At 43.5% G+C, this 72,089-nt stretch overlaps 2 protein-coding genes across 5 annotated transcripts; one reads left to right on the top strand and one right to left on the bottom strand.

The window, feature by feature from the left end:
- The first annotated feature begins 19,914 nt into the window (after window positions 1-19,914).
- MNS1 (meiosis specific nuclear structural 1) lies at window positions 19,915-35,755 on the top strand. 2 transcript variants are annotated; one of them, XM_075575758.1, is made up of 10 exons: window positions 19,915-20,064; window positions 22,290-22,499; window positions 24,474-24,601; window positions 26,101-26,203; window positions 27,713-27,942; window positions 28,367-28,583; window positions 29,116-29,223; window positions 31,507-31,764; window positions 33,306-33,431; window positions 35,403-35,755. In XM_075575758.1, exons 1-10 carry the CDS (start codon window positions 20,059-20,061, stop codon window positions 35,508-35,510), a joined length of 1,494 nt encoding a protein of 497 aa, XP_075431873.1. In that variant the 5' UTR covers window positions 19,915-20,058; the 3' UTR covers window positions 35,511-35,755. The 2 variants fall into 2 exon arrangements, with proteins under 2 accessions (XP_075431873.1, XP_075431872.1); XM_075575757.1 differs by lacking the exon at window positions 19,915-20,064 and adding an exon at window positions 20,108-20,201.
- TEX9 (testis expressed 9) lies at window positions 34,763-65,265 on the bottom strand. Of its 3 annotated transcripts, none has more exons than XM_075575760.1 (12): window positions 65,110-65,265; window positions 61,936-62,027; window positions 61,528-61,591; window positions 58,327-58,409; window positions 55,327-55,375; window positions 53,422-53,501; window positions 52,248-52,426; window positions 47,745-47,827; window positions 46,560-46,733; window positions 41,727-41,861; window positions 38,682-38,816; window positions 34,763-38,027 (listed from the first exon to the last, which is right to left on the bottom strand). In XM_075575760.1, the coding sequence occupies exons 1-12, from the start codon at window positions 65,110-65,112 to the stop codon at window positions 37,950-37,952; spliced, it is 1,155 nt and encodes a 384-aa protein (XP_075431875.1). In that variant the 5' UTR covers window positions 65,113-65,265; the 3' UTR covers window positions 34,763-37,949. The 3 variants fall into 3 exon arrangements, with proteins under 3 accessions (XP_075431875.1, XP_075431874.1, XP_075431876.1); XM_075575759.1 differs by lacking the exon at window positions 65,110-65,265 and adding an exon at window positions 64,071-64,228; XM_075575761.1 differs by lacking the exon at window positions 65,110-65,265 and adding an exon at window positions 64,021-64,158.
- Between the last annotated feature and the right edge of the window lie 6,824 nt (window positions 65,266-72,089).

The raw sequence follows: 72,089 nt of genomic DNA, 5'->3' as shown, positions 1-72,089 counted from the left end.
TTTCACTGAAAAACTGATACTGTAATTTCACCAACTTCACTAACTTTTGTGAATGGGTTGCACATTTCTGCCGGATTCTAAGGACGGAATGGGACGCTTCGGTGCGGCCGTCTCGCCGCAGCTGATCGGCCGCGGGGAACAGCTATAAGTCAGCTGTTTCACCGCGAAGCTAAGTACGTGGTTAGAGGGATTTGTGTCAGTATTTTGGGGGTCAACGTTGGGAGTTTTAGGGTACGGGGTTAACTGGTTAGGGTAAGGGGTCAAGGTTAGGCATTGAAGGGTAAGGGGTTTTAGGGTAAAGGGTTAACGGGTAAGGGTTAAGGTTAGGGGTTTTAGGGTAAGGGGGTAATGGGTTAAGGTTAGGGGTTTTAGGGTAAGGTGTCCAAATAGCAGTAAGGGGTTAAAGTTACGGACTTACCTTCACGGTGAAACAGCCGATGGTTAGCTTTACCCTGCAGCTGATCAACGTCGGCTACGATGGCAGCACCGAAACATCCTAGGGCATGTAACACGCGGCAAACCCATTTATTACATCTCCCCATCATAAAAGGGGTTACTGTATCTGTTTGATATGCCTGTTTTCCCCGAATTAAATGTAATTGTTATTATTATTCTCTTATATTTGTCCAATGTGCAAATCCCAAATGAATGTTAATGCACAAGCATTCGGTAGGTCTATTCTTTAGCAAGGGCATCTAGGTTAATACCTCTGGCTTGGGTTCCTTTACCACAATCATTTGCTTGGGTTGTTCATAATGTACCTAGAACCATCGGCTGCTCTGCTTTTAAACAGCTTCAGTATAGTTATCACAGTACACGCTCTCTTTAGCTCTCAGACTTATGCTTATTACTGAGGTGGAGGCTATTGCTTTTAAATGGCCATTCGTGGCCTGCGGTCAGGCGGCGGGAGAAATGCAGACAGTATACGGATGGTACAACGGGTTTACTATACTCTTAATACCCTGGGCAATCCGTGATCCTCGGCAAAGTATCACTACACACAACATATAGTATAATACACTACACGCAACATATCGTAATACACTACACACAACATAAAGTAATACACTACACACAACATATAGTAATACACTACACACAACATATAGTAATACACTACACACAACATATAGTATAATACACTACACACAACATATAGTAATACACTACACACAACATATAGTATAATACACTACACACAACATATAGTAATAATACTGTGCAGTTCCCAATAACGGTGCACAGGTGTAACTCTGTGTCAGGGGTGCATTATCCACCCAGTCCTGGGTATACTGGCTTTGTGATGGTGCCGGCACAGCGTTGGAGCTCGTTGTGTATTAACTGTAGCAGGCCTGTACTTCAAAAAGGGACCACTATGCTTCGTTGCCATTGAGGGTCCCCACCAATGGCGCTCAACTCTCGATCATGTCCGGACTGTAATTCTCTGCTACTTCTGCCATGTGCACACTCTGCAATCCTCCACCAAACCTGATAGCGCTCAGGTCAGCGCAGACCTGACTCAACGTGGCGCCCCGCCTTTTAAAGGCTCCTCGCCCTCATTGTCCCACCTCTTCCACAGCCGTTGTCATTGGCTGGTCTCATGTCCATTAACAGTCACATGCCCACAGCAGATTGGAGCGGAACCTGCCGGGGGGGTCAGTGTGAGTGTGTGCAGCACACAGGGAGTTACACCACCTTTCCAAATGGCTCGTCAGTGCTTCAAAGGCAATGATGTTAAAAACTGATTTTGCTTTATTTTTTGTATTCCACGGTTTTCTTATTGATAGAATTATTACATTGAAAAACTGAGTAATTACGTGAATTACCTCTTTGATGTCCACAGACATAGGAAACTTTGCCTTAACATCTTACGTGAGGAACGTTTTGATATCTCACCTTATTTCTGCAGGTTTCCTTTTTGCTATTTCTGATTAACACCCCTAATAAATGTTATTCTTCAGTGTGAAAAAAGTTTTGTTTTATTACCATCTGGATTTAACCCTGTGGGTGTCAGATGGGGCAGCATTACGCTGACAAAGGGGTTGTTGAATATTATAAACCATGAGTTCAAATACTGAGGTTCTTGATGACTTTTACGGTCCAGCCCAAAACCCCTTAGGGCCAGATCAACAAAGCTATGTATGTATGTATGTATGTATGTATGTATGTATGTATGTATGTATGTATGTATGTATGTATGTATGTATGTCTTTATATAGCACCATTAATGTACATAGCGCTTCACAGCAGTAATACACGTGACAATCATATAAATAATATAAATAACACATAATGGGAAGAAGTGTTTCAGACATAAATGTAACATTTAGGAAAAGGAGTCCCTGCTCCGAAGAGCTTACACTCTAATTAATTCAGGGCTCATAACGTCACATTACTTAAAACAGTAACAGACGGTATTTTCGCATATCTTTAACACCCATTATAGTTACCGCAACACTGTTACTGATCGTCAGGCACCAAAAACATAGATTGTAAGCTCTGTGGGCAGGGACTGTGTAACAATCCTGCGTGCTGCGTACCGCGCGCTATACTGTAATTCTGACGCCCATTGGGAGAAAAGCGCAATATCAAATAAAGTTATTATTATAAAGTTATGGTATTGGCTTTTGAAAATTCATGTTAAGGCACAACGTGACGTTAAGGCTTTGGCCCCGCTGCGTCCGGCGGGGCGCGCGGCCGCGTGCGTGTTCCTCACCAGCAGGGGTATACTTCCGAGCCGGTCCCTGTCCCCCCTCGCTACATGGCTCACAACGCGCTGTGAAGCGTCAGCCGCCAGGGGATGCAAGAAAATTGCGATCCTGAGCAGTGACGCGTCACGAGGTGCGCTGATGAGCCTATCAGCGGCGGGGGCTGGAGCTGTCAGAGAGCGTCCTCCACAAGGTATGGGGGGTGGTGTGTGTGTGTGTTTACCGGGGGGAGGGATCAGCACGGAGAGGAGGGCATTTGTGGGGGGGGAGCTGCTTACCTTCCAGCATACAGCCGGCAGCAGCACCCTCCTGCAGCCCGGGAGACCGACCTCCGCTGGAGGGGAGGGGGGGTGTGGTATCGGACGGGAGCAGCAGAGGGCATGTGGAGGGGGGGAGTAGCACGGAGAGCAGCAGAGGGCATGTGGGGGGTCCCTCCTGCAGCCCGGGAGACCCCCGCTGCAGCCCTCTGCTCAAACCATGCCCCCCGGCCGCCACTCCCTACAGACCGCATATAGCGGTCAAGTGCCTCTCCACGCGCCACCTGTCTGCAGTACGGGCGCCTGGTCTGAGGCAGCGAGGCCTTAGCCTAACGTAGTTTAATGCACTTATCGGAGCTCTGTGGATACGACCCTTACAATTAATTCCTCAGCTGTAGTCTAAGGACTTTTCTAGCACTTTAAGCAGGTCAGTGCAGAAGGTTGGTTTGTGATGGACTGCTTTTAATACCCTCGTCCATGGACTTTGATACATAATAATATACAGGCAGTCCTCGGTTATCCAACGAAACCCGTTCTGGAAGTAGCGTTGGATAGTGAAACCGTTGTAAAGTGAGTCCCATGTTAATCAGCGGCGGTGAGCGTTAGATAACGCATTCCGGCGTCGAAAAATGGCCCTTAGGGTTGCATTGTAAAGCGTTGGATATGCCATTCATTGTAAAGTGAAACGTTGGATAGCGAGGACTACCTGTATAGAACGAGTCCCTGCCCCATAGAGCTTACAATCTATGTGTTTGGTACCTGAGGCACAGGGAGATAAAGTGACTTGCCCAAAGTCACAAGGAGCCGACACCGGGAATTGAACCAGGCTCCGCTGCCTCCAACTCAGTGCCATTTTTTTTCAGAGTGAGTGTCTTTACTCACTGAGTTACTCCTTCAGTTTATTTCTATTGAGTGATATTTAGAGGGACACGTAAGTATAGCGATCCTCCATCCTAATTATTAACAAAGAAATAGTCTGCAAGGAGGAAAAAGCTGCAGAACTCCATATAGAAACTATTTGCTCCCCATGAGACTGGTGCAATCTCTCCGTCATTCCCGAATTACAGCTGCCCAGTGACTTATCCAACTGCTATTTACTCTGTTTAATAGATACGATGATCCCTCTTTTTATTCGGTCAGGCGGAAGTTGGATCCCGGCACCGACGCGAGGAGGGAGAGGAGGAAGCGCAGGTTGGGTGTGTTCCTTTATGAGAGGGGTCTTACCTTTTTTCCCGGAGTGGGCCGCCTCCTCTAGCGTCGCGCTTTCATGGTGACCGACATCAAATGATGCTGTGACGTCATATGACAGCGCTTGCCGCCGTGATGTCATGGTGACGCTGCTGTAGGAGGGCCGGTCGTCAAGGTAAGTCCCCTTAACCTTTTTACAGACGGGCCCCGCTGCCAGCACGCCGCCTTGGCTCCCTGCAAGCCTAAGGCTTGTTTTATAGTTCTTGCTGCTGCGCGTGCGGGTGCGCGACCGGCGTTGCGTGGCGTGCGCGTTTAGTTTGTAGGCTGCAAGCGGTGACGTGCGCGGTTAGGGGGCGTGACTGACGTCACAGCGTTGGGCCGCGCTGTGATTGGTTCGCGGCGTGGCAGCAGCGCAAAAATACAATTTGATTGTAGTTTCCGTGGTGCGCCGCGCCACCGCGCACGGTAGCACACGCGCGCGCACTATATTACAGGCCTGCGGCTGGCAGCTGCTCATTCTGCGGGTCTGAGAAACAGGCTATTCGGTACAGGTTTAAGATTGGATGTTGGCGCCATCATCTGTACAAGGTTCAGAATTACACGTCTGTATACTATTTGAATGGGGAATGGAAGTGCCAACCTTATTATAACAACCAACATGCAGTGCCAGTCTCCTTTCTATATGTGTATGTATCATTGCATTGATGTTGCGTCAACAATGTATGCAGCGCTTTACAAAATGGCAATACAAGGTAAATAAATTACAAGCAATGAGAATAAGTGCAAGAGCTAAATGACAACATAAGGCAAAAGGAGCTACTGCCCCAAAAAGCTTACAATCTAATACATTGTAATTATACCTAATCTGCTTTCTTCTTCAAGCTTTACAATCACATTGGAGTGTGTGACTTGTACAAAATAATATTATGTACCAACAGATAACATATGTATCCCATGCAGTCCTTGCTGCCCATCTGGCTGCTGTTACAGCTTCTAGCGGTGTCTGTATAGATGAACTTGCAGAACACAAAGGAATATATAGAAATAACATATCATAAAAGAGATCATATTCTGAGAGCGTCTGTGTCAAGTATTGTTAGTCATTTTATTTAAGCACTCTGGGCTCAACACCTTTACAGTTCAAGTCACACTAAAAGTTTTATTTATTAACTAAACGATATCAGCAAATACTTGAAATATTACATGTTGAATATTTTAGTTAAAACTAATCTCCCCTAAATACCCCCTTAATGAATAAATAATATTTGGAATAGATCTCCCTTTGATTGCTGCTAACAGCGAGCAGAAAAACAGATGCAAAGTAAAGTATATGGAAACCAAGAGCGCATCAACTGCGCAGTTTGCTGCGTCTTCCCTACAGATCGGTGAACTCAAAACCTGTCACTTCCTGCGCTACAACCTCTTAATCATCCTGTTTATATTGTGCTTCATTAAAGTACGTCTCTTCTGGACACACTGTCATTCATGAACACCCCATGCTGCTGTATGGTCTCCCCAGAGAATATGCTTCATCCTGATTAATGGGCTGTTAGCTGAGCTGTATTACATTAGGTACACTTTTATTACAATGCCTTGTACTAGGGGACGGGTGGCTAACTCAAGTCCTCAAGTGACTAAGCCACTGGTTGAGCCACCTGTGCCGAAGCAGGGATGCCCTTAAAACCTCACCTGTTGGTGGCCCTTGAGGACTGCAGTTGGCCACTCCTTGTAGCTTACCTGCAGTTACAGGTAGACTGCTTCCTTCCCGTTCTCCTTAGCAGTCTACGACACTAAATATAATAACAGGAGATTGGTATGCAATTAGGATACTTTTGTATCCCTGATCCCAGCAGGGTCCGGTGGTTCTTAAGGCTGGGGCCATGGCACTGCAGACCCAGACTGCCTTAAGGCAGTGTTCGTGTCCATGCGGCGTGCGGGCGCGTCCGCGCGGAATCCAGAGGGGGCGCGCGTTGTGTGAGAAATCAGTTAAACGGATTTCTCAGCGCGACAGACAGGTCACGTGAGAGGTTAGCCCAATGAGGGCGAACCAGCTCTGTGACGCCCCTAAGAACGCCCCTAAGAACGCCCCTAAGAACGCCCCCAGGAACGCCCCCCACACGGCCTGTCCACCATGGCCAGGTAAAGCACCCGCTTTCCCACAGCCTCCGCACGCCTCAGCGCGGGGGAAGGCACCATGGCCCGGGCCTAACTTTCCCTTTAACGCGGTCCATTATTTTAATGATTTATTTTCCTGTGAAGGCCTCTATATTAATATTGATCTTATCCATTGTTATAGTATATGTCAAAGCGGATTATGAAAACAGTTTATGGCCGATGGCAGAAATCAGATTTAATGTCCTCAAAGACCCAATAAAATACATATTAATATATGAAATGTTTAGATACAATTTCTTATGATATAGTCGTTTATAGGTTTGCCAATAAATGAGACCATTCTGGTTCAGTTCATGAGGAATAATTATGATTTTTATATAAATACTGCTAGATTTATTATACCACTGACACAGGACCTGGATTGTAACAGCATTTCTTTTTTTGTTTAAAACAGTTTATTTTTTTAAATATAATAAAGGTAGGGGGTAGATACAGAATTTTAAAAAAAAAGGAAAGGGTGGGAGAGCAACAAAACCAACATAATCAAATGAACAATACACTTCAAAAATAACAATAATAACTTTAACAATACTAATAAAAAATAATAACCTTGATAATTTTCCTAATTCTTTGATGTAGTTTGGTTTGCAACTTTTGAACCATTTTTCCCATTATAGAAACATATATTTTTTTAATTTTTAGTATCTTCAAATTGGTATAAATGTTTATATCTTGTACAGGCATACCCCGCATTAACGTACGCAATGGGACCGGAACATGTATGTAAAGTGAAAATGTACTTAAAGTGAAACACTACCTTTTCCCCACTTATCGATGCATGTACTGTACGGCAATCGTCATATATGTGCATAACTGATGTAAATAATGCATGTGTAACAGGCTCTATAGTTTCCCCGCTTGCGCACAGTTTCGGTGCAGGTAGGGAGCCGGTATTCCTGTTCAGGACGTGCTGACAGGCGCATGCGTGAGCTGCCGTTTGCCTATTGGGCGACATGTACTTACTCGCGAGTGTACTTAAAGTGAGTGTACTTAAAGTGAGTGTCCTTAAAGCGGTTATGCCTGTATTGACTCTATATCTTCTGGAAAGACACTTAACCATGGATAGACAAGACCACTGGACTAAGGCAAGACAAAAAAAGAAAAAGGCCCCCGTTATCTGGCACTCAACTCTTGGGTAATGAATGATTTAACATGTAACCTTTATGGGTATATAGTAAAATAATGTGACTCAAACTAACGAACTACTAACACTTATATTAATAATAACGTAACCACGGATTCCAGACTTTTTACGGATTTCTCCGTGGTGTTATTCATAAATCCCAGTGACCGCATAATTGTGATGTATGTCCTTCCCCGATTTATACCACCGGAGAAATATACACTGTGGCCAGATTCACAACACTAACGTTGTCATTTATCAACGTGTCCCGGGTTACAAAAATGGGACACACAGGGTCACTCCTTCTTCTTACAATGATAAACTTATTGCGGTAACGTGGCCAGTGACACAGGTAGGATCAAGTGAGATTTATTATCGCACTGGTAAAGCACCGACATATGCCGCAGCGCGGTACAATGGGTGTTCAGAGTGATGTAGATTACATCAACAGAAGGGCATGCCAAATAAGGACCGACACGCGCACACAGATACAGAAAGCAATGAGGGCGCTGGTCTCGAGAGCTTACACTCTAGAGGGAATAGGGGGCAATGTTCAAACAAAAGGTTAAGTGGCTGCTCGGGGTGGGGTGGAGTATGCTCCAGCCGCACAGCTGATCCCATTTAGGTTTGGGGGGGAGGATGTTAAGGGGTGAGAGCCATAATTACAAAAAAAAAAGGTGCTACTCCAAAGCACTCCTTCCATGCTGGAAGATACCTAGGACCCATTCAATTGAATAGGTCATCAAGGGACATATATACTAAGGCAGGTGTGCGCAAACTTTTCCGTCTGCTCCCCCCTGCCTGCTCTCCCCCCCCCCCCCTTACCTGTTCTCTGGCGTCTTCTGACGTCACAATGTTATGTGCCGTCGCGTTGCCATGGCAACGAGACATCACGCGACCCGCGTCGTTATTTGATGCCGCGTTGCCATGCGTCGTCAGAAGCCGCCGAAGACAAGGCATGTGCCTTACAGAGGCCACACGTGCGCTCCCCTCGGCGTTTAAATTCTTTGGGGAAGAGCGCGGGGCCTCTAAGTGCCACCCCCCCCTTGCCCCCCCCCCCGCAGAATATCTTGCACCCCCCCAGTTTGCGCACCCCTGTACATAAGACTCCTTCACTAGAATGGGCTGCAAAGGGTAATATTGACTACGCCGCGCTGGAAAGTGTCTTGTGCAGACACAGCTTAGTAAATAGGCCTCCATGTGTCTGATACATTAATACAGAAAAACAGAGATGTCATGTCACGTTAATCCCATGACTGCCTACGGTGGTCGTATGCAGCAGACGTAAACATTTCAGAGCCAGCCGGCTTTGAAATCTGTGAGGCTGATACGCAGTGTCTGGTAAGTCCAAACGTAGAAGATGAATGTCCCGCAAAGCTCCCCAGGCGATCTTATCTATAAACGGATACCTTGTGTTATCTCGGTTGGGGCAGTACTTGCAAAATGGTGTCTTTTCAGCATTACACTTGAATTATTCATCAATTGCAGCAAATTAAAAAATAAAGTGCATTCTTCGTCTTTTTTCTTTCTTTTGCTAGTTTGAGAACACAGAATAATAATGAGCATTAGACTGGGAACCTGAACCCATTCTTTCCCACCCATGACAGCTTAGTTTTAGACCCGTCTCTAAGATAGGTAGACCTTTAAATAATTCAATTGTGCTAGTTGTGGCTAGTGAACAACCCTCAATATATGAAGGCTTATTTTCTCTTTCTGCAAGAAGAATCTTTGGCAAATAAAAACAGAAGAAGAAGCTGCCAAAGTAGAATTTTCTCTTTTTTTTTTGCTCGAATATTTTATTGAATAAGTTGAAAATACACAATAAACAACAATACAAAGTGTTTTTAAGACAAAGAGCAACAGTGCTTCAATAGTCTCTAGACATATTATATTTTTCACTTCATAATATGATGGCCTAATAAATGAGAATGAAATTGACTACACCCAACCAGTGGGTATCTCTTCTGTCAGTTAGAACTAAGATAAAAAGAAAAGCATGAAGCAGAAAGGAACCATAGAGAGCAGATAAAGAAGAAAAGGAGAGGGGGAGAGAGAGAAATGGAAGGGGGGGATGGGAAGGAGGGGAAGGTTATGGGGTATTGCCCCACTGTTCCCCGCCGACAGTGCTAACCTAGCCATAATCTCGGCCCGGTTTTACCGGTTCTCCAGCTAGCTAGTATTCTATTCTTACCTTATCTACTCTTCCGTCTCTCCCTCTGGTGTCATTATTAAGAGAACATTTTTTTCATCTTTTTCTGCCTAAATTAGTCCTCTATCTGGTATGGAATGGAAGGGCTCCGGCGCAACTGCGCAGGACAGACTCCAAACAGCTCCCGGATGGATTCAACAAAACTTTATTGCACAAAACACACTAGGGCTACACCACAGTCTCCCCCTCAACGCGTTTCACCCTCTGGGATAGGGCTTTGTCTCGAGACGAAGCCCTAATCCAGAGGGTGAAACGCGTTGAGGGGGAGACTGTGGTGTAGCCCTAGTGTGTTTTGTGCAATAAAGTTTTGTTGAATCCATCCGGGAGCTGTTTGGAGTCTGTCCTGCGCAGTTGCGCCGGAGCCCTTCCATTCCCTACTTACAAACAGAAGGCTGCACGCGGGAGCTGTTGAAAAGAGGAGAGCAGGACCCAGACTGAAGTTGCGACATAGGTAAGGGTTATTCATTTCCCACCTACTCCAGTCACCCTAGTGGCCATGATTGCCTCCCTCTTGCCCAGGACCACATGACTGTTTGACACCATAGGTGCAATTGTTGACCACCGAAGCGCAGGACAGTTTTTTTGTTGCTCTATCTGGTATGGACCAGTCAGTGTGGGCCCGAGCGCAGGGCCAGCCATGGGTAGAATTTTCTCTTTTAATGATCTAGACCCGTGGTGTTCAACCATTTTTTAATTATATTATGAAGTTCTGTAATAGATATATCATTATTCCTCATGTAGTTGTTGCTACGTTTTTTTTTTTTTTTTAACTGTTTATGAGTTTTTCAAGTGTACAGCAAAATAAAAAGGGGAGAGGTGAGGTGACGTGACGTGGACGAATTGTGCAATCCCGCGTAAGATATCAGTATGCTAGTCAATTATACACAGGGAACAATTCCATTGACCACCCGACTTAAACGAACGCTGCGTTGAATATACAAAGGAAACAAGAAAACCCACAGACAAAATGATAACTAAACAAGGAAAAATTAAAGGAGGAGGTAATCCTGTGTTGACCACATCTTGTCCTCTCCTGTGTGTGGGCCGCAGTTTGTTGAGTCCTCTGCCAGAAGCTGTCCTAACCATCCCAATGGCTCTATAAGTGTCGCCGCCTATGTCTGCTCTAGTTGGAGCCAGGAGGGTCTATATAAAGGCCGAGTCCATGTTAACAACGTCTATTGGGGTAGAGAAAGAAGAGTCTGGGGCATATCACAGTGGGAGGGTGCATACAATTTACGAATGTGACTTACACAGGGGAAAACACATACAGCTGGTGGTGCGACTATGTATCTCACAAACTCGCTAATTCATCCAGGCATTGGAAAGAGGGACCAAGCCCCGGCCATTGACGTGTTCAGAGGAGAATTATATCTTCGTCCATGGAAGTGTCATCAAAAAATCTTAATCACGGGTCCCAAACTTTGGTAAAACTGGGGCTCCGGTTGGATAGGAAGCTTGTAAGCCACTCCATGGACATCACGTGTCAGATCCGTTTTTTTTTATTTGTTCACTTTTTTAGAGAATTCAAACCAGGGGGTCCTTCGGAGCGGAACCGTACCATTTGTTAACTCCTGGGGATCTTTACCTCCTCCCCTGATTCCCAAGATACTTTCTGGGCTAGTTGCCAGTGTTTTCTCTAACTTTAGGAAAATTTAAGTGGCCACTAAATCTCACGGGTACAGCTGGCCAATAGGTAGTCGCAACGTTATTGGGAGGGATTGGATAATACGGGCTTCCATCTTTGAACTTATAACAAGAACACCGGGAACTGTAAGACCACCCAAGAAGACCCCCAATTCAAATTCTTTTTAAAATATTGGGTAAAAAAAACACAATAGTGATAAGGGCAGGATTGATACTTTAAAGTCTTCAATGGTAATACAATGTTCTGAAAATATCACATTGAAATGTGAATATAATAAGTATTAGTGGAGGGGGTGGGGGTAGTAAAATGGGAGTAAAAGTAATTAATTATTGTTGATTATTGCTGGTAATTTTCAGTGACACTGACTGATTTGGAGGCAGTCTAAGGGACGTCAAGGGAGTATAACTAATAGCAGTCAGAACTTTCCGTTAAAATGTTCTATATAAACGAATCTCATTCATTTGGATGATGACATCACTGGTGTTTTAAGCAAGGCAGGAAACTTCAGTTCTGAGAATAGGGGGCCAATTGCTACAGCCCCCCTGTATTGTACAGCACAATATCTTCTATGCCCAACATTGCACAGTAACAGTATCCACACGTTCGTGATGGACTAACATTTGAAACATTCAGGTGTCATACTTTCCATGCCGACTGCTATCATTTTGTTTTTCCTTCCACCTGAAACATGCACATTTTTTTTTAACCTAAACTCCCCTGTTTGTATATTTGTGACTTGCCCTAAAATAAAAAATAAAAACGGCCCTGTATTGTATTATGTCAAGTTTTTTTTTAAATTGCTTTTGAATGGCCCATGCGGTGCCTTACAACTTAGCATTGTTTGGTAATATGGCATTTAATATTTACCCTCCACTTATGTTGTACGAATTAAAAAGAAAGAAAGAAATGTGCCCATATTATATGTCTTTGTCATTTAAAATGATGTGTCAATTTTGTCCCTACACAGTATTCCAATATTATTATGGTGATAAAATCCATGGGGAAGTTAAAGTGCGCAGTTAAAATGTGATGTGGAGCCCTTAAAATATGTCAATAAAGACAAAAACCAATAGATTATCTTTTACGGTGCAGGACTTTTATTAGACATAAGTAGTACTACTTGACTAGGGCGACCATATTTGCGCCGGCAAAAAACGGGACAAATGTCACGCACGCGCAGTCGTGAGGGGGGAGCTGATGAGGAGGAGGGTGGAGAGTTGATGAGGAGGAGGGGGAGAGATGATGATGAGGAGGGGGGGAGATGATGAGGAGATGGGGGGAGATGAGGAGGAGGGGGGAAAGACATGATGAGAAGGGGGAGGGAGGAGGGAAGAGATGAGGAGAAGGAGCAGAGATGATGATGGTGATGGGGAGAGATGAGGAGGGGAAGAGATGAGGGGGACGGGGTGAGATGATTACATTGCAGGCCTATCCTACCTCTTCTAACACCATTTTTACCTTGTCTGTAACTGTTACATATGCCCATAATCATATAATCTGTAACAGTCCATGAAATGTCTGTAAATTGAATATACAACCTCTGTTCAATTAATGTAACCATGTAATGTCACCATAACTCTGTGCCCAGGACATACCTGAAAAAAAGAGGCAACTCTCAATGTGTTAATTCCTAGTAAAACGTTTCATAAATAAATAAACATAACACTAGCTTGCTTCCCTTACATTAATTTACTCTTTTAAAATAGTTATCAATATGGGAAGACCTTCCCCTCACTAATTTCTCTAGTTGCAAATAATTATCAACATTGCTTTTGTTTTTGTTTTTTACATTTGCAACCAGGCTCCAATTATGCTTTAAGAGGAGTTTGTCATTTATGATTGTACGGGTGTTTTACCTTTATTACATATCAGAGTTGTGCTAGCTACACTCATCCTGGGGACAGCTAGATTTAGGGCCTTGTTCTATATAAAGACAATACTTGCAGAGGCAAGAAAAGAGCTCCTGTTAAGCACCTCTCCTACCATATTAGACTGTAGCAAGAGCTCCTCATCTTCCCATCCCCCACTCCTCCCCCTATTAATACTCTTGTTCTATATACCCCGACACCACTATTCGGGCATAAAATAACCATTGAAGTTGATGAGAAACAGCCACTTATTACCCCCTCAATCTTTCCAATGAGCGATACCTCTTAAGAGACTAACATGAAAGAGATTTATGGACATATATAGGACATCTGTTCTTCAATTGTCATCTCCAGAAGACACTTGTAGGACTCGTACTAATTCCATCAACTGTGTGAAGAACTCTCATGTTGATCATTAATATGTACTAGTTAGTATATGAGTATAATGTCAGCACATACTGTACCAAGGATTAACATAGTACATATGAAACCCATTTGCTGCTAGACGGGGCTGAATTCAACCCTAGAGTTTTGTATTAAATACCATGGGCTGGCTGTGAGTTTGGCAGGGCTTGGAGCCTCTTACCTTCTCCGGAATCTCCTCTTGCTCCTCATCTCTGGCATCTCCTCCAGCTAGGCCGTGACGTCGTGTGGCGTCACGTTGTTATGGTAATGTGTCGCCATGTGATGCTGCGGCCTCATTTAGGGTTACCAGGTGGCTTCTCCAAAAATACTGCAATTATGGTGAAACAGCTCACCTCTCTCTGCTCCATGCTGTTTCCTCATTTCCTTGGACCCAGGTTCCTGACACCTCCTCCTGATTGGCTGCCTTATCTGGCAGCAGCCAATCAGGATGGAGGAAGCTGCCCAGCCCTCCTAGTAACAGCCCTGCTCTCTCCCTGCTCAGGGAAATCCTGCGGCCCCCAAGCCAGTCAGGTCATTATGTCCAGAGAGGTAATACCAGACACATACATGTCCAGTTTTACCTCTATTTTTTCTTGCAATCTAAGGGTTAGAACCAAATGTCAATTAGGAGATTTAATTCCAAGATATTGGGGGTGATGGATCCAGGCAAATTTGGAGCACAATAGCAGCAATATCCACCATTTTCATCCTGCGTCGCTGTGTCCATGTTTAAAGGTCTTCACCCCAAGTTGTACACCGTGTACGATTTGGGGAATGTCAAAAGGAGGAGGTATCAAAATCCGCGTCCCTGTGCGACTCCTTTTTATCTTGTATTTTTTATTTATAAAATGTTTTACCGGGAAGAAGTCTGTAAAAAACTCTGCCAGGTCTGCGTGGTGTCAACTTTTCTGCCGAAAAAATTTGCGGCGGATGTAAAAAAAAAAACGATTTCTCGCATTTGACGTCAACGCAAGCAGAAAAAGGAGCAACGTGCCAACAAACTCTCTCTCTCCTTCCCCCCCCCATTGTCTTAAATTCTCAACATGGGCTTCCATAATAACAAACAATCTAGACTCTAAAATACTAGAAGCTTTGGGATCGATGGCGAAAATGAAGATTACTACCCAGATGGCATGAAAAAAAAAAAAAAATGAAAATAGGAAAGAAAGTACAGAACAAAAGTTATACCCAATAAAAACCTTGATGTGGGTTTGCCATAAGGCATTATGGTAATGCTTGAACATTATGAGCTGCTGAAACTCCATGAACACATTACATTTTAAACACTTAATCTATTTAACAAACTCTGTGTAGTCTTCTGCTAAATAAGATGAATCGGAATTCAGGAAGCAGCACATCCTGACAGATCTGCTCCTAAAGGCATTCATTAATATAAATCAACAGTAGCAATTTGGTTTGATCATTTATTTGCAAGAATCATTAAAGTTTATTAGCATAATTATTCCCTGTGGGGTTTCCTGTCACATGCGTGAAAAATGGCATTATCAATATTTTAAAGATAAGTGTGTAATGTTCAAAGTGCTTGAAGAGTTCTCTGCAGGTGGTGTCCAGCTGGAGCAAATTAAATTAAATGCTGTTCATTAATAGATAGAAATAAAGTGTTAACATACAATTTTTTTTTTTTTTTTTACACTGATTGAAAAAAAAAAGATGTATTTTCTTCTATTAATAAGCTCTTATCAGGATGGCTAAGTTCTGCTCAGGAAGGTTGGTCAGATAACATGGTTTCTGCTTCATTATCTGATTTGAACTGTGTGGTCCTTTTTGTTCCTCCGCTAACTGGAAAACGTGGCTGTAATAGCAATACAGACAATTGGGTTCTGAATAACATTTGTGCTAACAGAAATCTTCCATTAAAGCAGCCCCAAAAAAGAGAGTTGGAGTACCAATGTCACCCTCACACTGTAGATTTTGGGACATCCCTTGCAAAGCGGGTTGGCCAATAATAAGTAGCTGAGCAGGCATCTAGGACAATTAGCTGTGGCCGTTTCACCACTAGGACATTTGGCTGCCAGGACAGTTTGCCGCAGGTAATCCTAAACTTAATTGTATATCAAAATTAGAGAGTACGGTGAATTGACACCTACTCTCTCGCTAGAAGCTCATTTGTGGATGCACTCCAGGACTATTAAAACATAGCATTTAATGGATAATACTAAAAAAATGTTAGCACACTAATAATAAAGAAAAAACATGTGTGATGTGTTAAAAATAGGGTGGGGATGGACCAGAAGTGGTAACGTGAACCCAAAGGTGTATTGCCTAGTTTGAATGTTTACCACACTATAGTGGTGAGTGCATGTGCAATGTGACCACCTGGGGGTACCTATCAATTGATAGGATAATGTATCCTGCTGCGTATCTCAACAACAAGTGTCTAACATGTAGCCTGCTGGTGCTGTAATAGAAGCAGTCTCTAGGCCTTGCCCCCACTGCCTACTACAGCGTCCACTGTGGCGGACGCTGCACGGACGAGAGCCCCCCCCCCCTCAATGGCGCCGGGCCCGCTGCGAGGGGGGGCCGCAGCGCTCGGGCGAGAGTTGCTCCTGCTCTCAATAGAATTGAGAGCAGGACTCGCGTCGAGCGGCTAGGCACGCCCCCCAGCGGTTCAGCCAATGAGGGCGAACCTGCCGGGTGACGTCATGGCCGCGCCCCCGTCACTCCCCCGTCACGCCCCCCCCCCCGGTCTCTCTTCCTGCAGTGAGCTGCAGACCAGGGAATCGGCTGAACGCGCCGCCAATATCGCGGGCGCGCGTTACAGCGGAGAGACCGGGGCCTTAGCCTAACACAGCATACCCATCAAGCCAACCTATGATTCCTTGGGGTGAAACCCACCTGCTAGATCTAATAAATAGTCGTCTAGACCAGAGGCAATGCTGATGGGTACAGTGTGTATTGAAATCTTATCATAGTGAAGCTCTGACCCATTAGTGAATACATCACCTGACTACTGAGTAATAGGAGGTCAATATGAGCTCAGGTCGGGTTAAACACAATCATAGGTTGGTGGTATGTGGATTGAGCCTGTGTAGGGCCGCATCTATATACTGATATATGTATAAAATTATACTATAATATTCAGTGGGATGTTTACATAGCTACCATGCCTATAGCTAACTGATTGAAGTATCAGTTCTTTCTCTGCAATGTAAGGTGTTTAGTAAATCATGTCTACAGTCAGAGTATGAGATATTGGTATAACAACATAGGAGTATAGCCTATTCCTACATAATATGCAATGGTATATAGAGTTTGTCTGATCAAATCCTAAACTTAATCTCTAACCACAAACCCTAAACCTAACCCTTAACGCTAAACCCTAAAAACCCTAACCCCTAGTCCTAACTTTATCACCTAATCCAAACTTTAATCCCTAACCCCCGTACCTTAACCCCGTCCTAACCCTAAAAACCTTAAACCCTAACTCCTACCTCAGGGGCAAAACAGCTGCGGCCAACAGTCCATTTACAGCTGAGCAGTACAATGCCGGCACTGCCAGGTATGAAGGGGTTAAATACATAGGCAACTGATAGGAGACCACTTTTAATTGACAAACATATCAATCGCACAAGGTTTTCTTCTGCATAAACTTTAGGGACTACAGAGGTCTCTAGAAAGCCTTTTGCAATTGATATATTGATATATTGGTCCATTAAAATGGAGCACAACCTGCAAAGTATATGGGACCAGTATACGGCTACACTACTGGCCACTGCGTTGCGAGGGGCGGCGGCTTTGCATTATGCAGCAATCTTTAAATGATTACCGGTAGTCCTCGCTTTACGATGTTCCACTTTCCGTCGGATGCGTTTTCTGACGGCGCATAGTTTCAGTCCAAAAAGGCAGTATCCGCTGCCGTTTTCGCGTATCCGATGAATACCGCCGCCGGTTAACATGGGTCCCGCTTTCCGACTGTCCCGTATCCAATGCGGGTTTGCGGGACTCATTCTGTCGGGAAAGCGAGGACTGCCTGTAATTTAATCCCACTATATGAGAAAATGTTAGCATTCAGCATCCTTATCAGCACCCTTATCAGCACCCTTATGGAATTCAATGTATGACATTTACATGACAAGTGTTGAAGATTTGCTTCATTAGGTGGGTGCAAATAAATGTCCGACCTTTCAGTGATATATCAGATAGTCCACGGCCCGGTTCTTCTCTCAATTTATTCAGAGACAAATAGAAAACGTATTTTACAGAATCTCAGCCAGCTACATCAGGTTTCCGGCATAGATATAGAATTTGATTATAGAGTGGAGAATAGGGTGACCAGATTTGTTCCGGCAAAAACCGGGACTGAAGTAAGCTCCACGGGGCAGGGACTGTGTCTGCAAAATGTCTCTGTAAAGCTCTACGTAAAACAAGCAGCGCTATACAAGAACATGCTATTATTATTATTATTATTATGTCATGCATGCGAAGTCGGCGCTTGCCAATCATGCGTGCGCGATCGGCAACTTGTCGGCTGCTCGTGCACATGCGCGATTGGAGCTTGACGATTGCGCATGAGCAACCGGCAAATGCTGATCGAGCACGAGCGGCCGACACGTGACGATCGCACATGCGCAGCCAATGGGATAGAAAACCGGGACAGAGCCCTAAAAACCGGGACTGTCCTGTCTAAACCGGGACATTTGGTAACCATAGTGGTGAATCTTCAGCTTAGTTGATGGTAAATGATTCAGCATTCAACCTGGTGATAATGATTCTGAATTCCATTACATCCAAGTACAATCTTTATACATTTTCCATAACCTAGCAATTACCTGTGTTTCTCACTGTCAGCCAAATGTCCTTAGTCAATCATAAATGTTAGAACAATGTTTCTTCATTTTATGTATTTATTACATAATATTTACTTTGATTTACAAAACTCCCTTGTTCTGTCACTAACTATAGGATTAACTGTGTTCCTAATCTGTAAAACCGATCTCTATGGTATTATTTTACTAAGTAACTATTTCTAAATAACCTTTGATTCCAAACTCGTGAACCAGGGGTGGCCAAACAGGGGGGGTGGGGTGTGACGGTTACAGAGGTCCCGCGCTCTCCCCCAAGGCATTTAAATTAAATGTCGGGGGACCGCGCGAGGCCTCTGAAACTTCCCTTGGCTTCCAGCGACGTTACCATGGCAACGTGATGTCATTTGACGCCGGCGCCAAGGTGGGGGCGAGGGGGGGCGAGCAGGGTGGACAGTATGCAGGGGGGCGCATGGGGAAAAGTTTGCTCACCCTTGCCCTATACTATTCAACTCAGCGGACATTAAGCATGGTAAGTTTTATACAAAATGGAAATGAATAAAACAAGATAGATTCTTGAGTCAGATAAAAAATGTCTTCACCTGCTTGTCTTCATACTGATTTATGCCTGATTATCTTTGCAGATGCAGCTAATAATTTGCCAATATAATCTCTAACTTGATACTCTGTGCCCAGGACATACTTGAAAACGAGAGGTAACTCTCAATGTATTACTTCCTGGTAAAATATTTTATAAATAAATAAATGTTCCTTATTTTAACTAGTTACATGCTGAATATATATATGTATATAGACAATATAACGTAATTATTATTCAGGCTTTAAATCCTCCTATCTTCAACTGTAATAAGAGGGGTTGGACATTAATCTTTCCAGACAAATGCCTATTCTGCAGGTGAAGTAGGGACGTATATGGTTTTGAAAGCTCTTGTTGAGCGAGCATAAATGTTCCTAAATATCCATGTCTTGCGTCAATTTTTTTCAAAGCCAATTCATGCGAAAAGCGGTTGTGTGGGGTGAACCCTGCTTTGGTATTAGCCTTTAAAGCAGCAATCCCCCAAACTTTCTGAGGCACAGCTATTTTGCTGCTCCAGGAACCACTTTTGAAAGTACATTTCTCTTTGCTGCCTTTGTGTGTGTCCGTTTTTGAGCAATTATAATGGCAGCTCAGTCATCCTCGCCCACCAGCGAACCAACAGAGAGAAAAAATCACTGTGACTGATGACATTGCCCATTACTTATTGTTTGAACTTAGTGACAGTGTATTTTTATTCATTTATTGTGGGAACGAAAAATGGGAGAAATCAGGTGGAATGCCAGAGCCCAGCATCGCACAGTTCAGCTCCAGGAGACCACAGGCCAGAATATGAAAACCCACTGACGAATTATGGAAGATGGCTGATTTACTGTAATGTGTACATGAATGTGTCAATGAAAACACCTCAACATGGAGAATGGAGGAGTGATAACAACAAAAGGCGGTTGCTGGGCAACCGCTATTACGTCTACGGAAGCGTGCGTTCCACTTGCCTTATCCAATCAGCGTCGACGGCACTCGGTGAGCGCGAGAAGGCGCCAGATACTTCCATGGAGACACGGTTACCCGGGCAACTGAGTCAAACAGGAGTGGTAGGCGGGAGCGGGGGCCGGAAAGCAGCGGCCGGAGCGGGGACTGGGAGGCCACAGACCCCCGGAGATGATGGTAAATAGAGGACTCGGTGCTTCCCGCTCATAGCGCTGCGGTTATAAGACGGCCACGCGCTATTATCATCATAGCCACATCTGTATACTTATCCGCGTCACCAGTCATGGGATGCAGCCATGCTAGTTATTTCGTGGGTGAGCGTTACATCCGAATGAATGCAGAAAACCCATTTGTATTTAGACTGACCCAACCGGTATTTAGGCATCCGAACCGGTGCCAATAGTTACCAATTTGAATAAGTAACTGTAGTATTTTAAGGGTTAAATGATAGTGCCCCCCCCCCCCCCCCCCGAGTCCTTACTGTACAGAATAGGCACTGTAGCATGGAAAAGATTAACATAATGTCCAGTTTTTGTCGCATGCTTGTAAGTTACAGCACCTAAACAAAAGACAATATTAGCGATGAGTAATATTTTGTATGTATTTTTGTCACCACATTATATAATTGTTGCTCTAACAATATGTCATTTAGATTCTATTCCCTTTTTTGTATCCAATTAAATTGTGTATAAAGATGTTTCTTGGGATATATGTATATAGTTACACAATTATAAACTATTTTTGATATAAAGACGAGAACAATCATAATGAATTCTAACAGTGTGAAAATAAGAAAAGAGAAAGTAAAATATAATTTTGGGAATATTGGAAGTTGCACATCTGTTTGGACCCTTTGTTTTCAAAATGTGTATGGTATAATTATGCTGTAAGAGCCAGTGGTCAAAGTCCTGTTAAAAGTAGTGGTCATGGGCTTGAATATAGACAATCACGTTTTGAATCAAGCTGTCACTTTTGTTTATTTTCTATGTGCACAGTATATTGACGCTATAAGAGGTGAAAAGTGGAGAACTTCTATAAAGCTTGGGTTCCCGAACTGTGGTCACTGGCTTACCAGTGGTCCTCACAGACTTTGACGGAGGTCCCTGAAACCCTTCAATGTCCACTTTAGTCAACTCTTTCTTGCAGTCTGTAGCTTTTCTAGGTCTAGTTCAGGATGATCTTTCAGTGTTGTTGAAATAGAGATCATGCTTTTATAAATATGTATAAATGAACAGAGATAAGCGTAAATATTATCATCCTCTAAATAATGTCAGTGACAACATATTTCAGAATGCCTGCTCTAAAGTAGATTTATTGTAGGCTCCTATACATTTTAGGGGACCAACATTGGGGGTTCATCGAAAATGAAATTATAGAGTACAGAGCTTTCCAATCCTAATAGGTTTCTTGTTCAAGTATTTGTAATGCTTGCGCTCACCACGAACAAAGCGGGACACCGGTACTGAGGTGGGAAAGTACAAGATGGCGCACCCACCGCAGCGGGAGCACGTCTGGAGGGTGGATAGTCAGCGTAGCCGGGTCTGGGTTGGAGAGAGTGGGTTAACGTTAGTATTTGCCAGAGTCCAAGGGCGAAGCAAGTGGGGTGGTCAATGTCCGTTGTGCCGTGGTCTAGGGTAGGAGCCAGGAGAGTGGTAGATTATCCGTAAGTCGAGGTCTGGGATGGAGAGGTGTGGGTAGTCGCGTACAAGCCGGGGTCTTTATCCAGAGGGGGTCCTATAGTCAAGTCAAGCTAGGTCGGTACACAGGAAAGCAACAGAACAAAGCAAGGGACAAGCAAGGCAAAACAAACGCAGGAACACAAGGTCACAAGAGTTATGCTCAGCACAGTGAAAGTGAAAGTCTTTTATGTAAACAGGAACCAATGAGGCTGGGGTGGGAGCGGAGGCGCGGCCTCTGGAGACAGGGATAGGCCGCAGGAGACAAGTGGGCATTTAGAAACTTGCCACACAGCTGGGAAGCAGTTCACGGCGTCACGTGTGTGCGCCGCGAGGGAGGTGTGGTGCATCCGGGGGGGCGGAGCTAGACGCCGTGGTACGCCTTGAAGAGCTGCGGGTGCACGCGCACTCTGTAAACAAAGCAGGGGTGCGCGCATGGTTCGTGACCACAGCAGAAGATGCAGCAGCGGCAGGTAAGGAGGGAACACGCCGCAGGGAACGTGTTTTCCGATTCCTTACAGTATTACTGTGTTCTTTGAAGAAGAAACCTATGAGGATTCAAAAGCTGTGCACATTAGTGTCACATCCTACAACGGATCTACTTTTCTCCAGGAGCAACACAACTATTAGAACCTTGATCTGTTCCAAAGTATAATGAATCTCTGTATTATTCGTTCTCATTGCTGTGTTGTAATAACTTTGGGCCTTCAAATGGTGTATGTTTAGGTTTCAAGGAAAAGTCTGGCTCAGAGGGAGAAGATGAAGGCAGATGCACAACGGCAGCGATTTAAGGAGGAGGACCAAATAAAACGCCTGAATCATGATCAGCAAATGGAGGCGTATATACAGAGCGAGGAGCGGGTGGAAAAGAAGCGGTTTCTAAGGAGATTGCAAGATGAAGAACATGAGATGCGGATGGAACAGGCTATACAAAATGTAAGACATTTTATCCCGATTTGTATGCCATTGTTTAGAGTTGGTGAAGAAGTTAAAATTAATGCCACTTTTGTAAGATTGAGGGGGTCATTCTAAATAGATCCGCCAAAAAAAGTGTACTTGCCCTGCGGTTCTTGTTAGTTTTCAGTAGGAGTATCTGGTAGGTATATGTAGACGGTGATGGATAGCTTCATGACAGGATCTCCCATAAGCTGTCACTGTATACATTTTCATGCAAATAAGAGATGGGCACACTCATCTAAATAGAATTGGCCATCAGACCATATGAATATAATTCATATTTAATAAAAAGGTGGCGCTCTAATATAAAATTAAACACGAGTTAATCTAATATTAATATATAAACCATAAATTAAATAAATGGAGGTAATACAAACAAATCCTTTGATTGCTGCTGTGACCCAGTGCAGGACTGCTGTCTCAATCCCAGGTAAGTATGGCGACGTGGTGTTCAAAGGGAAGCGCAAACATGTGGAGATAAAAAATAAAACTGATGGTGCAGTATTGTGACAAATGAGTACTCTTCTTTAGGTCTAATGGTAATATACTCACAAGTGTGAGGATGATGCTGTGTACATAAAGGTATCTTTGGGTATATCTCTGCAATGGGGATGAGCTGGTTTGAGCCTTGATGTAGGAATATGTTCCTTAAATGGTTAAACACAGAAGAGCCAACATAGTGCGATCTGGATAAAAACTGTATTTAAGTGGTTAAAAATATAACAATACACTCACATGATGTATGCTATTTAAAAGCATTTAGATACGTAATGAATCTCGCCTCCGGTATCTTGGAGCTGTTTCTCCTTCCCTCTTCTCTGCCTGCGTCTCACGACTGCGTTCCAGCAGGGCGGATGTGACGTCAGTGAGACTTCGGGAGTTCCGGTTGACGAGCTGGCTGTGAATCACCTTCACTCTACGCATTTCTCCCCTCGTCAACCGGAACTCCAGAAGTCTCACTGACGTCACATCCGCTGCGATGTGGCTGCATCAGAGTACCCCCTTAATGGTCCATCTCTTAAAATTCCTTCAGTACTGGAAGGGTTTGTAATTAATATAAATATATATATATATATCTGTATATCTATCTCCAGTACTAGTCACCATTTTATTTAAACATGCTGGACTATTGGAAACCTGAATACACTTGATTTAGAGTTTAAAAAACAATCAATGATATGAAGTGAGGTTGGCAATAGTTTACTTAAACCTCTTCCCGTTCACTAATGGGCTGAATAGCAAGGGTTGTATCTGGCCTGGAGGCTATTAGAGTACTTGGCAGTGTCTTGCATGCTACAAGTGTGTGTATAAATGCAGAATGGGCCGAAGTAGAAGGTTATTGGTAAGAACCCTGCCTCGTCATAGACCGAAACGTTCCAGACCCAGAATGCAGAATTAATGACAACATGGAGTCAGCTTGGCAATACTGCTACTAACAAAATGTATAAAATCGTCAAATATCATTATAGTTTTTGATGATGGAAAAATAGCTGTCATTTCCTTTCACTGCTTTGCTGCCTCCATGTATATTTTGTGTTTTCTAAGGAGACATAAAATACAAGTGACGAGGCTTGCCAAAAGGGGGGAGGGGGCACGCAGGGAGGGAGGCCCGCTTTCACAGACCCTGAATGCACATGGAGGCCCAGGCTGCCGGACTGAGAAGTTGGGCCCAACTTGTGGCTGGGCCCAATTTCCAGCATCAGCTGGCCGGACCTCCCGAAGCTGCCAGCCTGGGACACTTGTCCTCGCTGTTTCCCCCCCGAACTCCTCCACCCACCCACTCATTGCGTTTCCATCTCTGGCTGACATGCAGTAAGTACTGATGCAGAGTATTGCACCGGCTTGAAGGGCAGGTAATGTGTGATCAGCGCTTGGTGAACCTCCCCCTCTGTATCTTACTTCCCTAAAGACCTCATTAACACTGTTAAATGACAGATGGTTATTTAAATCCAGGCAGAAGAAAACAAAAAGCTGAAAGAACTGCAGCTGGAACAAGAAGAGAGAATGGCACAGGAGCTGGCAAGAATAAAGCATGAACAACTTAAAGACGAGAAGATGAGGCAGCAAATTAGAGAAAACAGGTAGCTAATTACATAAGCCTTTTCTGCAACTTGTTTGTTCTGTTTTTAGACTCAAGCAATCAAACATGGTGTATTTCATTGTCACTGTGATTTTAGAATTGGTAGTTTATAAGGCAGAACAGCAGGGATTTGGGTTGAAATTCTTACCTAAAATTCAAAATAAAATAAGGCACAAGTATGGGTGTATTGTGACGTTTAGTCTGTGCTTCTTCCCCTGCTGTGAACAATGTGCTGATTTAAAGCGACAATCCAAGCATGCTATTTTTTTTTATTTATCATAGGATTTAAGCAGGGGGTCTCCTGAGCTGCACCCCATTCATTTCAGCTCCAGGGACCCTCTGCTTCCCGATATATTTACCTCAGAAGGGATAGCAGTAGCCGATCTGCTCGGCTACCAGGGTTCACATAATGGTGGAGTTTCAAGGCTCCCGTACCCTGAGGGCCAATAGGAAGCCATGACATCATCAGGTTCGGCTTACTATTGGCCCGTGTGACGCAGGAGCTTTAAACATTGTCAAGATAATGGCACCCCCTTTGGAGGTAATTATCTCGGGAAGCAGGGGGTCCCCAGAGCTGAAATGAATGGGGTTCGGCTGTGGAGATCCCCCCCCCCCCCTGCTTCAATCCTATGTTAAAAAAATAATGAATAAAAAAAGGGATTGAATTGCTCTTTTTTTTAAATATATTTTCAATCATGATTTATTAATTGTTATAACAAAGAATATTTGTGAGCTTTGTGTTTGTATATAATACACAAATTCAAGTTGCACATATAGACCATTTTGCACTGATTTTTATGAAACGCTTGTTTAAAAGATCTGATATTTATATGTTTTAATATGTGTGTGTATGTTTATACATACAGTAACATTGAAAAACAGTTTCATTCTGCATGTCGTCCACAATTTTAGAAAGAGTGCTTAACATAACTACGTTTCATTCTGTTTAGATGGACGGTGTATTAGGTAGGACAGTGTTGTTAACAAGTGTAGCTATTAGAACGAATCCGGTAACTGTTTTGGGGCTTATTCAGAGGAAAAATCTTTAGAAAAGGACAGAGGAAGATGAAGGAAATGTTAAAACCTTGCGGAGGTTATTTACTCAATTCTGTTGCAGGTTAATGCCCCATATCCGGTGTTAACTGCAGTTCTAATCAATGGCCATTAATACCGGATTGGGTGTGTTAACCCTTAATAAAGGTTTGTGCATCTCCTAGCGCTGGAAGACACCTTACAGCACAGTGACTTGAATGGTTTGTAAGGTGTCCTCAAGCATTGGCAGCTGTTTATGGCTTTTTTAACAGTTTTATAACAATGTATTTTTCTTATGAACAACGGAAATTAGCATTTCCCAACACTTTATTTGGTAGTCAAACAGAAATGCCAGTAATGCCCATAATCGACAAAGAAAATGAATACGTTATAATAATATACAATCCATCAATTAATACTGTGCCACCTAACATTATTACTTTGTGCTAACATACATATTCTCTACAGCCTTGAGCTTCGAGAATTGGAACATAAGCTGAAATCTGCATACCTAAACCGGGAGCGCGCGGCACAGACTGCGGAAAAAGAGGTTCTGAAATATGCCAAAATGGTAAGTTACACTATTAACATAGCTGCATGCAGTATATGTGAGTATATCTATCAAGGCAAAAGTGTTGCAATTCTTGGGCAAAACAAACTGCACTAGATGTATCAAAGAATAAAATCCTATTCATTTCAATGGGATTTTTTACTTTGATACATATACCCCATTTGTAGTTGCCTGCATAATAATGTTTTTATGCAGGAAGCTGTTTTCCATTCATGCTATAATCCAGAAAATGTTACTATTTTATTTATAATGGTGATACTACATGGGGGAGCAGGTAGAGTGTCACTCTTCTTTACTCCTTCCCAATAACGAGGTAACACATTTAAAACTCCTCCCTATCTCAGCACCAATAAGACAAGGGCAGGAAAATCCCTCCTGTACCCATTGTCTAAATAAAGTTTCAGAAGTAATATAAATATATAGATGGATAAGGCTGAGGATGTCTACAACTCATTATGATGTCACCAGTATGATGTCGTGCCAGAGTCTACCAGGTACAACACCCAGTAGCTGACTTTCCAGACAGCAAGGAGGAGGGGAGGCAGAGAGACAGCAAGGAGAGGAGGAGACATGGGGATGAGGAGGAGGGAATGGAGAGCAGTGTGCACATGGGGCAGGAGGGAGTGCAAAGGTAGGGGAACAGAGACAGCAAGGTGAGTAGGAGGAGGAAACTGGGAAACAGCAAGGTGAAGAGAATACAGATCAGAGATGGCAGTGTAGTGTGCACAGAGAGGAGCAGACACAATAAAGCAGGAAGTGCAAATCGAGGGGAGAATACAGAGGAGCAGGGCATGAGGGAGGGAATGATAGACAGCAAGGAAGGGAGGAGGCATGGATGATAAGGAGGGAGTGTAGTGTGCACAGTAAGGCAGGGAGTGCAAAGAGAGAGGAGGAAAGAGTGCAAAGAGGAGCAGGGCATGATGGAGAGAATAAGGTGGGGAAGATGGGACAAGAGACAGCAAGGCATTACAGAGAGGGGTGAAAACAAAGAGTAATGTTTAATAACCTTTAGGATCTGCTAGATCAGCATATGTTACACCGGGTAGAGTTAGTTTAAAACTAGGCGGCTGATGATTTAAACAAATATATTTAATCTGCTAATAATTTCATTCAGTAGTTTAATTTGGTGCTACGAAAATGTGAGTTTATGTATAAAATGTTTTACCAGGAAGAAATACATTGAGAGTTACCTCTCGTTTTCATGTATGTCCAGGGTACAGATTTTAAAATGACAAATAGCACATGGATCTGAAAAAGTATTCTCAAAGAGCTGTACAGATTTAAGAATTGAGTTTAAGTCAGACAAGGTCACCCTGAGGGCCCATCATAGCTGATAACACATCTGTTGCATTTCATTGCCTAAAAGCTTATGGATTGTGAGAGCATTGGTCTCATTACTTATGTGTTGAAATGTCAGAACATGTCCCCCCCAACATGGTTTGTTTTTTTTGCCGTCAGTAGTAGTTGTATCCTTAAGTTTACAGCGCACCCTTTCCTTTATTCAAACAGAAACGCGATTCTGAAATAGCTCGTAAAATGAAGGAAGAACACGATAGAGCGTCAGAAGAGGAGCTCGCCAAAGAGACCGTGCGCTATAAGGAGCAGCTGTATTACCAGCGAGATTTAGAACGGCAGCTAGAAGAGAAGGAGAGAAAAAGGCAGGACGCTTATCAGGAGTTCCTGAAAGAGAAGATCCTGGTGGATGAAATTGTGAGAAAGATCTATGAAGAAGACCAAACGTAAGCTGAAGTGCTGTCGGTTAATACTACTTGACTCTAAAACAGTGGTGGGCCACCAACAGGTCAGGTTATCCCTGCTTTAGCACATGGCCTCTTACAGCCCATTCACGTGGATGAGTTGTAACATGTCTTCTGTACAGGAAGGTGTCTTATGGAGTAACACAAGTATGTGGCACATTCATGGCACATTAATTTCAGTGGGGCATAACGTGTCTTTCGGCACAGAATGTGTCTTATGTACTGCTTTGTAAATATGGCCCTTAGTCTGCGCTCATTTGTCTAGCTAGTAAAGACGTTGGCTAAAGCAGTGTTTTTTGTTGAACTTCAGATTTCCCTAATGTGTGTGTGTGTGTGTGTCACTTCACACAGCAGCTGTAATCTTCCCTAATGTCGAAGGATTCATGTAATACACATTATTTAACAGGGACAGGCAACTTAAGTTGGAAAAAATGAATGCCACGCAGAGATACATAGAAGAATTCAAAGTGCAGCAGTCCACATGGAGAAGAATGGAACGAGAGAAACTGGAAGAAGAAAACCGAAAAATCCTGGCATTTGCTAACATGCAACAGAGAAGAGAGGAGGATCGTATGGCTCTGATCCGAGAGCATGAGGAACGAAAGAAGGCTCTTCAGGACTCGGTACTGGAAATGTTCCTATACGGGGCCTTTTGGTATGGAGGGGTCTGAAATGTTCTGCCTTGCATTGCAAGCCTGTCTTATAGCAAAGACTAATGCATGCAGTACTCAACACTAATTGACTTTAAAAATAGGTTTTTGGTACCTTCAGAAACCTATGCTCTTGAACCAGGTTTACTGTATCTTTGTACCATTTCCGGTAGCTGAGATAAGGAGCCTTTAAAAGCAGAATCTCCACAGTGGGTTTAATGTGAGGTCCAGGGTTTACCATAAAAACCACAGACGCCAAATAGAGCTTGTAAACAAAGCGGCATCATGATGCTCCGTTATAATGGGGTGAGTCTATATATGCAGAAGTGGCCCCAAAAATTTCCATTATTTCCCCCCTCCCCCCCAAGTCTTTGGAGATTTTTATCTGAGCAGCTATCAAACAGCCGCTCTGGCGTATATAGCATAAGGCCCTAAATGCTTTTTAATGAGAGGTTATTGATTTAAACTTGCTCACTGCTGTTTTTCATTTCTTCTTTAATATTAGCTGGCACACCATATCCAACAAGAACAGCAACAACGTGAGGAACTGGAGCAAATGCGTGAAGAGCTGTATCTGGAGGAGCAAGCCGAGGAATCCCGACAACGGGACATTGTAAGTCCTACAAAATATACGTTGTTTACAAAAGACTGGCTGCCGTTTTGAAAGCAGGCGTCGTAATTAATATACAATACTTACCGAGGTGCACATTTTGTTAACAAATCCATTGGTTCTTGGCTGTAGTACAATTTGATTAGTGCAGCCTAGTAGGGGATTAGGGCATTTCTTGTTAAGAGATGTTTGCATTGTGGGAGGTAATGCCAGGGCTAAGAGGATAGCGCAATTACGTCTAGTAACATGAAGTATCTTGTTTACCTCTCAAGCCCGTTCACATAGATTTGTTTATATAGAACCTTCTAGTTTAATCTTTTCATTGCTGTATAAAAGCATTCCCAGAAAATTGGTTTATGTAAAGGTTTATGTCAAACTTTTTTTTCACGATGCAATCACTATCACGTGTGTATGTATGTATCAGTGGCACGCCACTCACGTTAAATTGGCAAGACCTGGTGTGATATATATATCTCCAGACCCCACAAATTAGTTAAGTTATGGTGGGTAAAAAAAGTGACAAAAACCCTCCACCGTAAAGCATATAGCAAATGGAAATATTACTGTGTGCTCATTTGCATGTCTTAGACAGGTCTGCAACCCCACCTTTCACTATTATCACCCAGTATACAGTGCTTCCACTGCAGCAAGGGATTCTGGGAAATGACATGCGCATGAGCACACAGTGCCACTTTTTGCTTCAAATTCATTTTGACATGGACCCCTTATGCTTGCTTGATTGCACAGATTTATGACATACAATAAGGTCATCTTTTTCTTTTATGTTTATTAACGCAACACAAATGTCGAAGATATTTTTGTTGTAAATTCTTTCTTAGCAATACAGAAACGGTAAGGAAGGTATTTTTATTGCTTACATTTTCAGTTGTATATTTCTAGAAAATGTATCTGTTCTCTTACAATACTAGTTTATTTTGTGTATTTATTAGCATGAGATGAATCTAACTCCAACGGTATTGTACAATTTAATTGTCATAACTTAAACAATGCCAGCATCTTAATGATATATTTATCGTACATTCGGAAGGGGGAGAGTTTTTTTATTACATTCTCAGTATCCTTGCAATCTACATAAATGTTGAATGAGACAAGCAGGATACACATCTATCAGGCTGTCACTGTATGCACTATTATGTGTAGGTTACCTGAAAAATTGTACTGTAAAATACAAGGCTAGTGGGGTACCTTACATTTGCAGTATGTATGCATGTCTTTATTTATATAGCACCATTAATGTACATAGCACTTCACATCAGCAATACACATGACATAATAATATAAAATAACAAATAATGGGAATAACCACTTCAGACATACAAGTAGTATTAGGAAAAGGAGTCCCTGTCCTGAAGAGCTAACAATCTAAGTGGTAAATAGGAAGAACGTGCAGAGACGGTAGGAAGGTATTCTGGTAAGTTCATCTACAAGGGGCCATGGTCAATGTATGAGGTGTATAGTATGTATGTTTACTATTTCAAGCACCAATAATGTACACAGTGCTTTACAAAATGTAATACAGTGATTTATAATACAACTAGCTGAAAAGTACCCAGCGTTGCTCAGGAATTCTAAGATGCCAAAAAATACTGGAGATTTATAAATGGATAATTACGTTTTTGTAGTTTCTTAATGCGAAATCCCCCTACTGAAAGAACAGCAACGCCACCCATAATAGTTTCATTGCCTCTGAGGTCCTGGAGTGTTCGATAGAGAACCTCTAATGCTTGCTTGTGGGACATTGTATTCTCGTCCCAAACAATGATCTCGCATGCGGGAAGAACTTTGGCTGCTCCTGTATTTTTGCTAATGTTGCAAATTTGGATTTTCAGGGTGACCAAGATTAAGTGGCAGCTTGAGGGGTTGTGTGATGAGATTAAGTCATTGGCGATGTCATTTGTGAATTCTATCCAAACCGACAGAAACCTGCTCCTTGATTTCACGAACCATCATGAAAATGTGGTTACAGTCTCTTAAGAGGTGTCCAAATGCATAGTGAAGAGACAATTTTGCCAAATATATAGTAAATACATGCAACATACAAGCACGTGGCCCGCAGAGTTTCCAATCTAAATGGTATATTAGGTAATGTTATATCCACCACAAGCGGCAGTTTGGGTTGTGTTTTTGGACAAAAATACCCATCGAATTCGAATGGGGCTTTTCAGCCAACCAACAGCCGTTTTGGCTGATATATAAGTATAAACGATTAGAATATAAAAAAAAGTTAATTTGTAATGTCAATAAGTGTCATCTTCTTCTGCTTAGGCAGAGATGGAGAAGAAAATCCGGCAGCGACTCGAATTGCAGCAAACCTTTGAAGAGCAAATGGCCTTTAAACAGCTGGTACAACACGCTGCGAGAGAGGAAGAGGAGGCCTTCAGACAAGCCATGCTCGCCAAGCTTGCAGAGGATGACCGCATCGAGCAGATGAACGCTCAGAAGAGAAGAATGAAACAACTTGAGCACAAGAGGGCAGTGGAGCAATTACTTGAAGACAGGCGCACACAGTTTATTGCCGACAAAGTAAGATATTGCTTTTTCTGTAAAAGGGGAACTTTTGTGTAGATGACATTAGGAAATTGAGATAATTGGATAGCAAATGGTTCATATGAATAAGAAATAGATTTCTGTAGATCCCTATTTTTGCCATGCAACAAAGCTGGCCGGAGATAACATGATCGCCAATATCATAAGTAAAGCCGTGTCTTAAAATAATGTTCATGAGCTGAGGTTGGAATGACTGAAAGCATACAGAAAGGGAGAAAAGACGCAATGATAGTTACATACGATAATAGACCATGTATGTAATACTTACAGGCAAAAAATGGACAGCTTGTGGTTAGCAGATGTAATTTCAGGAATAGGGCTTAAGATTGTCTACCTTGTACAAACTATACAAAATATTAAAGGTTTTCCATCCTGTATAGTTTATATCCTGTAACAGGAAGCCACACAGGCCCACACACTATGGTGCAGAATCATCATGCTGCATTAAGGGCACCATTTGGATGCGTTAACCCAGGTGTGCGCAAACTGGGGGGCGCAAGACTTTTCTGGGGGGCGTGGCATGTACAGAAGCCCCACGTTGAGAGAGTGAGGCCTCTAAACTTACCCGGCTTCAGTCACCCGTCTCTATGGCAAAGTGACGTCAAATGACGCCGCCGGTCATGTGACGCAACATCAGAGGTGAAGTGGGGGGTGCGACCGAGGAGGAGAGCAGGCGTGGGGTTGCGCGGGGGGAGTGCAGGGAGTTTGCGCACCCCTGCGTTAACCCATGATGGTCCTTAATAAATAACCCCTTTGCATGCCAAGTGGGTTTTTTATTTTTACTTTGTTTACATGTATTGTTCCATTAGCGTTGCATTTATTTCCAGCTAAATATCAAACCATCTTTAAAACAGCATTTAAAAAAAAATCTTACAGGATTCAAGCAGGAGGTCTCCGGAGCTGAAATGTGCTAATTTCTGCTCTGGGACCTTCTGCTGCCCGTGATACTTACATCCGTAGGGGGTGCCGGTATCTCTTCAGTTTAAATTGAGAGCCAATAGGAAGCTGCGCTGGATGATGTCATTGCTCCCTATTGGCCCGCATCATGTGAGACATTTAAATGCTGCCATTATGTTAGGCACACAATTTCTCTAACTACAGAGATGCCGGCACCCCTACGGAGGTAAGTATCTCTGGAAGAAGGGGGTCCCCGGTGTTGAACACATTTCAGCTCTGAATACCCCCACTGCTTCAATCCTGTAATACATTTTTTTTTTAAGTTAAACCCATATTAACGTTTTAACAAGTGAGAAAAACTAAACAAGAAAACTCCTCCATCCCCACCCCCCTTATTAATCTACACTTACTTAGTTGCTATTTCCGGGCATCTGAGTAACTGTTTTTTTTTATCTTAAGAAGATAATGCATCTTGCTGAGGCAACAAATGATTGATTCTAAAATCATAACCACTGAGGCATTTGCTGCAATTTCAGTATTTTCTATAAAGCCTTCGCTCGTATTCTGTGTTTTGTAAATAAAATAAATTAGAGCCGCGGTTAACGTCTTGTTATGTGCAGGAACGCGAGCTTCAAGAAAGACAGGACGAAGAAAGAAGAGAATCCTTTCGGCGTGCAATCATTGAGGAAGAAAGGCAGAAACTGCTCAAAGAACATGCCACTAAATTATTGGGCTATCTTCCAAAAGTAAGTTCCTTCTTCTTCATCTTAGGTGAGGTATCACTTTGCAATGGGGTTCCTGTATGGTAGGTTGGTGCCCCTGCAATATCTACCAAAGAGAGATTTGACTGTCTTTCATTATCTGCTGAATTAGCTCAGGCTTCAAAAACACAATATTATTGAGAGCATTTTAGTTTGTTTTCGCTATTACTGTAAAACATAACTGCTTCTAATTAGCTAAGTCAACATAAAAATCAAAAGGTGTAATGCACACAAAACAAATGCAGATATCTGTGTGTGTATATATATATATATATATATATATATATATATATATGTGTGTGTATATATATATATACACACGTGATGCTATCATTTGTTACTTACAGTTTAGAATTTTAGGCCTAATTGATACTGCATGATTTTTATGTTTAGCTATAGGCAATAAAGAAAGGAGATGCATTAAAATGTCTTATTGAAAATGCTGCCACCCACAACATCTACACGAAATGAAGTATAGATGGACACCAACACAAAATTGTTGTTGTGTGCATACAGAAGCAGTATTTTGTTAATGGTAAAATGTCAGAAAACGTAAGAATCCTATATTTTAAAATTAGGGACGGAAAAAAACTTCTTTGATTGTAGGATTTATGTTTGTATGTATTTATTTCTTTTTTAGCCTGTTGATGAGCACACAAAGCTTTCACTGGTCCCAAATGTGTAACCTACTGTGGGTTAAAAAGTGGAACCTTATCTTTCAGGCAGAAGTTTTATTATTAATAAATCAACATTACTATAATAATATACTGCTAACTAATAAACCATCCTATAGCATACAGGCAGGTTGATGGAAAAGACAATATTGGGTCAAGAGATACCTGGGTATGGATGATCTTGTGAGATGGAAAATGTGACCCTCATGAAATTCAAACTACATACATTTCCGGTTATTGAGACAGCAACTCCCAATTATTTAACGCAGCATTTTCGCTTGACTGCCTGTTTTAATAAATGCAGCAGGTCCTTCCATTTACCACAATGCAATTATGTAAGCTGCCGATTGATCCGCTCTCCTGTGGCAGCCTAAATGGTTGCTATAGCAACCCAAAGAAGCTTAATACATGAAAAATAGTTGAACCGGGTATAAAGAGTGAATGTTTAAAAAAAATAGTAATGCAGTATTATCCAATACTACACAACTGATTATATATCTATATCCTGCAACAGGCACCAGATATTAAATGTACCAAAGTCAGGAAAAATCAGACTAAAGAATCAAGCCCCTGACGGTGCTTAGGGATGAGATAATGAGAACAAAATAGAGAAAGTATCCCATCAAAAAAAGCACTCCGGTATACAAAACAAATGTAAATTTATTAAACATCACTAAAAAAAACATAATACAACAGTCTCTAAAAGCCACTATCAAATACACTGCCACAATTCAGCACAAAACTATTGAAAACAGTGAATCCTAAATGCCAAATTAAGAGATGAATGATCCTATTGGATTAATAATAGCCGATATAGAAAACAAGGAGGCAACAATTTGCCTCCCACCACTTGGTCAAAATACTAGGTAGTGGAACATGTGACATTTTCCACACTGTCAATCTTCAGCTGGTACAGTTACCCATGTGCTTGTGCACATATATTTGATGTATGCTCAGGAGTGATATCTTATATTGATTGTGCTGATCGGGTTAGGGGATTTCATGTTCCACAACTTAGTATTTTGACCGGCCGGTCCATAATACTCCCTGCCCACCAACCAAACAAGTTTTACTAACTAATGTACAGCGCCCTGGATAAAGGCGCTATATAAAACGTTGTTATAAATAAATTACTTTATACAAGTGTAAAATGGAGAAAATCACATTGGATTACGGACCTAAATTATATACATTTCATTTTACTTACGATCTTATTATTCACTACAGACATGTTGAATGGAACAATATTAATTTGCATGCAAATTTTTTTAAATTATTTTAGGGAATATTTAAGGGCGCGGAAGACCTCAACATGTTTGATGAAGAATTTCGGAAGACTTTTCAGAAAAGAAGTGCAGACATACTTTCAAATGACGGTTGGGATTCCTAAATTAAATTATTATATATTGCAATTGTACCACTAGATGTCAGTGTTTGTCGTTGGATTGACAAAGTGTTTGGGGAAAATGTTGTGCGTTTGTGAACAGCCATTCCTTGTGTCTCTACGGAGTGACACATTTTCGTTACAGACAGATATTAATACTACATTGTTACAATATATTAGAACTGTCAATGACATGTAAAGTTCAATTTAATAATTTTAAACACCAATAAACGTTAGCAACTTGTATCAAACATCTATCATTCTTCTTAAAGTGTTTGTGTCTGTCTCATAACTGCTGCATATTATTGGACATTTCTTACAGCACACAGATACCGCACTAAGGCCTCGTTCAGGGTGGCAGAGACAGGAGGTGGAGGGCGCGCGTCCACGTGTGCGCGCGTCAGTCTGCTGGGCAATGTGTGCTCATCCCCAGCAGACCTTTTCAAGCGTTCAGGAGGCGGGTCTACAGACGTGAGGTTAGGGGTGGGTGTTGCTCTTCTCACGACACTTCCCGAATGATTTCATTGGCTGCCGAAATACCAATGACGCTGCTGCAGCTTTAAAAAACAACTTGAGTTGTTTATGCAAACTGTAGCAAGCGTCAACTCCGTACTTCGGCGACAGGGTAGCTTCTACCCTGACAACTGATATTTACTTTAAACACTTTGTTTCAAACACGCGCACGTCACGGAGCAGGCATCTTGAACGAGGCCTAAGAATGTCTCCTAATATATGTGACATATGTACTCATTCAGCATATGTCAGTAAATTTGAAGGTCTGAATGTAAAATGTTTATCAGCTCAGTACATAATTACAGTTACTGCAAAGCAAATATAAAGTAGTTTCTGATGCTTGGCATTCGGATGTGTAATGGAAACAATATGTTTTGCTGTATTCTCGTTTACACGTTTTACAACATGAAATATTAACAGCAGCCATCTGCCACAATCCATAGCATGGTAATAATACATTCATGTTGAATGCTGCTTTTAATTCTGCTTGGTAAAAATAGTTTCATCAAACATTGCCAGATCATATTTTAAGATTTCTTAATAACATGGCATTTTATATTATAATATAAAATTATTATATATAATATTCTGTCTTCAATTAGAAAATATGCACTCATGAGATGACAATGCATTCGGCATAGCCAAGGTTTCACGCTTCATACTCCACACCAGTTGAAAAACATACAACCAAAGTTCAAAACTAGTGCTTCTAAGTAGGAACTAGATTCAGGGAGAAAACGAATCTTCCAAAATGCTCACAGTAATTGTAAAGTATATTTGATGCACAGACAAGAGGGACTGAATGTGCAATAAACAGAGTAAATTCATGTGCAGATGTGGGAAACTTGTTTAGTTAATGGGCAGTCCGCTTTCTCCTTTCCCTGCTGTTACGTCTCAAACTAGGTGATCAAGTTCAATTCTTAAAATCAGCTACAAGTATAGACGAGTATGTTTTACACTTGGATAGGACCTTGCACACACAGCCTGTCTGTAACTGAGTACAGCAGGGAGTTGGTTAATTTCAGCTAGAGTCAAATAACCAGTCTCCACTTGGCTCATCAAGCAGGTTTAATAGTGTGCTCGCCAAACTGCACAGGATTCTCAAGCACAGAGGGACTGTGCTGCCAAAGATCCCCAGAAACAGATCCCTCTAGCACGGAGGAAGTGTGTGCTGCCGGAGAGATCCCAGGGTACCAGACACTATTCCAGGATACAGCAGAGCCTGGAACCCCAGAGGGTGCACCCCATGGACACCAACCCATACCTCGACTGATTTTAAAGAGCCCCCTGCTTACAGATACCTCTTTTTTACATGCTGACATGAAGCCGTACTGTTTAAAGCCGCAGGCTAAGGAAAAGCCAATGTTTATTTTCCCTTACTACGTCTCCCTGGTTATACCTCTGCACTTGTCTCCTGCACACTTACATTATTTTCATAACCGGTATAAGATGTACACTACGGAAATATATAGATATCTATATACATACATACAGGCAGGGGTCCGGGGTAACCGTATTTTTTTCACACCCAAAGTACCACTGGTTTTCCCACCACTGTGGTCGAAAAGAAAGTGTTAAAGATGCAACTGTACAGTTTTTTTTGTTTTGTTTTTTTGACACAGAACAATTTAATTTAAAGCACCTAAAAGCAGGGAAATGCATGTTTGACAGAAATTCTGATCGGAAAAAAAATTAAAACAAAACTAACTTTATATACAATATTTCTGTAAATTCTACAGCAATTAAAGATGATCTCAAAGAAAAGTTAGCAAATAAACATTAAACGTGTTTAATGAAAATCTATTGAATATCTGACAACGTCTGGAAAGCTTTTCTGAACCGAACATCAACTTTACATCATTTATAAAACGGTGTTTAAGTACTTTAGAACAAAATACATCCCACATTACAAGAGACATGCAAGAACGTAGTTTAGGAAGTTCCCCACTCCAGTGCCTTCATAAACTCCTCTTCAGTAAAGGAAAGCATCTTCGCAGATTCTATATGCATCTATAAAAAATTAAATGTTATTTAAGCACGTTTCTCCCATATTGGTCAAACAATAACAAACCAGTTTTGCAAGCTTGTTTAGTTAATTGCATAAGGTCTGGCCTGTTTTTACATGTCCTTGAGTATAGTTTTAAAGATGGTAAAGGCCAAAGCCTTATAAGATGATATGCTTGGAAAACACTGCAAATTATTAAAAAGGAGAGTAATGATATCAGTCGCAGCATACAGATCTGGGGCTCTTCTGCATATGAAATCACTTTTTGGAACAAGTGCTTTGTAGGTAACAATGTAAAGCGTTACCGTGTATTATGTTTATATTGGGGTTAAGCCAGGACCAGCCTATGAACACGGCTTTCTCTTTCAACTATTTCAGTCTGTTTTATTAGGGTGTGTCCTATTTCATATAAGCTCCACTGAAAGTTTATTTTCTCCTGAACCAGGTCTCAGGAGTGTTGCGTAACAATAAAACAAAAACAAGTATGTTAAAACAATATTGCTTTAAAGGTAAAAGTGTCAAATGTGGACTGAAACTCAATAATGAAGTTTTTTTATTAAGCAGCTGAATTTCCATATGTGATCTGCAATGTTTATCACTGCAAACCTTATCCGTGATATTTGTTAAAACAGAAAATTGCTACAGTTTCATTTGCTTACCTTTTGTCTTTTTAAAATGTCTATTAGTTTGAGCTGTTTCTTAAACCCGGCCATTAACTCTCCTTTCTGCTTCTCCAGTTTCTTGTTCTCCAGTTTTAGTTCTTCGATTTTTTTCCGCTCTTGGTTAGCAGTGTCCTGAGGAAGATAAATGGCTGTTAGACATATGACTAGCAGCGTTGATTGGCAGCATGTTGTCATTGTACTTATGTCTACTGATCAACACATTATAAAGGATAATATTTAGGTACAGCCCTCACCCAAAACCTTTTTCCCTTCATTGCCCCGTATCTGTGGAACTCACTCACACTGTATACACCAAGTCATATCTAGAAGAAAAAAAAACCATACCTTCTGAATAAAGCTGTTCAATAATCTAGGATTCTAGACCTATAATTACTTGTTCCCAGAGGCACTTGGCAATACTCATAGCCAAGCACAACCCTCCATCTGTCTCTAAATCTCCCAACATTTCACTTTGATTGTAAGCTCTCCGGGACAGGCATTACTTTCCTCCTTTGTGCTTGTACATAGGATGCACTTATTGTATATTTAATTTCCTGCACTCTTTATCTATTTTGTAAAGTGCAGTGTACATTGTTTGGGCTCTATAAATAAAGATATACATACACCCTGAAATGCAATCAACTTGAGGTCTGCGAGTGACATTGTAAAAGCTTTGTTTTAGCACACGTTCACTTCATTTTGATCACTCAAACGGATACAAATTATTCATTTTACCAGGAAGTAATACATTGAGAGTTACCTCTCGTTTTCAAGTACAGCTCAACTCCGTTATAACGCGGTCCTCGGGGGCCACCCGATCCGACCGCGCTATAACCGGGGTTGCGCTAATTAAAAAAAAATGGCCGCCAAACGCCCAATCGGGAGGAGGCAGGAGTGAGGCGCCGGCAGCCCCACACGATCCCCCAGCATCCACAGCACTTCCCCCAGCAGCCCCACCACCACCAGAGGTAGGGAGGGGGAGGAGGGTGTGTGTGTAGTTTGGCAAAAAAAATAAAACATTTAATATTCGGGGTCCACGCTCAAACCGCGTTATAAGCGGATCGCGCTATAACGGGGTTGAGCTGTATGTCCTGGACCAAATGGTTTGGTCAAATACAGTAATTGGCCTATCTTGCGGTTTTGCCATTCTAAAATTATGATCAGTAACAAATGAGTATGGAGAAAATTTATTTAGAGACAGAAGAGTAATAAAAAGCCTTTTTTTAATTTACAGTGACTTTTCCTACAATGGGTACGTTTAACTTTTTATGGCTCTATTATTCCCTCGCAAAGGCAGCTCATTAATAATTCAGTGGCATTTGCTAATTTATTGTGTCTAGGGAGCCAGTGTGAGGTCATAATCCTAGCAACGCAGGATACAGTTCTCACACAGGCCAGGATTCACTAACACTGATGCGGGGTATCGCACTACAAATCGGTGATCACTCGCATTGACTTGAATGGCAGTTAATGCCGGACCAACGTGAGACCCCCGTATTGGAGCTCAGTGAATCTGCCCCATAGACACAGTGAACAATTGGTAAATGTTGCATGCAGAACAGTGCATGCCAAAATGAAAAGTTATTCCTGAAAGATACAATCTGCTATATTGCACTCTACATTTTTCTTTCTTAGCAGCTGCCAATAAATTGTTTTGAAGAATAAGTGGGGATGGCAGATATGCTGCTAAAAATGGTCATTTTCACCCAAGTGTTAGACACCACCTCAGCGGTGCATGTTAGGCAGGGCCGGACTTTGACCCTCTGAGGCCCTAAACGATGTCAAGTTTAAGAGGCCTCACAAACTATAAATAGATTTATTATTCTGACTGAAGGGACCATTGAAAATATAAACACAAAACTGGAATGAATAAAAGCATTATACTAGCATTGTTATATACAGAGATGGCGGTGTAAAGCTAAAATTAACAGTTTGCCCATCACATTCATTTTTATATTAAAACATTTTCTTTAGTGATTTTTGGGGAGCAAAGTCATTGATAATGTAATCAAATGATAAGCTACGAAATTGGTTACTTTCGATGCACATGATGCTTAGGGTCATGTTTGAATGGAAAGGTCCATATTTATAGAGTATCTTTATTTATCATTTGATTTTTAAACTTGAATTTATTTATTTATTTTTGAGGCCCCTCATATTGTGAGGCTCTAAGCTATCGCTTAGTTAGCGTATGCGAAAATCCAGCATTGATGTTGGGGGGAAATAAACATGCACCACTATAAAGCCAGTCTCTGTACATCCAAGCATCTCTCTCAACAAATCGAAAACATCCTCTTCACAGCAAACAGTGAGACATAAATACACAAAACAATCACCTGCACACGTTACCAACTTCCATCATGTCCTCCCACACATAACTAAATATAATGCAAATGATTATTTTATGTTTCAAGTACTTTAACTATGTGCTGTAAAAAGTTAATGTGGGAAGTAGCAATTGTAAATAAATTACTCATAATTCATATACAATCCCAGATGTCTGTTTTCAAAGATTTAAAGCAGCAATTCCAACTAGGAACTTTTGTCTTCTTAATCTTACCTGAACTAGGACATCCCCCAGAGCAGATCGGTGTTCCCCTGAGTTCTGGTGACACCCCACGTCCAGAGTTATTTGTAGTTATGTGCCAGTTATGACACGAACAAACAAATATGGCCGCCAGTCACCAATAGAAAGCGGCAACGTCAATTGTCTGAGTGAGCCCGGACCCTGGTGGCCATATTGTTTGTCCGATTTGATGCTTCGGAAGCAAGGAAACACTGATGAGGTTCAGGTAAGGTTAAAGAATGGAAGTGTGGGCAGGATTGCGTCTTTAAAAAGTTACTTCATTTCTAAACTGACTTTTTGCAAACAATTTCATGAATATTGTAAAATGCTTTAAAAGGGAAGAGGAACCAATTGGAACCAATACCAAGATGGCAGAAAACCATGGGAGCAAAAATGGTCCCTAGTAATATAAATATAGTGGTACTGCCAAAACACTGGTAAAGAACAAGAAAGTCCAGAATAAAAATTCAAGATACCTTGTTACTCTGTTTTAGTTTATTCAGCTCCATTTTATATCGGTCTGCTTCTTCAAGAGCCCTGTTTAGACGAACCTCTGTTGCACTGTGACTTGTCACAGACTGCTTTTGTATTCTTTTGAAATTGTCCAGTTCCTGGATTAAAGAAAAGAAAATGGTTATGGGGGGAGGGGGGTGGGAATCACCAGTAATAATCCTCTACACACAGGTCCTAGATCAGGAAACATGCACCGCCCACAACAACTGGTGACAATGTACAGCTACCATTGCTGGGTGAACAAGGCCTGGAGTGTTTAGGACAGGAATGGCCAACTCCAGTCCTCAAGACCCCCCCAACAGGTCAGGTTTTCAGGATATCCCTGCTTCAGCACAGGCTGCTCAATCAGTGGCTCAGTCTTCGACTGGGCCACCTGTGCTGAAGCAGGGATATCATGAAAACCTGACCTGTTGGGGGGGGGGGGGGGGGGGGTCTTGAAGACTGGAGTTGAGAACCCCTGCTTTAGAATACACACGTTTTGTTTGTAATTGTGCTGGCTCTCATGCTGTGCTATAAAATGCATCTTATACATACAGAACCAACTGATAAATGGGAACAAAATGCATCAAATCATATGAGTATACATTGCTACAAAAGCAGCATTTTTCCACTTAGGCAGGTAGAAGTTCCAAAGCGGTTTAGTTAGGGACCTCATAAGGACCAACATAAGCTTGTGACTCAAACTGCCCTGGAGTTCATGTGTGGCCCAATGTATCATTGATCTCTAATTACATGCTTTTAATGTCCCCGATTACAAGTGATCATGTCACTTCTATTCATTCCATGTGACTGAATGCCATTTTTATTTTCTTGCTGCAAAGTAATGTATTACTTGATCCTCCAGCATCAAATGGGTTACATTTCTGCCCAAGCTTCCCGTTAACCATTTTCAAAATATACATCTACCCTAAATAAAGGTTCAGCATTTCAGAATTCCATTTTTCAGAGCACCCTCATATTGTATAGTTGTGATAGAGATAGGCTGCCTCTATAGTAACCGTTGTTTCGCTCATTTGTAGGCTTATCATGTTCCGTAAATACCGCAAGAAGATCATGGGTATTATTACATCATCCCTTATTAGCAAGTCCTACTGAGTCCCTTCCAAGGTCCTATCTCAGCTAATATTTCAAAGCAAGAAAATAGTGTATGACCTCATGTCCCTCCTCGCTCCCCACCCTGTTGGAATAGCTAGCTTTTCCCCTTCAATCAGTATTTTGATCTTTAACTACTTCAGGAGTAGTCAACTCCAGTCCCCAAGGGCCACCAACCAGTCAGGTTTTCAGGATATCCCAGCTTTAGCACAGGTGGCTCAATCAGTGGCTCAGTCTTCGACTGAGACACATGCTGAAACATGAATATCCTGAAAACCTGACCTGTTGGTTGCTCTTGAGGACTGGAGTTGGCCATCCCTGAACTAGTTGGACCATCTACTGCAGCGGTGCGCAAATTGGGGGGTGCGCAAGATTGTTCAGGGAGGGCGCGGCGGTTGTAGAGGCCCCGCGCTCTTCTCCCAACGCATTTAAATGAATGCCAGGGGATCGCTCGAGGCCTCTGCAACGTCACTTACCTTTTCTTCTGCGACGCGTCGCCATGGCAACGCAGCATCAAATGACGCCGCGGGGTCATGTAACGTTGCATGGCAACGTGACGTCACGTGACCCCGCGGCGTCATTTGACATCGGAGAGCAGGAAAGGGAGGGGGGGCACGAGCAGGGAGGGAAGCAAGCAGGGAAAGATTGCACACCCCTGATATACTGTACTGTACAGATATAAGCAGGCTGGGAGTGTACAGATATAAGCAGGCTGGGAGTGTACAGATATAAGCAGGCTAAGTTGTCAAGGAGCCACACTGTTACTGCCCGCTGGCATGGAAAGTGTTAAAACAATGTTATGGTCAGTATTAACAAGGCAGCATGAACAACCCAAGTTTAATTTACTACTGCTGGGATCATTTCTATACTTGCCTAATGATTTTGTTGACTGCAATTGTCTCTAGATCCACCTAAATTACTTGTATGTTAGAATTTGTGTGATTTAAGATTGTATTAACAGGTCTTTAAAAAAAAAAAAAAAACATTGATGTTTTGATGCATATTTGTGGACCTTCATGAAACTAATTCAGTATAAAGTCATATGGAATATAAATTCATATTTCCAATCAGGAAACAGTTAAAAGTTCTTGAAACCCCCTTTAAAATTATTATTTTTTTAAAATCATTGCGGTCGAGAAGGCATCGCGCCTACTGCTTATATCTGATGCCTCTATATGTAAATTACGAGGTGAATGTCATGTATACATCAGAGAGATTGATCTGCCAGTCTTAAAGGTGCAATCCACCCTAACTAACCTCTGCATTTTACAGGATCGGAACCAGGGCTCCTTAAGAGCTGAACCGCACTATTTTCAGCTGCAGGAACCCCCAGTTCCCGAGCTACTGGTGAAGTTACCGGTATTACTTTCTGGTTTTCAAAGGGGATTTAAATGGCCATCCAATAGGAAGCTTAAACTGATCATGTTGTAGCTTTCCATTGGCCTGAGATTTGGTAACCATTTTGTTTCCCTTGAAAGGAGATTTAAACCTGCAAAACATCACCGGTAAGTATCTGAGGAACTAGAAGGTCCCCGGAGCGGAAAATAGCGCTGTATGCCTCCAGGGGACCCTTCATGACCCAACCATGTAAAAAATTGGGGTCAAAAAAAAACGAGCAGGATACAATTGTGTTGTTTCTTCTTCTCCAAGTTCTAAATACAAATGTTATTTTGTATTTTTAGAAGAATTACTCTGTGGATAGTGCTGGGATAATGCAGTTAATGTCCCATGCTAAATAATGTTAAGCGAGTAGCATCTATAAACAGGAGCTTGTGGACTGATTCATTCACGAGACTGTATCCCCCAGTGAGACAAGTGTAAGCCTCCTTCCCCGGCTCCTAAGGAATTACATCAAATCTCTCTTTCATTTGCTTACTCTGTGTTGGTTACCTTTTCATGGTGCGGGATTCATGCAGCCTTGGCATTGGTAATGCAATGATGGGCGCTAGGAACTTTATTCACACAAACGGCATCTTGTATAGTTTAATTATTGTTCACTGTTTGTGCTGTCTGTATCCTCTTCCCTAGCTGCCCCCAATCTGGGCCCGCTAGGGAGGTGTTAAGGCTGGTCTCCTTATAGGTTACCAAATGGATCCCTCTGCTGGGTAGTGCCGGTAGGGCTCCATCTCCTGTGGGCCCCGGCCGGGTCTTGTACTACTCTCCCTCGGTCTGCTGTCAGTATCTCCATCTCAGGTACTAAATGCCATCTTATGGCCTTCTGGGTGAGAGTCCGCTATGGACCCTCCGATTGGGCTGATCCAGCTATACCTCACGGCTGTGGCTTGGGGAATCCCTTCTAGGCATAGGCTTCCTCTATGGGAATCATGAGTAGTGTGAAGCCATTCCTGGGGACGCCATCTGTGTAGGGCACTTATTTATTTATAAAACATTTTACCAGGTAGTAATACATTGAGAGTTACCTCTCGTTTTCAACTGTCCCTAAATATAAAACAAAGGGGATCCTTACCCTATATCCTAGACTCATCTATATTATAATTATAACCTATACACAATATTCACAGTGAGGTACCTCCTCTTTGACTCCTCCTAGAAACCTCTCCCTGCTATATATATCCTGTGAGGACATACCTATCACTTGGCAGAAGTGGCACCATGTGATCGGGAAAGAGCGTCATATCTGTTTGGGTCCACTCTCCCACTACTAATTATTAGTAGACTTTAATGGAGGGCATCTTATTAGGTGACCATAGTAAAGGTCAACTTGTGGTTTGATGATTTAAATTAGTGAGAGATTTAGAGGTCATGATGGATACAGTGATCAAAAACACCTCAATTATGCACAAGGAAAGTTCTAACCTCAATCCAAATTAACTGGTAGTTGGATAAACCAATGTAAGGGCTCCAATATATCTTAAAAACAAATACAGCTTCCCAAATGATCTTTTCATGACTTGAGCTCTTATGACATGGTGTTGAATCTCGTTTTTTACAAACAAAACTCTGATAAACTTGTCTAATTCCGAATTATGAGCATCACCAACCAAAGCACAAAGCATCTAAGATCGGATGACATGAAGATGAAAATATTGTACTCATTTTAAGAAGTCATGTAACTGGCATGCGGCCAAAAAGATTATAGTAAATTAATATATGATCAGATTATATATATATTCAAAATAACCTTTGTATCCTGTCAGCACTTTACAACAGAGACAAGACGTGCTTCTAAGTAATTAATGGAGCTTTGTAATTGCACTAATATTCTGGTTGCACATACATAGCAATATCTATACCAAGAGACTAGTCATGTAATGGTTGGATCATTTTACCGTAATGTGCTATCCTAAATTAGTGCACAAAAGAATCAACTAGAACCTAAAAACCTGGTTTATGTGGTATCCCCACACGGACTCTAGTTGCCTATTACTGTGCTATTTGATTTAGCTGGTCAGATAACCTAAGGCAATGTTTTTCAACAGGGGTTCCCCGGAATCCCTTAAGGGTTACCTATGATTTTCAGGTAATTTGAAAATGGTACCAAATACAAATACCAATCTCACAAGCGCTATTAGAGAGGGTTGGGGTTCCTTACAATGCATCTGATCTCAGACGCGCTATTAGAGAGAGTTGGGGTTCTGCAGAATTTGACAATATAGATATAGGGTTCCTTAACAACAACAAAAACACTTTGAAAACTACTGACCTAGGGTTTGTAAGACAAATGCAACAAAATAGTTGGTTACCTTCTCTAATGCAGAGAGCTGATGCTGGAATCCATCGGTTTTTTTACTTGCTTCTTCAGACAGAGATTTATACTTTTCAGCCTGAGACTGCTGTATGTTGACTGTTCTCTGTAATCGAACCCGCTCTTCCTCCAGCTCTTTCACTCTTGATGTAAGATTGTGGTTTTCATCATCCTACAAATTACAAAAACAAACGAACTGTGTTAAGAAACAATAAAAAGAATAACCGGTCTACGCTGTATATACCTCTCTACGTCCCATAAGTATGATAGTATCATTTTACATTAAGTATCTCTGAGAATTTATGTAGCAGTCATCAAGTGCCGGTACGGGTCAGCGCACACTATCTGGCATTAACTCCAGGTGCCTTGAATGGGAAATAACGCTGGTGGTTACACCTTAGGGCAAGGCGGCCATCTTGGGTCCCACATTTTAGGGGGCCCCGCACTACCTCCTCTCATCGGCACCGGGATCCGATCTCCACCGACAGAAAGGTGCGAGCAGGAGGAGGGAGCGTGGCGCCCCTCCTCCAGCTCCCCGTTCTGGTCAGAAGGATCCCGGCGCCGACACCAGGAGAGAGAGGAGGGAGCGCGGGGCCCCCAGACCAGTAGGGAGGTAGGTGTGGGGGGAGGGGGTGGAGTGTGGTGTGTGTGCGCTCCGAGAGCTCCTATCTTTTTCCGGAGCAGGGCACCTCCTGTAGCGCAGCATTGCCATGGAGCCCGACGTCAAATGACACTGCGTTGTCATGGCAACGTGACGTCACATGCCACCGCATTGCCATAGCAACATGTCATATTACGGCGTCATGACGCCACGACCCTGCCGGAGGAGGGCCGGGTGGTGGCCTTGGGCCCCGCAAAACTTTATTACTACCAGCACTTGATGACCTGCCCCTAAATGGGTTCCTCTTATTGATCCCTTTGCTGCGAGGGTCTTATAAACACGTTAATCTGCAATTGTAGAGCAAAGCTTTGGATCTAAAAGCCCAGGAATAATATACGTCAGAGACTTTTAAACGTTTCGTTTAAACACCATTTTTACATATTTCTTTGTCTGTGAAAGAAATAATAAGTTAAATGTTGAAGACTGAGGGGGGGGGGGGTTCCCGGGGGGTTCCCCTCTAATAATAAGATGGTGTATTTTTCCCTTTCTGAGAGAGACCATAGGAAAATAGTGATGTTTTACCTTCTTATTGCACTCATGAGTTATGCTATCCAGCTCCTCCTGCATAACACGCAGCTTTGCTTTCAGAAACCTGATCTGGGCCTCTGTGAAATGTAAGCATATTACAGAGGAGTTGTTCAGATGCTAAACATATATATTTTTTCAATCAGATTGACAAAAAACAAAACAAAGTGCTCCTCTACAATAACAATAAAACACAACCATTCATTGTTGAAATGAGATCTGCAATTTTATATCGGAAATGCACTTACAACCATTTCTTTAGGCACATAATAGCAGGCGACAACAACATTTTTATAACAGGAGACATTTAAAACAGCACTCTGCCCTTCTCCATATTTGTTTTTACTTGACTGAACAAGGGTTCCCCCTGGAGCTGATCTGTAGTCCCCCGACCTCCCGAGATATGGGCATGGGGCAAGAACACCTCCTTATGGAAACATGTTCATACAGTACAGCTGCCAATACAAAGATGCAGCCTCGTCAGAAGACGTTGCACCTTTCTATCGGTGACCCCACAGCCATATTTGTCATTTTTTGTGTCAAACATCTGCACAAAAATGTCAATATCTCTGAACAAGGGAGCTCCCAGAACTCATGGGAACACTGCTCAACCCTGGGGGACCCCTCACCCCCCCCCCCCAACGTTCAAGCAAATTAAAATGAAGATAAAATGGGAGATTGCTGCTTTGTGTCTTGTCCTAGGAAGGTAAATATCTACTGTGTGGATGTGGAGATATATCTATCTTTGTACACACACACACACACACACACAGACACACACACACACACACACACATACACAGTGGTCGACAAATCACCAAAAAATCTACTCGCCACCTAGTACCACACGTGTGCTGCTTGGGCCAATAGGAGCTCGCCACGATGTTAAATCCACTCGCCCGGGGCGAGCAAATGTATAGGTTTGTCGAACACTGTATATATATATATATATATATATATATCATTAATAGTTATATATTATTGTAAATATTGATGAAACACTGCTGCACATTTTCAGACTACTTCTGTCATCTGGATTAGTTTCGGACTTTGCACAATAACCATTAAATAATCGTGAGTTTGGGTAATTGGGGGTAACACCCCTACATATTATTAGATCATCTAGAACAGCAATGTATGCAAAATAAGATCCGAAAATTAGGAAAAAGCTGAGTCGGCTTCACGTGTTGCAAAAGGGTTAAATGTATTGACACGTGGCAACCAATAGACCAGCAAGTGTAAGCTGGAATTAGACATGACTGCATCCCACGACCTTCCATTACCTCCTGGCACACAGCAGACTTTTCAAAATGATAAAGGTATTACTGACTAACGCGCTAAATAAAATATTTCCCTGATCACCATTCCAATACACAAGCAGAGCATTATATGCCTCTCATTTGGCAGCACTGTCTTTTCAGGGTCTGAGGCTCGTGGTCTCATCTTCCACAAGACGACTTGGCCGGCAGCCAATGCTGACATTGCAGCGCGATATCAAGGAAGCACAGACGTACTAGAGGTGATAGACATCCTTCAGAAGAGTCATGAAGCAAAGGCATTGCTCACACTCCCAGAATGCAAAACCACATGGGCTTTGCTGTAATGTCAGCAAGTCCTTTCACCTTTTTAACAGTGCATGTATTAGTGCTTTTATCACCTAAAATACACTTCTGAATTTGTGCGGCTGAAAATGTGCTTAACCGTGTACACTTTACTTAAAAAAACGGTAATGCTGAAATTTCATTGCAAATCAGGTATGTTTGATGCTGTACACAAAAGTTGCATTAAACAGAGGACTTCCTTTAGACATGACATAAATGTGACTCTACCAATTACAAGACTTAGGCCTCGGCCATGTTACCTGCTTGCTGGCGGAGGCGCGCTGAGGCGCGCTCCCGCTCAGCACTGAGCCCCTACAGCCGCAATTAGAGCGGCTTTAGTAGGGGCTCGCCTACGCTTCCGCAAGCGCGCGGAAGCGTAGGTCTTACCAGAATTTAAAATTTCCCGCTTGCCGGCGCACAGGGCCGGTCACATGAGCGGTTCGCCCAATGAGGGCGAACCAGCTCCGTGACGTCACTGGCCCGCCCCCGGCCTGCCCCCTGACGGCGTGCAGGGAAAGTACCCGCAAGGCCAGGGAAAGCACCCGCTTTCCCTGAGCCTCAGCGGGAAGCTTGGCCGAGGTCTAATCCTGCAACCAGCTTGTACTAGAGGGCCCACCTTAACAACTACACACGAAAATCTACTTTGGAATGTATTTTATTTAATGTTTAAAATCAGGCTTCCCCGTCAACTCTACTGGTTTTAGACGGTATCAACTGAAGAATGCAACAAAACAAATACCAACTGGGAATTTTCATCCGAGTCTTGTTGTATAGTAATAACAGAATAGGAAAACCCATCATGTGAAAACTTTTGATTGATACATATGGAATTTTACAAGTAGCTATTGAACCACACCCTGAGAGCCAAACAACTGCCAGGTTAAGGAGGAAGAAAAACAGAGAAGAATGGTTTATGGTATCATAAAAGCTCAATAAGAATGAAGAATGTGCGTTGATCCATTAAAAGATGTTGCTATAAGCAAAATAATCTTTATAAAAACTACAGTATTTATTAGCTGCAGAGTTTTTAAATTTGGTGTCTGTGATATTATTTCTCATACAGTAACTGTATCAAGTAATTTTATGGTGTGTTCTGTTATAAATTCACATTGCGACTCAATGATGGAGTCCATAAAAATGTGCTTGTATATTTTTCCTAAAACAATCTTACACGCAGTAATGATTGTATCTTTGGCACTTATCTAGTTTGTATATTCGAATTGCTAACATTTGTTCATCATTGATTTACTCCAAAAAATGAGATATGGGAACATATAATGAAGATTGGTTTTCTATGGATCTGTGTCTTCTTAATGACGATAGACAAGGGGTAGCCAACTCCAATACTCAAGGACCACCAACAGGTCAAGTTTTCAGGATCTCTCTGCTTCAGCACCGGTGGCTCAATTGAAGACTGGGCCACTGATTAAGCCACCTGTGCTGAAGCAGGGAAATCCTGAAAATCTGACCTGTTGGTGACCCTTGAGAACTGGAGTTGGCCACCCCTGCAATAGACGAACACAAAAAGTTTGAAATGTGTTTTGAATGGTCAGGAACAATTAAGTCGTACAGATATAAAAGGCCTCATATCTATATCCACCGTTTATTACAATTTGTCAAAGCCCTGTATGGGTGAAACGCGTTAGAGCGCACAGGGGACCTATTTCCCTCTATTATTCCACACTTTTTTGCTTATGGATTAAATAAAGGCTTTTTTGTACAGCACAGTCCAGTCGCCATACTTTGTGCGTGCAGTGCTCGCTGTTTCTCCCTGCAGAAGAACTTTTCGTTATACACTCCAAACAAGAGACTGCTCTAAATGCACAACAAACAATGTCCATTCTTAATAGCCTGCTTTAAATCCATGGAAGTGTATCTGCAAACCTCCAATGTCCAAACTGAACTAATTTAAGGCGATCTTAATATTGATCTTTGCTTTTCAATTAGAAGAGATCTGTTTTATTTATTTACAAACGTCCCAAGACTCCTCTTCAGTGGAACCACATAACTTTTCCTCCATTGTCTACTGCTTCTAGAATGGAGTCATGTCTATATGTGGCCCTTATCTGACCAAATCAATGGAGCAGTAGTAGTTACTCCGAAATCCTACCTACTCAGCAACTTTACGCACATTTGCCAAATGTGCAATCCCTTATAAATCAAAACATAATGAATCACATATTTTTAATAGGTTGAACTTAGATGACTAGCAGGTTGAAAAAAAAATCAGATAGTACAGGCATACCCCGCATTAGCGTACGCAGTGGGACCGGAGCATGTATGTAAAGCGAAAATGTACTTAAAGTGAAGCACTACCTTTTTCCCACTTATCGATGCATGTACTGTACTGCAATTGTCATATACGTGCATAACTGATGTAAATAACGCATTTGTAACAGGCTCTATTGTCTCCCCGCTTGCGCACAGCTTTGGTACAGGTAGGGAGACAGTATTGCTGTTCAAGACGTGCTGACAGGCGCATGCGTGAGCTGCCATTTGCCTATTGAGCGAGATGTACTTACTCGCGAGTGTACTTAAAGTGAGTGTCCTTAAACCGGGGTATGCCTGTATATGTACCATATGTACCATGCAATCCATTTTAAACAGCCTTTTCATTTTAAAATTAATGACTGGAGGAGTAATTGTCATTCTCGTTTCACCACAGTAGTAATAAAATAGTTAGATATGTGCAGTTTACAGTACACGCTCCCTCCCAGACTATAGTGCAGGAAATGCAGAAGCAGGAACAGTGCACTGTTCAGGATAATATTACAAGAATGATTTACATTACCTATCATAGTCATTAAGGCCATTAAGTGGGGCAACACGTTTTAGAAGACATTTGTTAGAATGGTACACGATGCTGTAACATTTCGGATTGGATATTAAATGATAATACCTGCTCCGATTTCATTGCTTATTCCTGGAATGACATCATCTTCCATATTCTCCGGCAGCATCCCTTCCTCCAGTTTACACTCAATCTTGCTAATGGTTTTTGCAAGAGAAAAGTCTGTGCTGTCTGTTGGGATTGCAACATCGTCTGCCGCTTGTGTGTCTGTACTTGGGAATCTGCCCCTAGAAATATAGTATGATAATGCTGCTCAAACTCAACCCTACGTGTTTAGCCGACCATGTCCCATGCAATATGTTGCAGGCTTTTCCAATACTTTGGGTGTTATTCATCAAAACGGTGATCATGCAAATCAGGGCACTATCACACTGAAACTCCCATTGAAGCCAGGGACCCCTCGCCAGAGCATTTTATGGTATTCTGTAAAACAAAACTCCAGAATTGTACTGTACAGTATATATACACCAGCCTTCTTAACCTTTGATAGATGTGCAATCTGTGCACATAGGATAAAAAGTGATCCACTTGGAAATTCTTAAGAAAATGCCCATGTGAACATTCTTAACTAGTTTTCCATTTTTTGAGAAATAAATTGTGGTATCCATGCCTATTCAGTTGCGTTCTTTGTATTTGGGCTAACAGAATATTGAGCATATGTATGAAGATGATTCAATAAGGGAGGAGCGGCTCTGAAAGTAAACTCTGTAAACAATGACACCGAGTTTCGATCAGTGGAACCTGGTTCAATTCCCGATATCAGCTCCTTGTGACTAGGGCAAGTCACTTTATCTCCCTGTGTTTCATCCACCAAAAAACAGATTGTAAGCTCATCTGGGCAGGGACTGTGTCTAACAATCCTATGCGCTGCATACAACGCACTATACTGTCATTGTGAAGCACAAATGTATGAAACATGTTATTTGAGTTGTTTCACTTATTTATTGAGCAATATCTGGCAGATTTAACCAATACAATGAAATAAGAAAACTGCACCATTTACAGGTGTAAATCGTGACCTTTATAATATTGCTTGGGGCAACATCTCCCATTACTGCTCTATTATAGAAATGGTTAAAGAGTAACTTCAGATTTTGTAACATAGTTATAAGGCTGCTAACTGACTGCTAATAATTACTTTCCCAAACCCCTTTTGTAGGTCTTTCCTACAAAAAAATAAATAAATAAATTATATTATATAATAAATATACAGTGCTGTTACCCCAAAGTTGTTTTCTTTCCTTTGGTCCCAGAGGAGGGCCTTGTTCGAGCTGTAGATTTTGCATTAGCCTTGTTTTGATTCTGTAAAAATAAGTAATTGTCACTGGATTTTAAAGTGGCAGACAAAATATGTGCGCTGAGCTTAATAATTCAAGTTCTGATATCTTTTCATTTGTATTCTGTATAGTTTTTAAACAACTATTGCTATGCAATGTGTCACAGGCACCCTGTGATCACCAAACGGTTAAAAGTAAGGACCAAAAGGGCACTGTTGAGTAAAACTCATTTGGAATGGAAAGTACATTATTAACATCTTCACTGCTTTACAGCACTGAAATTATGGCTCCAGCAATAAAGTACAGGCAAATTAAATACATACTCATTAAAAGTCTTCCAAACAGTTTGTATGAAACAATCTCAATCACCCATTATCTATAGGTGTTGAACCTTTCACTATAGCGACATTTGCAACTTTAATAGTCTATCTAAAGATTGTTGCGGTTTTTCAAGCTTATTTACAATTTTAACATTTATTCAGACCCGGTGGTTGAAGTGTTATTAAAAAGATCTTTGGATCTCATTTAAAAAAAAAAATGTCTTGTTTTATTTATGCTACAAGAATAGAAATGCAGTGTATGTTGTATCAAACCCATTGTTATTTTAAAAAAGACGTGAAAGTTTGTTTTGTAAATCAAAACAGAACAGTAGGCCATAGCCCCTTTATCATCGTACTTAGACCACCAATAAATCTTGTCCAATAAAAAAAGTTATCACAACCTTAAGAGAAAAAAAAGATCTTGCCAGAATCGATTCAGCTAATAAAACATAATTTCTGTGACTTTAATTAACACGTTTGCTCCTGCTCCTCCAATATAATTAGGTTATTTATAAATTATGAATAACAATGTACCAGTTTGAGCAAAATCATTCAAAACTCATGCAAGACAAAAGGAACATACAAATTGTAGCTATGCCATTCATACATCATCTACGTATCATACAAAAAACGATTATAGACCTTAGCAGTAGATCAGCCTTTTAGGTATTATAGCATCCCCACCATTGACAAGGTTACAGGCACTGGTTGAAGTGTAATGAAATGTACTTATTTATCTACAACCTTACAATTCCACTTTCTTCTTCCCAAGTACCAGCCTCACGTTGCATAGCCAGCAACCAACCTCGCACTGATGAGACCCAAAAGGTTGAAACAGCTGTCTGTAAGTTTACTGGCTCTGCACTTCTTTAACCCAAGCAGTGCTGAAAAGCTGTGTAATAAGGCACGCATATTCCACAGGGGCTCATGTTGAAATGGATGAGAAGTAAAAAAAAGTGACACACTGTGCTCATTTGCACGTCATTACCCAGAATCCCTGGCTGCAGTGGAAGCACTGTTTGCCAAGCGATAATGGGGAAAGATAGGGTTGCAGGCCTGTCTGGGACATGCAAATGCACCATAACTGATATTTGTATTTACTGTACTTTTTTCTTTGAAAGGGAATTTATTTTAGAAAGCCACTCCTTCAGATTTTTATAGTACACATACATGAAGCTTAAATCTTTCTAAAATTGTCCAAATCGCTTTCTCCCAATGTTTAACAAATGTAGATTTTGTTTAACCTTTTGAGTGCTGGGGCTTCCGGATCATGTGACCAGACCCAGATTCCAGAATCATTAGTGGGGAGGACTCCATTTCCATTTCGATCCGGCTGGCCTCTCTGTCAGAGCAGTCAGCCCAATAAGCCCTTAGAAAACGAACAAGTGACCATGACGAACCTGGTACGTCCTAAGGACCTCTGGCATGCATTAAACAAGGCACAGTACCACTGCTTTTTTTTCCAATCCACAATAACGTCTGGTTAATATAATGGCAAAAGGCAACTGTAGCCAAATGTAATTTTATTACCTTGACATGAGAGAGTGTTAAGGTCGGTACTTCTGGGGAAAGCAGCTTTCTAGAGTGGTAAAAGAAAAGAATGTTAATATCTGTGCATTGAACTTCTACATTTTAATTCCGTGTTGCTCAATTGACATGATCTATAAACAAAAAACAAAACTGTGCGCTACTACCTAACTACCTATTAAGTTTAAATGTAGAAATGTACACAGTGCAGTGACTATACCATCAAATAAGTGATGAAAAATTAATAAAAAATTAAACCACAAATCCCACAGTGAGATAATTATGCATTAAATAATAAATGCCACATAACCGTGTTAGGAATAAGGGCGTCTGCAGCTGTAAACGCAGGGGTGGCTCAGCACCCCACACACACTAAGAGAATGGAAACAAAAGAAAACAGCGCACAACGCCAAATAGTGAAGTAAATTCAACAATATATTATAAAATTAAAAGGGGGTAATATATCTGCGTACATGAAAAAGATAGGTAAAAGGCATGTAGTGTGTATCACACTGTTTACCACTCGGCAGCTGTTAGCTGTAGATTCAGGTGCTTGCTTCCCTCTGCTGATGCAGCTCGGTTGATTCTGGGGCAGGACGTCAGTCTTTCACTCCCAGGGGGATTTCCCTTCATGCAGCCAGGTTCAGCAGCTGGTATTGGGGCTCGGTGAAATCGCTCCGGCTTCCTGGCCGATATGGAGCTGCTCCTATACCCCAGCAGGTATATTCTCTGCACAGAGGTAAGACCGCAGCTCACTGGGGTGCCCTCAGCGTGCCACGATGCCGCTCCGTCGCGGGACGCTGTGTAGTGACGTCACTGTCTCCACAGCAGTGGTGGATTCAATAGGGAAGTTTGAACAGTCTTACAAAGTCTCTCACAAGTGTCCAAAACAGCACACAGGATGAAATAAAAACAGGACAGGCCAGTACATAGACAGGATGAAGTAGTTAATTCTACGAAACGCGTTGGATGTAATATTCTATTGCCATATATCTGCCTATATTGGCCTTTGTCTATGTACTGGCCTGTCCTGTTTTTATTTCATCCTGTGTGCTGTTTTGGACACTTGTGAGAGACTTTGTAAGACTGTTCAAACTTCCCTATTGAATCCACCACTGCTGTGGAGACAGTGACGTCACTACACAGCGTCCCGCGACGGAGCGGCATCGTGGCACGCTGAGGGCACCCCAGTGAGCTGCGGTCTTACCTCTGTGCAGAGGATATACCTGCTGGGGTATAGGAGCAGCTCCATATCGGCCAGGAAGCCGGAGCGATTTCATCGAGCCCCAATACCAGCTGCTGAACCTGGTTGCATGAAGGGAAATCCCCGTGGGAGTGAAAGACTGACGTCCTGCCCCAGAATCAACCGAGCTGCATCAGCAGAGGGAAGCAAGCACCTGAATCTACAGCTAACAGCTGCCGAGTGGTAAACAGTGTGATACACACTACATGCCTTTTACCTATATTTTTCATGTACGCAGATATATTACCCCCTTTTAATTTTATAATATATTGTTGAATTTACTTCACTATTTGACATGATCTATAACCATGCAAGCAAACATTGCGAGGTTTACGAAATTACTTTAATCAAAATTAGTCAGTACCATCTTTACATTCATAGTTACCTTTATTTTGCATACTACAATTCTTAAATTAACAAAACGCACAGTTAGTGCAATAAGAATGCTTTCGTTTGAAGAAAACCACATAAATAAACATAAACATGCTTATATTCAAAGAACAGTATCCCATCATTTAAAAACAGTGTTATATAAGATGTGTATCCATAAATGTAGCAGTTTTATATCTGCTAGATGAGATATTTGCATGATTCTATTGATTAAGTAGCAATCACTTTTCTACAGCAAAAAGCAAAGGTCATGATCTGGGTGAGAACCAAGTTTTGCTCAAAGAAAACCCTTTGCATTTTGCTGCTTTAAAACAGAGATTATACTACTGTCAGTAGCACAGAACACAGGCTGTGGAAGAACAATATTTCAGTTGTGTTGACTTCTGACAGCAGTTTACACAGGATATGTACTTTATTTGTGGTTTGAAAATGTGAGCGCATCTTTGTGGTCATTAGGTCAAACATTTTATGATGGTAGGAAACGAGTAACTCCGTTAAAAGGAAAACAAGAAAAGCGACGTAATTTCAATGGAGCAGTTAAACTTGCTGTGTCAAAAGAATCCTCAGTGTAAGTAGTTTCCTTAGAAAGATTCAATCAACCTTACAGTCTTGTGAAAAGAATCAATAGGATTCGCTTCTTGTCAGTAAAACTGGATCCAGCTACTTATCTTTATTTGTTTGACTAATGATGGCACCATAATTACTCTGTAAACAAAGGAACAAAGCTGCCCTAACAATGTTAATGACCGAGTAATGTATTTTAGTGATAACAATTTCCCAATCATCATAAACCATTAGAATGTTAAAACAAAAGTTAAAAATACTTATACCTGTACTTTTTTTTTTCTATATTATTATTTTTTAAAGGTGTCAATCAGCTACATTAAAAAGTGCCAAAGTCCTTGGTTGCACAGCAAGGAGAGTAAACATTGTTCAAATTCAGACGAGTTTGGCATCACGGAATATTACACTTTATTATTTGCTGCTTGCCCAAAATCTACATTTTGCAGCACCATGTTTGTTTGTTATTCAATTTCACCAGGAACTAAAATAATATATATGCATTGCTTTACCCATTAAATTATATATTATATATATATATATATATATATATATATATATCATAATCGTTTATTTTCTTGATACACTCGAGTGCTCCTTTAAGGTTTCTTTTTTGTATAGTATAGTATACACACACACACACACACACACACACACACACACACACACACACACACACACACACACACACACACACACACACACACACACACACACACACTTCAAGCAGCACTTTTTCTTCTGGAAAGACTTGGGTAGGCTATTATAATAAGAAAGGGGTTTGTAATGCAACATTAAAAAAGTTGTACCTCAGGTTTTCATCCTCATTGTCGTCGTCAAACAGCCTAACCTGTGTCAGTGTTGGCCGTGACAATATTTCTTGCTGCTCCCGCTGTAATGACCAAAATACGTGTTTTTTCCCCCCCATCCTGGTTCAATGCTGGTCATCTGACACATAATTTTTCATCACATACGGTGTGTATCACCACTCAAAATACACGTGTGATATGTCTTAGCCCCTTTTTTGTCATTAGGTTTTATTTATATAAAAATGTACACCCTCTACTACGTTATCAAAAAAACAAACATATTCCGTTTTCACACACAATACCTTGTACACCTGCTGTGGTTAACCTAGTACATATATAAATGAGGCCATGTCAGCTACTTAGTATTCTTATATTAGGAAATATTTGTGTTAAAATGTGTAAGATCTTGCACTTATAGTCTCAAAGATTTCATTTACTACCAAAACTACAAATAAATTCAACAGTTTAAAAAAAAAAAAAAAAAAAAAATCTTGTATGAAATATACTTATTTATTCTCATTTACCTCTGCAATGAAAGAACAAATGTCTCTATAGACCTGTCTTCCACAGGTGCATTTACAAAAACCCTGCTACTTTAAAGAAAAAAGTGGAGAGGCGTCAGCACTCCTGCGCACTTTTTATGTCGCAGGTTTTTCTCATGCACCTGTGGAAGACTGGTCTATTGGGACATTCCTCCCTCCACTGCAGAGGTGTAAGGAATCCACACCTCAGTTTACTGCTTACCTTGCCTGACAGACCTGTGCAGTCCTGGAACACTCCCCATGATATCTACTGCAGCTGTGCAAGCTATTACTGCAGCCCAAGCCTGGGTTCAGTGATTAGAGCAATGCTGTCACACGCCCCTTCTGCTATTGGTTCGCTGACCTTTAAATACAGCATTCCCACAATGCTTCTCTGCCGAGCATAATCCTTATTGGATGTTCACTGTGTTTGCCACAGCCACCTGTCTTGGCCGCCTTGTTGCTGTTTTCATGTTCATGTTCATGTTCCTTGTTCCTAGTTCATGTTCCTAGTTCCTGGTTCTTGGGGCCTGCTGCTCTCTCTCCATTGCAGAAGCCGTGTCCTGGTTCCTGTGCTGAAGTGGTGGATCTCCAGCGTAACTTCAGCTCCCTGTTTCCTGAGGCCTGCTGCCCTTCCCATAGCAGAGGCCTGTCTCTGAGTCCAGAGGTCTGTAGCTCTCTCTCCCCGCACAGGCTCGTTCTGGACTCCTGCGCTGAAGCATTGGTTTACCAGTGCTGCCTGGCGGTGTGCCCACTCCAGTCAGCCTTCTCCTTTCTGAGACCGGCGCCATGGGCCGTGGACGCCACTCGCGCAAACCCCGTTTCCGACCTGCAGCAATTTCGCTGAAGCAGGAAGACCTGCTTGATCTCCTGTTGCCGACTCCCTGCTTGGACTACGTTTACCATGATGTCTCCAATCATGACCCTGGCTCGTCCACTGACTACGCTGCTCTCTCCAGTCCCGACCCTGCTATGTACGACTACGAACTGCGCAATCCGGATTAGCCTGCGCGGTCTAAGGTCTGTGCTTTTACAACCCCACCTCAGCCACGCGGTTCGACCCTGGTTTGTGGCGAGCACAACCATGACAAGAGGTGAATGAGAATTCTCACAGTTTGTGTTAGGACCTGCAGAGTGGTCATGCCATGACGTGGCTGCAGGCTTATAACGTGTAGGCCAAAGAGTTTAACTAAATGACCCTTACTTATGAGAAGACAAACAGTTAAGTATTTAACTATATATATTTTTTGGATGTAGCGTTGGAAATTTTTGTCTTTCGTTATATGCATTTGGTCACACCCAGTAGCAGTTGACACAAATATATATGATATGGTGGGGGTTGGGGTTAGAGCTTGCAGGGATTGTGTGTGTTTACTTTCAGTCGTTCAGACCATACTGCCTGTGTTCACACTGCAAGATGTTTGCACTTATTATTACATTCTAGCACTGGTACGAAAACAACACATGGAGCATAATCTTTAGCTTTTGAGGTTACCATGGTAACCAGACAGGGCTCCATGTTTACTTCCCGGTAGAGCCGCCAACAGAATTTTGGGGGCCCATGGCAAACTTGAAGAATGGGGCCCCTGCAAATCTTACGACATAATCGCATTTTGTCTACTTTACCCCATCATGTCTCTTTGTTCCCACCCTCCCCCTAGTGTCTTTCTCTCTCTCCTTTTCCCCCTAGTGTCTCACATCCTTTGTCATTCCATCTTTTCCCCGTGTCTGTTCTCCCCTCCTGTCATGTTTCTCTTCTTTTCCCCCAAATGTCTCTCTCCTCTCCCCCCTAGCATGTCTCGTTCTTCTTACACTGTTCTCCCCTCATGTATTTATTTTATTTCCTCCCTCTTTTCTGACGCATGCCATTCTCTTTATTTAATTCCCCGTGTATTTTCCCCCGAATATCATCCTCTCTCTAAAAATCTAATGTTTCTCTCCCATTCATGTCTCTCTCTCTCTCATCCCCCTCATATGTCTCTCTCTCTCTCCTCTCCCCCTCATATGTCTCTCTCTCCTCCCCCTCATGTCTTTCTCTTCTCCACCTCAAATGACTCTCTTCTCCACCTCAAAAGGTCTTTCTTTCTCCTCATGCTTTTATTTTCTGTCTTCTTCCTTTACATGTTTTTTTATCCCCATGATTTAACCCTTCGCTCACCTTTCCCAGTCTGTCTCTCAGGCTGCAGCCTCAGCCCCATGCTACTCTACGTGAAGCCCCACGCTTCTCTATGTGAAGCCCCGCCCCATGACCTAGGCCCCGCACACCTACAGAGGCTCTGCAGAGGAAGGGATTTCCCCTCTGTTATCTTCCTGCTGCATCTCAGAGCCGTTGCAGAAAATTAATGTGCGGGCAGGGGGCCGGAAGCCCTAAACACACCGGGCCCAGGACAGCAGTCCAGGCTGTGCCTCCCTGAAACGCTTATATCTCCTAAACAATGCATCAGATTAAAAAAAAACGTGTTGGAGAAAGCAAGAAAAGATGTCTCAAAGTTAGTACAAAAAAAAAAATAAGATACAAAAACCTGTCTTTTTTAATTATGCAATATGATTGATGTTGGTAATTACATGATTCTATATTGGTCCTATGCCCTCTTACATGTATTCACGCGCAAACAGGATGAATACATATGGGCTGACTGATGTGCATGTAGACACTTTGTTGCATGCACAATTTCCTCACCATCACTTCTTCTGCCTCACGCACCAGCTCAGCTGTCTTTGCCTCCAGTTCTGCATTTAATCGCCTAAGAGAAGGAAATTGTCTATGATTGAAGAACTCATGTTTGTTCATTAAAACTGACATGCAATAGACCAGGGGTGGCCAAGTCCAGTCCTCAAGGGCCACCAACAGGTCAGGTTTTAAGGATATCCCTGCTTCTGCACAGATAGATAGATAAGATAGATAGATAAGATAGATAGATAAGATAGATAGATAAGATAGATAGGTCAAACTGATACACAGGGTTAGTCTTAATGTGACATTAATGCCACATTAGGTGGCTTAGCAGCTTTATGGATTTGGGCCCCATTGGAGGTAAATACTGCATATTTTCTTTGCCATGTTCTCAGAATTGTGTATACAACTTACTTGTATTCTTCCTCCTTAGCTAGCAGATTATCTTGTGGGGTCTTCTTTGGAGCAGCTGATAATGGCAGTCCAGCATATCTGTTTTTCTTTGCCTTGGGATAGAGAATAAAGAACAATAATTCACATATTTGTTTGGTACACTGCAGATTCAGTCCACGGGCAATTTATATGTAATTGCATGTCACGTGTCTGTAAGGAATCAGGGAGCACGTCCCTTGGGGCATGCTCCCTCCTTACCCACTCATGGTACCGCAGCTGCGGCTGCCTCCGCTACCCCCGATATCCATACGCGCAACCCCGATCTACTTACAGAGCGCGCGCGTACCCGCTCCTCTTGTGCACCCTCCACGGAGCTCAACTCCGCCCCCACCGGTGCACCACTATCACGAGCCGCGCGGCAAGTACTAATGACCTCCTTGTCTCCTGTGCCTTTATTCCGGTCCTCGCTGGGACCGCGCCTCCGTTCCGCCCCCTCTCCTATTGGTTCCTGGTCCCTTAAATATCCGGTTCCAACTCACTGTCAGTGCTCAGCATAATTCCTCGTAACCTAGTGCCTTGCTCTTGTCTTTCAGTTGCTACCTTGTTATTGACCCGGCCTGCCTGCGAACCCTCTCTGGAATTGGACTTCGGCGTACCCTCGACCTCGTGTACAAAACTAACCCTGAACTCAGCTCCACGGATACTGACTACGCTGCTCTCTCTACCCCAGACATTGGTTTACGGACTTCAACTATTCTGCCATCTCCTGCCCAGGACTGGCGAGTATACCAACTACCCCTCTTTCTACAGCCCAGACCCGGCAATGCTAACTACCACCCTCTGGGCACGCCTCCGCTGCTGTGGGTGTGTGGTATTCTTCCTTCCCACCTCAGTACCGGGGTCTGGTCTGGTTTGTGGGCAGCACGAGCGTTAGTGTCAAGGCTGATGTACCTCTTCACTACCAAGAGAGGGTGTGGGACAACTGAAGAGCTATGTATGCTAATAAATTACAGCTCGTTTTCTGCACTGTTTTGCAGTCGAGAAATGATTAGCAGTATATATAAAAATACCACTGTAGTTAAACCCTTGCTTGTGTATAGCCCATATAAAAACCAATCCCATATACCCTTAAAGTTACACAATTATTTAAAAATATCACTTTGCATGTCTAAGACAGGTCTACAACAATCTTTCCCCATTACCGACATGCTTCCACTGCAGCCAGGGATTCTGGGTAATGACATGCAAATGACCACTCACAGTGAGCCACTATTTACTTCTTAAACATTTTAACATGCCTGCCATATTATACACAGCTTTTCAGCACTGCGTGGGTTAAATAAGTACATAGCCAGTAAACCTACTCAGACAGCCATAGAGCGACTAACGGTGAGTGCTGATTTGCATGTCATTACCCAGAATCCTTGGCTGCAGTGGAAGCATTGTATGCTAAGTGATAATGGGGAGAGACAGAATTTCAGATCTGTTTGAGACATGCAAATGCACCACAAGTGGTATTTTTTTTTACTGTACAGTGTAGGGTTTTTGTCGCTTGTTTATTTTTACCCACAACTGTTTAAATATCAACCATATATACATCCCCTTAACCCCCTTCTTACTTCATAATCCTTATGTACACGAGCCCTATATGACGAATCTGAATATTAACCCCATATATTCCATAGTAGTTTTACTGAATATGTCCTTGGTTACACCCAAACTTCTATAATCCATGTGCAATTTAACCACATATTCCCCTATATACTGTTATACGATCATCCCTACTATCTAGAGCTCCCTCTCCCTCTCCAGATACACATTGTAAGGGTTTAAACCACTCTACCTCTATATTTACAACACGATTTATATATTCACATGTAGATTAACCCCATAGGATATAAACCATATAACTATTAACTACATATGTCCCTACAGTTACACTTTTCTACAATTCATTAGTTTATTAAACCCATATAATCCATCACTATTAACCCTATATACCCCATTACTCCCCTTCTTGCTTTATAACCAAAAGGTGCATTAACCCTTCATAAACCATATGAATCTCAGACCCCTGTGTCCTATATTAGCATATTAACGGCATACCTTCCTATAGCATCACCCCTGCTATACACGCGCCGGGGTGACGTGGTTACCTTGTTGGACGCGGCAGATCGGCCCCGGTTATCCGCCATTGTTATTGTTATTGTACTCGCTAACGGCAGCGTTCGGTTGCCAGGCAACGGGCGGCATCGTCTCTCTAGTGAGAGCAGTAAAAACCCGTGAGCCTCCTGGGCTGCAGCGTGGTCTTGTTTTGTGTGAAGCACACGGTCACGTGACCAAGTCTGTGCTGTCTTTTGTCTCCTTCACAGGATTCAATGGGAACGATTCAAAGCTTGAATTGTTGTATTCGGTGTGGGGGGTACAACACACACATACATATCTATCTATCTATCTATCTATCTATCTATCTATCTATCTATCTATCTATATGTGCATGTGTGTGTGTATATATATATATATATATATATATATATATATATATATATATATATATATATATATATATATACATGTAGAGGTATCAGTACCGTGTTAGCCGAGCTTCAATAATCAAAAAATAAATAGATGATACCGTTCTGTGGCTAACGAAATGTTACCATCGCCGGAAGAAGAGATCAGTGTATCTCGAAAGCTCGCACAAATAAAAGCATTTCGTTAGCCACAGAACGGTATCATCTATTTATTTTTTGATTATATATATATATATATATATATATATATCTCTCTCTCCCCCACCTAAGGCCTCGGCCATGTTACCTGCTGGCGTGCTGAGGCGCGCTGAGGCTCGTTTTCCCTGGCCTTTAGTCAGCGCGCCATCAGGGAGCGTGTCGGGGGGCGGGCCAGTGACATCACGGAGCTGGTTCGCCCTCATTGGGTGAACCGCTCATGTGACCGGCCTTGCGCGCCGGCAAGCGGGGAAATCTAAAATTCTGGTAAGCCCTACGCTTCCGTGCGCTTGCGGAAGCGCAGGTGAGCCCCTACTAAAGCCGCTTTAATTGCGGCTGTAAGGGCTCAGTGCTGAGCGGGAGCGCACCTCAGCGCTTCCGCCAGCAAGCAGCAACCATGGACGAGGCCTAAGGGCTGGGACCCGCTGCGCCCGTTGGCGCGGGCGGCGGCGTGAGCTCAACTTACCATTCCGGTTTGAACTCACGATCGGGTCCCAGTCCCTCCTCACTTGTAACTTGCGACATACTGTGACGCGGCAGCCAGCAGGAGACACGAGAGAATGGTGTTCTCTTGCGGCAACGCGTCACATGGTACGCGAAGGGGCCAATCATAGACTGGCTCCCTTCAACGAATGGCAAGTGCTGTGAGCCCTGCTTTGTTTTGGTCCCCGCCCCCCCTCCGTCATGGCCGCGCCCCCTCACATCATGGCCGCGCCCCCCCCGACCCGTTTGGCCACGCCCCCCCCCCCCCCCCGCTCCGAGAAAAGTATCATGTAGACCGCAGATCGCGGTACAGCGAGTTGCACGCGCCGCCGGCAAGCAAGCCAGCCGTGCGGACGCGTGCAACGGGACCTTAGCCTAAGGCTGGGTTGGTGTGCGGGCGGAAGCGGGAGGGGTTGCGCAAGAAATCAGTTGAAACTTGATTTCTTGGCGCGACAGGCCAGTCACGCTCAGTGACGTCACTGGCATGCCCCTAGACACGCCCACGGACGGCGCGCGTACCATGGCCGAAAAACGAACCCGCTTGAAGCGTGTGACGTCACGGCCGCGCACGCCTCCGCACAGGCGTAGGCACCATGGCCCCAGCCTTAGGCATATAAAGTGTGATATCGACGTTCCGCACTTATATACAGAAAGCCCCAATGAAGACAGTGGCAGTAAACGATGCAACATAATAATATGACATGATGGGAACAAGGGCATCAAACCAAAAAGTAAACATTAGCAAAAATAGTCCCAGCCCCAAAGAACTTATAAATAAGTAAATTGCCATTTTATAACAAAAAACGAATAGTTTTAATGAGTTAAGTCAATGAACATAATACCGTTAAACATGAATGATTGTAGGATTACCATCCCTGTCCCCAATTTGTAGGGAATTTTACAGCTCAAGCAAATTGTTCCCAATTAGAATACCGTTTGTATTTTAGAGCCCAGTCTGTCTTGTTTGCCTTAGGCTAAGGCCCGCTCCCTCCGTCAGCGCTCCTGCACTGCAGACAGGCGGGGCGCTGACAGACACAGACCGCGATATGCGGTCTGTAGGGAGCCGGAGCGGGAGGTGGGCGGGAGTGGGAGGCTTGAGCGGGAGGGGGGGCGTGGCTTGAGCGGAGGTACCCGCTACTCTCCCCACCCTCCCTCCCTCCACCGGCTCGGGCTGGCACTCATACACACACGCAGGCACTCTCTCACACACACACACACACACATGCACGCACACACATACATACACACACATACATACATACATACACACACACAGACAGACACTCACGCTGCTTTCCCTCCACACTCCTCCCCGCTTCCCGAAGCCTCTCCTCCTCCCGAAGCCTCTCCTCCTCCCGAAGCCTCTCCTCCTCCCGAAGCCTCCCCTCCTCATTGGCTCACAGCCACACCACGTGACGCGTCAACGCTAGGGATCACAATTCTCTTGTATCCCGTAGCGGCTGACGCGTCACAGCGTGTAGTGAGCTGTGCAGCCAGGGGGGACCGGGACCGGCTCGGCAGGATTCACCTGCTGGTGGGGAAAGCCCGTGCAGCCGCCCGCGCCGCCGGGCGCACCGGGTCCCAGGCCTTAGGCCGCGCTTATTGTCCTGGCTACGCAACTTTGCGTCAAAACAATTTAACTTAATCCGCCGTGTGTGCCTATAGTAGGCGTGACCGCGTCGGCTTGGTCGCGATCGCTGGAGGTCAATGAAAATTGAATTTTTTCCGCGACCGCCACATGACGTCAGCGGGCACGTGAGTGGTTCAGCCAATGAGGGCAAACCGCTCATGGCCACAAGCCCCCCCAGTCGTTGTCTCTTACGACGGATGATGTCACGACGTCGTGTCGCCGTAGCCAAGACTATAAGCGCGGCCTTAGGCTAGGTCCCCAGTGGCCGAAGCTGCGACGGTGTGCATGGCGTACACAAGATACGGCCCTCTATTGGGCCGGCCCCAGTAGCTGCCTGCACCGCCGCGGCACAATAAGTGATGCGAGACCACATTTTGTAGAGACAAGAAATTTGTCTCTTCTTGTGGTAACAGCGCGCTGGTCACGGCGGCGGTTCAGCAATGAGGGTGAACCAGCCACGTGATGTAATGGCCGCACCCCCGCCACGCCTCCCCATCGCACGTTGCCAGGAGTCCACCAGGTTGCGCTGCTGCCGGGAACAAGGGCTGCCAGGCACCCCATCGCGCGCATTTGGGCCTTAGTCCGAGTTTAGTAGCTAGCCTGCATGGGAAGGCAATGGAGCCAAAGAAAAACAGGACGGGAGGGAGGTGATCTGGGCACTAGGACGAGGTTGGTGGTCAGTGGTGGCAAATCGTGCGCCTGATACCACTTTGTCATATAGCCAGACACAAGCAAATGCTGTTTCCCTTTGCTCTGCTACCTTTCCCTCTTGCCTTCAAGGACGCAACAGTTATAGCCTTACCAGAAACAGCAAGCTTGACCCCAACCATCTCTAATTACCACCCTGTCTCCCTGCTGACTTTTGCCTTTAAACACCTTGAACGCCTCTCCCTCCTAAAGCCTTCATCACTCACTGCCCCACACCTCTGGAATGTCCTCCCCCCTCAATATCCGACTAGCACCCTCTCTCTCCACCTTTAGGACCTTTCTTAAAGCACACCTCTTTAATGAAGCATATGGGAAGCTCCGATGGCTGATACTATACATCTCATATGCACTGATCTTGGCCCCTTGCAGGCGCACTTACCAGAACACTCTCATTCTGTCTCTGTACGTTCTCCCCACTTACCACATAGATTGTAAGCTCTTCAAGGCAGGTACTCCTTTTCCTATTGTTTTATGTCTGAAGCACTTATTCCCATTATGTGTTATAGTATTATGTTACATGTATTACTGCTGTGATGCGCTATGTACCTGGATGGAGCTATATAAGTAAAGATATACGTATGTAACGGGTTTTCTGAACTGGCCTGACCCACCCAATCTCATATTGGCCCCTGTGGTCTAACCAGTCCCCATTACAGTGTGATGTCTGGTGGTGCACCTGTTGGCAACAGGACTCCTGAGTCTCCCGCATGATGTTGTGTTGGGGATTGCCACCCCAGACAGGCAGCTGAGGTAGTGTGCTTGAGTCCTACCTATATCCAGTGCAGCGCCTCCACCTCATCAGGATCCCAGCTTGAGCTTGTGGATGGTCCTGGTGAGGAACTCCTCTGTGGTGCTTCTCTCTGTGCAATTACTCCACACTTACACACGAGAGTATATTTCAACAGGATCATCTTTATTAGCACGGCGGGCCAGCTGCCCTCCACAATGGGTGAATTTAGCCCTCCATTGTTCACCGTACTTCCCTTTGAAAGGTATAGTCCTCCTAATGTAGGGATTCCCTATCCCCGCAGGGATATCTCCCTGTGACCAGGTCCCTGGTCACAGTTCCAACACTGTCCTTCGAACAGCTTCTTAACTCCTCCTCCATAACTCAGCAAACACACTCTTACTTTCTACTGCCTAACTTTTGATCAGTGCTGTGCCTTATGTATCCTCTGGGGCTGACACAACTCTGACATCACTAACCGTGGAGTCAGAGCCTGTGACCACTCCCATCCATACATAAGGCACCTCACCAGGGTGTGAGGGCAAACCTCCATGATTACTGCTGGCATGCCCATAACTTACCAGGCCTTACTGTCAGCAGGAGAGATGACTGCAGCCATTTTACAGCATGGATATATTCTCCCCCTGGTGAATCCCACCGTCCCCGGCTGGGACCTAAATTTGAATACCTTTCCCCAGGAAGCACTGTAAAATGGAACATACACATTATTAACATCAGATTATGAAACAAATCACATTACATCGCGCCAAGCACGCCCTGACCAGCAGCCACGAACTCGCGCAATGCTACCCAGTACCTCCTAATAATAGTGCCGGGGATCGGGTTTCTTCACCTCCCGACCCCCCATGTCCAGTACCGTCACGCTATAAGTGCGCGGCAAACCCCTCTCAGGCCGATACATTACTTTATGTTTGTACACACTTCGCCCGATACTCCATACCCTTATCAGGTGCTCAATCCTTTCTTCTGCCTTACTACCAGTAATGGCACCCCCCTTGTTGACCATATACTCTTCTATGTTATCCTCAATCTCCTGCATGAGGGGTTCAGGGACGTACGGGTACTCCAACCCATGGGAGTACTTATATTTTGCAGTGATTGCCCTTTCAGCCCGACTACTCCTAGTTAGATTGGCAATCCCCGCTCTCCCTGGTAATACCCAGGACAAGGGCTCATCTGGGTCTACAGGATCTGACAATATATCAGGACCCATGGGTTCTATCTCATTCCTGCCTATCATGAACCACCTGAATTGCATCTCCTTTTTCCTTTCGGCGGGCGTGAACTCCCCTTTAGCCCACCAGTAGTCCACGATGTCATCTTTCTCTTGCAAGAACCGCGTGCGGTCCATCCACCCCACATACCCCTCGAATAAGGGCGCCCACCAACGGGTCTCCCTAGGCTTCTCGGGCCCAGACTCTAGAGAGTCTCCCTCATCTGTACCCCCCCAGGAGCATACCCCAGAGGTCCCTGCGGAACGGGGCCTGGACCATCTCTCATGTTTTGGTGCCTCCTCATGAGGTACATCCGCCTCTTCAGGCACCCAGCGGGACTTAGACACCTGTCCCAATTGTCCTCCTCCCCTTGACCCACCCTCGGAAGCAAAGCTGCCCAGTCTCTCCCCAGTCCGGTTCTCACCAACCCCCAAGGACCCTTCCGACACACCCAAGCTGGACGAGGATCCCCGGGAACAGGTGACTGGGACAGGGGCATTATCTAGGGCGTGGGGTTGGGCGTAGGGGTAGGCGGTTGGCAGCCGCAGGGTTCCGACCCGCTTGCCTTCATCAGATTGTCCCGTACCACTGGACAGTGGTATCGCCGGCTGCGTCTCACCCTTCTCCGTCCGCCGCTTACTCCGGGTCTTTTTAGTCGATCGGGAACCACCACCCGATCGCTGAGACGCGTGTCCGCGACTTCCGCTTGTTCCGCCTCTCCGGTCTCCGCTCCACCGGTGACACTCGGCTCCTTCCGCTGTAACTTCCGGTAAGTGGTCTTTTTACTCCATTCCCTCCACAGGACACCACCACCGGCCAGACCAGGGTACTGGTTAATTCCTTGGGCCCCTCGTCCGAGGGATCCGCACTAAGGGTACTTGGGGTCGCCGAGTGCGGCGACCGCCTTCTCTTTTCTCGGTCAGTGGCCTGACCGATCACTTCACGCTCTTCTGGATCCGCACCCTTGGTCCATAGGGCACCAGGGGACTCGGCGGACAGCCTAGCCGTATTCCCCCCTGGGTCATTGGTCTGAATTGGCACAAATGTGGGCATCGGCCACAGGTATTGTGTGCCACACTGGGGACAGCGCGCCGCTGTGCCCATGGTGCCGCCGGGCAGCCTGCACTGCAGGCAGAGGCCCACTACTGTCTCCGCGTCCCCTACACGTATCACTAGTACCCCCCCTGGTACTGCGTAGGGTTGAGTCGATACCATCCGGTTCACGTCTGGGGAGCAGGCCATTGTCTTGGTGGGAGCCACTTTTAACACTGGTCTGTTCTGGAAGCTGATTCCGCGTGAGTGACCAACGGGTTGGGTGATCAGCCACTCCTTGGTTCAGCTCCGCCCTCATCTGACACAATTGGAATCCGCCCCCAAGAGTAGCGATTATGGGCGGGTCCCACAAGGGAATAGGATGTCCTTTAATTGAGGCCACACCTCTTTCAGTCCTAGAGGGCGCGACCACAGCTTTCGCGCCCTTATCCCCAACAGGGTGGGGTTCCTCTTTTGCCGCCGATTCCAGCCGTTTTCTTTCAGCTGCCTTGCGTGCAAAGTATCCTTCTTTTTTGCACACTATTTCAGCTGCCGGAACTACCTCTGGTAATTGTGCCGTCAGCGCACCAGCTCCTGGGCCCCCGGGATTCATACCCACGGGGCATAACTGGAAACCACTCCCCCTGGTTGATATTAGGGGAGGGTCCCATAGACTAATCGGTTGGCTCAGCACTGGGGCTGAGTGAGTCACTGTCCATGAAGGCGCGGCTGCAGCTTTCACGCCATACCCCCCATGCGGGCGGGGCTCTCCTGTTGGCGCCGCTTCTGGCCAATTCTTTGTAACTTGTGCATTTGCAGAATAGTCTGCCATCGGCCCACGCGGTCTCCCATGGAAGCGGGAGCCGCCATTTTGGGTCGCACTGTCAGTCTGATCATTGAATGAGGTAGCGTTCATCTGTTTGAAAGTCGACTGACAGTCACTCTCACTGTGTTCTCCTCCTGTTATAACAATGTCCTCAACACAGTCCTCCAGGGTAGCGCCTCGTTGTCCTAGACCGGACCAGAACGGGGCGGCCACGGCTCTCACTCCACTCCATAGCAGGCTCGTGACCGACATGTCGATAACAGCTTGTTCGTCAGTGGGGCGCACGCCAGGTGTGCTCTCCCCATCAGTCTCCGGTCGCCACTTTGGACTATCCGCACTGCGCGGATCCTCCATTCTTGCGGTCGCCATATTTATCCTTTGTTTGTCCTGATTGTACATGGGGCTCCTCTCTGCGGGGCAGCCACCACACCGGCACAATAAAGATTTCCCTGATGCACCACCATGTGTACCTGATGTAGGCTGGACTCGTGTATGCACTACCTCAGGCTAGGCTCACTCTCTCAGTGTCTGCTGTATCTCCTTCCTCCCAGTCTGTGCTCCCTATGGTAAGTGGTCTGGAATGGGCTAGAGTACTCTGGGGCTTCCATGCAGTACTTGGGCGTCTACCTATCTTGGTTAGCCTAGCGCAGACCCTCTCCAGGATTCCTGACCACGTTAACAGGCTATCCCTTTAGGCATCCTACCAACTAGCACTACCTCAAGGTGACTAGGACAGCTATAGCCCGGCTCCAAACCCCCCAACTCCTTTCAGGCCCCTAGGTCGTCCCTGCGAGCTGACAATACG

The sequence above is a fragment of the Ascaphus truei genome, chromosome 18 (genome assembly GCF_040206685.1).
Source record: "Ascaphus truei isolate aAscTru1 chromosome 18, aAscTru1.hap1, whole genome shotgun sequence".
Classification (NCBI taxonomy): domain Eukaryota; kingdom Metazoa; phylum Chordata; class Amphibia; order Anura; family Ascaphidae; genus Ascaphus; species Ascaphus truei.
The sequence above is the reverse complement of the archived record's forward strand: the minus strand, read 5'-3'. Positions and strand labels throughout refer to the sequence as shown.

Excerpts from the sequence above, each read along its gene's own strand:
- MNS1 (XM_075575757.1), top strand. Across the intron at positions 29,224-31,506 it reads AATCCCGACAACGGGACATT|GCAGAGATGGAGAAGAAAAT; the intron begins GTAAGTCCTACA and ends TCTTCTGCTTAG. Across the intron at positions 33,432-35,402 it reads TATTGGGCTATCTTCCAAAA|GGAATATTTAAGGGCGCGGA; the intron begins GTAAGTTCCTTC and ends AAATTATTTTAG.
- TEX9 (XM_075575759.1), bottom strand. The coding sequence starts at position 64,109 with ATGGCGGATAACCGGGGCCGATCTGCCGCGTCCAACAAG. Across the intron at positions 46,734-47,744 it reads CTCATGAGTGCAATAAGAAG|GATGATGAAAACCACAATCT; the intron begins GTAAAACATCAC and ends TGTAATTTGTAG. Across the intron at positions 38,028-38,681 it reads ACATTTTAAAAAGACAAAAG|ATGCATATAGAATCTGCGAA; the intron begins GTAAGCAAATGA and ends AATTTTTTATAG.